This window comes from Cryptomeria japonica, chromosome 10 (assembly GCF_030272615.1).
Source record: "Cryptomeria japonica chromosome 10, Sugi_1.0, whole genome shotgun sequence".
NCBI lineage: Eukaryota > Viridiplantae > Streptophyta > Pinopsida > Cupressales > Cupressaceae > Cryptomeria > Cryptomeria japonica.
The window spans coordinates 373,233,414-373,305,502 of NC_081414.1; the positions used below are offsets into that span (position 1 = coordinate 373,233,414).

The 72,089-nt window shown below is 36.8% G+C and overlaps 2 protein-coding genes across 3 annotated transcripts; both read left to right on the plus strand.

Moving 5' to 3' along the window:
* The first annotated feature begins 10,423 nt into the window (after window positions 1-10,423).
* On the plus strand, window positions 10,424-14,561 carry LOC131077481 (heat stress transcription factor B-4). 2 transcript variants are annotated; one of them, XM_058014972.2, is made up of 3 exons: window positions 10,424-11,587; window positions 11,690-12,632; window positions 14,118-14,561. In XM_058014972.2, the coding sequence occupies exons 1-2, from the start codon at window positions 11,327-11,329 to the stop codon at window positions 12,602-12,604; spliced, it is 1,176 nt and encodes a 391-aa protein (XP_057870955.1). In that variant the 5' UTR covers window positions 10,424-11,326; the 3' UTR covers window positions 12,605-12,632; window positions 14,118-14,561. The 2 variants fall into 2 exon arrangements, with proteins under 2 accessions (XP_057870955.1, XP_057870954.1); XM_058014971.2 differs by lacking the exon at window positions 14,118-14,561 and having other exon boundaries at window positions 11,690-12,989.
* Window positions 14,562-48,930: 34,369 nt separating this feature from the next.
* LOC131077471 (anaphase-promoting complex subunit 4-like) lies at window positions 48,931-49,869 on the plus strand. The gene has a single exon (XM_058014959.2). It carries the CDS (start codon window positions 48,931-48,933, stop codon window positions 49,867-49,869), a length of 939 nt encoding a protein of 312 aa, XP_057870942.2.
* Window positions 49,870-72,089: the final 22,220 nt, after the last annotated feature.

Here is a 72,089-nt window from a genome sequence, read left to right on the forward strand (position 1 = left end):
TGGGTAGCTTATAGATGCTCAATAAATCATTTTTTGAGGTTTAGAGATTAACTAATTTGTTGATTAAGATTTTCTCTAGATTTTCTTATATTTTTTTGTAAGTTTTTGGCCATATAAATTATGTAATACGAATGTTGGTGGTTGATCATATATAAAATATATCAAAAAAATTTCGAGTAGGTAATTTTTCTTAATGAATATAATTTTAATATTTTAGCTCTTTCCCCTCCCAAATTATTAAAACTAATTTTCAAGGTTGGAGTATACATTAAAAAACTTCTTTTAACACACACAAAGTATAAAATAAACATATATGTTCCAAAGAAAATCTAATATATAATTAGTACAAAATTTTCTAGGTATGATTTACATAATTTTTTAAATGTAATTTTTGTGTAGATACTAAATTATTTATTGTTAATTTTTATGAATAGAAATACGTCTAAAAATACTTTATAAGAGACTTTATTTAATAGGGCATTGAATAATATGAAGTCCCAATTAATTGAATTAAGGTTAATAGTTACTAATCTAAAAATGAAAAAATAATATTTATTTTTAATTTTTAATTTATTTACAAGATCAAAGTTTATATCACATTTAACATAAATTAGAAAAACATAAAATAAAAAACCTTAATTTAGAAATATAAAAATAACAATAACTTAAGAAACTTTGACATTCTAATTTTGGATACCATTATTTTTAAAATTAGATATCAATCATAATCAATTATGTTATTAAGAATTTTAGAAATAATTTAACAAACACTATTGGATAATTAAAAATAATTTAACAAGCACTATTGGGTAATTAAAAATAATTCAAATTCTAAGATCTACATAAGGCCGCAATTAAAAACTTAGAAAACTTAATAATTATTGAAAGATGCCAAATAAGGTTGTCTTTTTTAAATAGTGTCAATAATAAGATAAAATGAATGGAACTTAAAATGTGCATTAAATAGATTCAACGTGATCTATATTTAAAACACACTTGGAACTAAGAATAACAATTTGACATGAGACAAGAAAAAAAATAATAATAAATTATTGAAAACACATGACTCCAAGATAGAAAATTGGTGTAGATGTGTCTGGCGCATTGGAAAATGCTTAGAAGATTATTCTTATATATTTTTATACCATTATAAGCTAAAATAAATTATCTAGTCTTACAAGATGATACCACCTTAAAAATATTTAAGGCTAAAATCAATATGTAGAGGCCTTCCAAAAGTGGGCACCTATCAAAGATAAAATAAAATGTGAAATTAATTGAAAACCTTCTATAAGAATGATAAAACTAACAATGTACAAAGAGAATAAGAAGGGGTTTGCCTTAATCAATTAGGGTAAACATGTTTAATATTATATATGAGATCTTTATATATTTGATAAAATGATATTAAAATGAGTAGAAAATCTTTTAAGAAAAAATAGAAGGAAAATATTTCAATTAATTTTTTTTGAGTGAATATGACGATTTGATATTGAGAAGATCTTTCTATAACAAATTAGATGTGAAAAAATGATGATTCAATCAAAAAGTGATATACTATTAATCATCTTGATCCTAGATGGGTGGCTTAGTTCACTTAAAAAAAATTTCCTAAAATTTTATAGAGAGGTACTTTAGGTGACTTTAAGACCACTTTCCTTTTAAATAGTTTTTGAATTCTATCTTTTTACTTTTGTTTTCACTTGTAAAAGATAGTAGTTGAAGGGGAAAATACCTTGGCTAGTCTCCTTGTAGAATTTTAACAAAAAAGTGCATCAACATATATGATAGATAACGAGACTTGGAAAAGAAACCACTACCTTGGCTAGTCTCCTTGTAGGATTTTAACAAAAATGTGCATCAACATATATGATGGATAATAAGACTTGGAAAAGATACCTATACTAGGAAATCACTTAAATTCAATGTGTTCATATGGGTATATGAGTATAAGAGGACAAAGAATAAGAGATAAGGAGAGAGATTGGGAAGACGTGATAGAAAAATGGGAAAAGAGTATTGATATGGATTTTAGAGTAAACTAAGGGAGAGAATACATAGGTTTAGGGGGGAGAAATGTGGGTTGACAAATACATTCTAAGAAGGAAACTAAAAAAGGTAGACTAGGATTTTAGAGCGACAAGGACTAGGTGAGAGTGGAAAAAGGAAAACAAGATAGAAAGATGAGAAAAGAAAAGATATGTGGGTATAAAAGAGACTATAATAAAGTGTAAAAATAAGAAAAATAGGTAGATATATGGTATATGGTGGAAAAATTATAGAATAATCATAAAATATATGAAAAACTCAATGAAAATAACAAAGAACAAGTTCAACCAATATTAAATCATAAAAATTAGCTATTGAATGATGAAGATATGTTTGCATAGATGTCTAAAAGCCTAATAAAAATTGTTACAAAACTTGGGTAGAAACCTAACACAACTATTAAATTTTTAAAGTAATGGAAAAACTTTTTTCTAAATGAAAAATAACTTAATTGTCACAAACATGTGAAATGTTTTTTCTTTTCGTGTGTTAAAATGACATGAAGATGGGTTTGTATTTTATGAAGGACTAGTCCACCCAACACTCACACATATCACAACAACAAATACTAACATTGAAAATGAATGAAGGATAAAAAACCAACTTTTGGTTTCTTAAATAGTATGGAATTACAAATTCTAAATTTACAATGCTACAATCACATGGCCTTAACATACTATCTATGAAAATGCTACAATTCAGAGCCACAATATGCACTAATGAAACTAACTTTTGTAACCTTCGTTCACCTCTTTATTTGGCACCAACAACCACCTTAGAATGTTCTAGAAAGTGAAACTCCCCTTTTTGGGTATCTAGAGGTCTAGCTATTCATTTTCCTATCCAACAAGATTTTTCATTTTTCATTTGAATTTTAGTAGTACAACTTCTAAGAACCACAACTTTTGACTTGAGCATCTCATTTACTATTATAATATATTTTCAGAAAGACCGTGAAGAGATATACAATGCCAAAATAATCTATAATATTATTTTGTCCATTTTTTAGATCTTTTATAAGCCTTCTAAGGGTTTGAAGTTTGTGTTTGAAACTTTATAGAAAAAAATTCCTAAGACAAAAACTACATTATCTCCCAAATGGCATAGGATATTGAGATGATTCTTTAACCATTTGCTTTATTTTTCAATTCCTCTTCTTAGGGTAAATTTTCATATCCATATGTGCCCATATAAGTTGACTTACTAAAATAAAAAGTGATGAATTTTAGCCTTTTTGGACTTTTGATTGTCCTACACCTTTAAAGTGTCGTCAAGGGCTCCAAAAAACTAAAGAAACCTACAAAAATAAAGGAAAATATAATTTTTTGGGGCGATGCAAGATTTCCCTTACACCACAGGATTCTCTTGCATTAGTTTTATAGATTTTTCAAAGAGATGTCAAAAAAAAATGTAACAGATTGGAACCAACTTTAATTAATAATTTTTTCATTTAATTTTTGTGGTAGGAGGATGAGAAGACCTAGCTACCATATTGAAGGTATTGAATGTTTTGAGGTCCCCAAGATCCTACGAGGCTCAATATTTTAGTATATATAAAGACCAAAATGGGTCAACTAGATTTTTCAATGTCTAGAGCATTTTAATACTTGAAATTCATGATCATCATTACAATTTTCTATATTCGATTCATACAACCTTTCAACAATTGGTAATAACATTAAGGAAAGGGTTTTAATATGTAATATGACAATAATCACAAATGTATTATGAACAATTTAATAATAATCACACTACAAGGGGACCAAATTAGTAATATCGCAAGCAAAGGGAACCTACATGTAAACTAGCAACAATAATAAGGTAAGGGAATAAAATTGGTTGTAATCACTACATATGTAAAGGAACCCACAAAGTTCACAAGGACCTCGATATCTTTTAACCCATGTGTAGCATCATAAATTGTAACCCTTTACAATTTTACATTACCTTTTGTGCCCTTGTCTTAGTGTGTTTTCTCATAGCTTTTATCCAAACCCATTTTTGGCCTTTATGCTACAAAACTAATGTCATATGTTTACATGATGGTCTGAACCTCTATCCTAAGACTGAGTGCACTTGATTCACACCTGATTCACCCTATTTTGGGTGGACAAGGGTGCTTAGGGTGTCCTTGTTCTGGATAGGGGCATTATGGGTGCTCTTGTCCCTCCAATGTAAGCCCAATTTTGAATATGTTAGTGCTCATTTCTTGATAGTTGGTTCCTAATCCTGATGTCTCAATAGGACCATGGGAGGTTAGCCTAATTTAAGAAATACCTTGATATAAGAGCATTCTTTCATTCATTTTCATCAATCCATTATCATCAAGCATTCCAAATCTCAAGCATAGTACAACATATCAAAGTGATATTTCATCCTAACATATCGATCAAGTATTCTTCAAATCTAAGCATTATGGAGCAACAAGTTGTAATAATCTTCATGCAAGAATGTTTGATCATGATTGATTCATTTATGTCTTGTCATGTCACATTATTTCATTAACACTTGTGAGTCACATTCAAAGAGCATTGCTTCATCAACCACCATCAACTTCAACAAGCTTGAGGTATAATACTCAACATTTTACTTCAGAGTTTTCCTTTCAATTTTAATTCAATCATAGGGTCAATTCCTAACTTGGGGTTTGACCTAGGCAAACCTTTATCAACAACACCATTTTCCTCCTTCCTATGTGTAGGTGACAAGATATAGAGGTAGATGATACAGATTTGAGAAGAGTAGATAGAGACACACGAAACTAGCTTTTGCATAGACAAAAAATGGAGAAAAAGGTCGCTCCAAGCACCATTGTTTGACACTTTTTCAATGAAACTTCATGGAAACATTCAAAACAATATCCTAATCCCCAAAAGACATTTGTTGTCTACATCTGACGCCCTTGGGACAAGGTCACCCCAAACACCATTGTCCGACATTTTTGAGTCCAAATTGCAAACACAGGTTCCTCTCTACTTCCTATTTCTATATTTGTACTTATGTCTACATATATGATTTGAGATTGCATGTGCATACTGATTCTTGTCAATTTCACATCTCTAGCCCTAGATCTTGCACCCAATTTATGCCTTTCCATAGTTCATTTTCGACTCAAACAAAGAAAGAATAGTCGCCAATCAACATTTATTCCTCTTTTTGAATAATTGAGATTGAATCTATTGATTTCATCCCTCTTTAATGTAGCTAGAGTTGAAAGTAGGTTAATTCCTTATTTAAATAACTAAACTAGTGAATACCTATTTCCAACCATTACACCATGTAAAATTCATAAGGAAATATAAATTAGGACTTACAAATGAAATGATACAATGAATCTCAAATTTTAAATTTCTATAATACAAAATAAAACATGCATTAATGTTGAATATTCTATATCTAATGCATTTTTATGTGATTGAAATTTTCATGGTAGAATATTATTTACAATATTTTATTTTGTGAGAATTTTAGGGAGCTTATTTATGTAGTATTGTCATAATATTATTTATTAAATATACATTACTTATAAAGATCCATTTAAGATATATTTAATATATTAAGTACAATTAGAATTATTCAATGTTTAATCCTTATAATTTTATAATTACATTGTAGTGTACCCAATCTCTTTATTTTTCAAATAATTATGACAATTTAAAATCTATAGTAAGATGGATATATGGAGAAAAATAAGTAAAATCATAATTATTGAATTTCTTACCAATAAAAACTAGCCATTAAACAACCATAAATTAAAAATTCAATAGATAAGATTGAAATGGTCAAATAATCCAATTTAATCTCTTAGAAATTTCTTTAAACATCCCTCTAATTAAATATTAAGAAAAATATTTTTTAGTAGATTCCTCAAACCTACTAACCAAGATAGGAATAATGCTCATATTCTTATCTAAATTTTACATAACAAACAATTCAAAATGATTTAAAACTTCTCTACATAATCCATTTGTTAAACTAAAAATATATTTTTGTGAGTTTATAATATATAAAATGATAATAACTAAGTTAGTAATAAAATATATTAGAAGAGTATATAATAATTATGATAATTGTTAACATTGGATATAGATTCAAATGAAATATTTCAACTAAACTTTTTAAATTCTAATCTTTATCAAATGAAACCTTAGTTAAAGGAAGAAATTAAAAAATGCAAATGAATAAATTAAAGCAATATTATCCATATTAAATTCTTATTTTGTCAAAAAGGAGGATTTAATCACAAATGGTAGAGATGTGGTTACCCACATCAAGATCACATTATGTGAACCTATGGGTATGGATTATAGATTTATATTATCTATGTGATTTACATTGGGTATTGAAAGCTCATGATTGTGGATTCCTATGGAGTTCGTTATGTTTTGGTAACTTGAAGCTCTTGTTTAACAATATGTGTGCATCCTCTTGTTTGGTGGTTTTGTTCTTTTACCTTGTGGTCATGTGTAGTGAGAAGGTTTTCAAATTGGATGGGTACTTTTGGCATTTGGGAACCTAGATGGAAAAACACTAGCTATACATTCTACAGAATGAAGTGCTTATGTTGGCTTCATGGTTTTAGCCCATGGTTAAATGAAAGCACTGGAAAATAAACCATTGACCTCTTTGTGAGTTGTGGAGTTGATATGATTCATATGCTATAAGCTCTTGGACAACTTAATTTTCTAGTTGGGTTGTAGTTTCCCTTTTGTTTTTCACTTATCTAGGTTTGTAGAGCTATGCGTATTCCATTGTTTATATGACATGTTTTATGTGATTGTCTAGATGTTTAAGTGGATTTCAAATTACATAGATAGTTTTGTAGTTTTTAAATGTTAACGAAAAATTTGTGGTATGTAGGTCTATGATAAGATTGTATTTAGTGTGTTTTGGATGAAAACATTTATAGGTTTGCATGATTGCTTGGAGGGTTCTTATTGATCTATAGTTACTCTTATGTGGGTTTGTTATTAGATCTAGCATTGATCTTGGTGATCAAGTCTTGGAAATCCACATGTTATGCTTGCTTATCTTTATACTACATAATACTAATGTGGGGTTAAATCTTTTCAATTATTTGAGATTGGAGTATTGACTATGTATTTCTCCTTTGAGATGTTGCATATGTGCAAATCTTGTAAAATTTTCTGATGTGGACTCTATTTGGTAGGCCTTATTTTTTGTAACCATTATTTCATAATTGGTATATTGATTACAATGAGAAAATGATTTTTTAGGAGTACTTAATATAGTTGTTCATTTAGATATTGGTATTATTTTATGGTGCATGCAAAGCTATGTTCACTTTTAGTGGAGTTTTGGTAATGATATTGGTTTTAAGATGCCATGTATAACTTGGTATCACATTTAATGGGATATTTATGTAGTTGCATAATATGTTTTGTATTCTTTGTTTCAAGATGCTGGTTCTAAGTTGTTGATGTACAATGTGTAGAGAGCCATAGGCAATCCTTGATTAGAAGACAGATGATCTTTGGCAATGGTTCTTGGTGTCATTTGGAGCACTTGGATTCTACCTTTTAGATTACAGTGAGAGTTTAACATCTTTGGTTCTATTGACAAGAGTGAACTCACAAGACCCGGGTTGATTTACATAATTCTATATGACATTTTAGGCTTTGGCACGTTCATTAGATTGAGAAAATTAAAGTTTTAACAATGAAAAATTGATTTTGAACATCTATGACAATTATTCATCATCAATCCTAAAGTTAAGTAAACAAATCCTCTTATTTAAGTTATTGTAATCTATTATGGATCCCAAATGTATTATATCTTTGGTTCTATTGACAAGAGTGAACTCACAAGACTTGGGTTGATTTACATAGTTTTCTATGGAAATTTACCCCTTGGCACATTCATTAGATTGAGAAATTTAAACTTTTTGATGATGGCAAATTGATTTTGAATAACATCAACAACAAATATTCATTATCGATCCTAAAGTTAAGTAAACATATTCTCTTATTTAATTTATTATAATCTATTATTGATCCCAATTGTATTATCTAAATCAATTTATCCTTTATTAGTTTATTTAATAATTTATGAATAGCATTTTTTTTCTTTATAATAGTTAACAAATATAAAAGAAAGTTTGGGCTTGGTCGATCACCTTGAGAGGTTATTGGGGGGGCTTGGCTTGCCAAAGAGAGAAGTTTCGAGTTGTTGGGCTAACCTGTAGGTTCCTCTCGGTTACCATTTTTTTTCTTTCTAAAACTAGCATAAAAATTGTTCTCATTATTTTATCCGATCCACAAGGTTAAATCACATCACACAAGATCAAACTAGTGCACAAGGGATTGATACATGAGAATGCAATATGTATGCAAGTTTGATCGACATGCTTGAGTTCTAACATGTGGATTTGAACCAATAGTCTTAATGTGACATTATATTTTATGTTTAGTCATTTTTATGCTTATTTTATCATTATATTAATCATAGATAATTTGTGTGTGCTTTCATATGTACATCATCATATCCACACCATTATTAGATCTCTCTTCAATTCTAAAGGGCATCACATAGACCGTCTACATGTCTACAAATGTTATCTTTTATTTTACCCATTTTGTTACTTTGGTCGACCAAGTGGTTTGATCCAAGAGAAATGTTTACCTATTGAGTCAACAAGCTCCCAACTCTATTATTTATATTAATTTATACCTAATAATTAATCTAAATAATTAATCTATAACATTTAATTTCCTTTTCAATAGTTTACGAATATAAAATAGAGTCTGGCCCAATCAATCACCTCGAGAGGTTATAAGAGAGGTTTGCTTCGTGAAAGAGAAATTGATACCTAAAACAAATATTAAAGAAATTGACCTTTCAAAGTTATAAGAGAGGCTCGCCTTATGAAAGAGAAATTAGTACCCAAAAGCAAATATCTTCTTCTTTACAATACTTAACAAATGTAAAAGAAAGTCCGACCTAAATGATCGCTATAAAAGAGATTGTAAGAGACGCTGGTCTAATGAAAGAGAAATCAGCACCCAAAAAAACAAATATTAATAGAACTGTTCCAATATTTTTAACAAATATCTTGGGAAAGAAGAAATGACGTTGTGAATCTTCTAGTGGAAAGCTTCGGATTTGAGCAGTAAAGAGAGAGGCCATGGGACCTGGGGTCTAGGTGGTGCATAGTGGGGTCTGTGTTTCTGTCAATCAGGGCAAGGAGAATAAAGTTTTCGGACCCACAGAAGTTAAGTCACATGTGGGGTCATTCATGGGACCCGAGTTGGCGAGAAATTTAGCAGGAATGGGGCTAAAAATGCCAAGGAAGTGAAAGTATGGCGAGTCGAAGAAAATTTGGACAAATTAGACAGTGAGTTGAGTTTGCGTTAATAGGGTACAACGAATATATGGTCGACAAGAATTGGCCATGAGACGGAAATGGCTGGAATCAGTCCAACACCTGGGAAGTGCAGACAAAAGACATACAATATGGTTGTCTCAATTTCATAGATAGTGAGAGAAAGATGAGGAAAAGACCACAAGTACGTGAGTATGTGCGTGTTTGTATGGTGAAAGCATGTGAGTGTACGTGCGCTTTGTGTAGAGAGTCAAGCAGAGCAGAAAGAGTACTATGAGTAGTATGTATGTGGAAGGATAAAAAAATATATGGAGTAGAAGTAGAAGAGGACCCTACACTTACAGTCACAGAGGGCTCAGAGCTACCACAGACCAGAGGCTACAGACCTCACGTTATAGAAGTAGAAGAAGTTGGAAGTAGAAGAATGTCAGACTCTTCTGATGTGGTGACAAGTGAGAGGTGATGAGTACCTATAACATTGTATTAGATGGGGCCTGGCCTGGCCATATCATTATATAAATAAATACCTAAAGCAATGGAATTGTATTGGTAGGTATTATAAAATTAGAATAGAATCTTCTTGGATGGAGTTTGAAAAGGTGGGAGGGAAAGAAGGAAGGAAAGGATGGATGGATGGGTGGGTGCACAGAATGAAAAGATAATTGGGGTGATGGACACCCTCGTGGGATTTTTGGGAGGGAGCGACCGGCAGAAAGAAACAAAAGGTCCAATCCATATAATACTCTACTGGGTGTACTAGTAAATAGAAGTCTCTCACGGGATGCATCATCTGTCTGTCTCTGAACTCTGCACCTGCACAGACCTATACCTTATATACACATATATATAACTATACTATTACTATCCTATCTATACCCATGTACAAGCAGACAATGTATTGCAGGGCTGCAGCAGTAGAGCTTATAGTGCTGTAGCTATTGCTATTGTTTGAAATATTTATATATGGGCAGGAGTTTTTTAATATTTAGTATAGCCTCTTAGGCTTCTCCTGTACTGGTAGCCTTAGTTTACTTGTTTGCTTTGTTGAAAAGTACCCACTTCACCAGCGGCACACTGCACCAAACTCCACCCAGGATGATGGAATTGCCCACTTTCAGAAATTGTAAGGACACTCAGAGGAGAAGACTCGATTCACGAGAGTTTAAAGAAGAGGAAAAGAGAAAAATATAAAAACCCATGTCAGACGTCATGTGTGTGCAGCCCACTGCCACCCTCACACTCTCTCTCTCAATCTCATTCACTCCATTCCTAGGTAATTATAGAGCCTGCCCATTTCCCCGCCTATTTTAGCGTTGTCCCTAGTTTAGAGGCCTCCCCAATCTCTCCTTCCTTCTAACGGAAGCCTGTCTTAAAGCGCTTCACGTTATTCGATGCAGTCTGAGAAGAGAAGCGGTCACAGAGAAGGTGTGGGGAGAATAAATAAATATACTTATTCCTCCTTCAATCGTCCCTATGTCTTAAGAGCCTAGGCTCCTCACGGGTTTGCCTTGAGATTTGTCTCTCTCTCTCTTTTCTCTTCATCTTTCCGCTCCCCCTTTTTATCTCTCTGTGCCTCTCGAAACCAACCCAGACAGACACATATTCCCGCAGACAGGACATCCATTCACCCACCCATCTTTTGCATTTCAAGGCATAAGTAGAGAACCCAACTGAACAAAATCGTATTTTTTTTTTCCTCCGCTCACTTCCATTGCTAATGACGGCTCTCATGTAGAGAACCCAACTGAACAAAATCGCATTTTTCACCCTCTGTTCACTTCCATTGCGCTAATGGCGGCTCTGTAGAGAACCCAACTGAACAAAACCGCATTTTTTACCCTCTGTTCAGTTCCATAATGGCGGCTCTATAGAGAACCCAACTGAGCAAAATCCCATTTTTTTAATTTCCCCCTGTTCAGTTGTTCCATTGCATTAATGGCGGCTCTGTTGCTGGATAATTGCGAAGTAGGAAATCAAATGATGCTGACTGTGGAATCCCACAAGTCTGTTCCGGCGCCGTTTCTCACAAAAACGTATCAACTCGTCGACGATCCCGCCACCGATCACATCGTCTCGTGGGGCGACGACGACACAACCTTCGTCGTCTGGCGGCCGCCGGAGTTTGCCAGAGATCTCCTCCCCAATTACTTCAAACACAACAACTTCTCCAGCTTCGTCCGCCAGCTCAACACTTATGTATGTACAGATACAGATCAATAATCAACTTCCTTTCGAGCCCAAATGGGCATTGCAAAATGGTCTTTTTTCACTCTAAAACTCTGGTTTTTTTTCTCGCAGGGATTCAGAAAAATCGTTCCAGACCGCTGGGAATTCGCCAACGAGTACTTCCGAAAGGGAGAAAAACACCTGCTGTGCGAGATACACAGGCGGAAGACTTCCCAGGCGGTGTCACCCTCTGGTCACATGATGCCACTCAGCCGCTCAATCTCTCCCTCCACTTCCGATGATCAAGACTGGTCGCCGCTCTCCACTCCGTTGTCGTCTCCCAGAGGAGTAGCGCCGCCAGGCGGAGGCGGCGCCGCCGGCGTGGGTGTCGGCGTTGGTGTGGGCGTTGGGATGGGTTTGGGCGTTGGCATTGGTATTGGCGGCGCATTCATGTGCGCCGCTCAGCCAATGAACAGCGCCGCCGCCGTCTCGGCTCTGTCCGACGACAATGAGAGACTGAGGAGAAACAATTCGATGCTGCTCTCTGAGCTTGCACATATGAGGAAGTTATACAACGACATTATTTACTTTGTGCAGCACCATGTCAGGCTTCCTCCGCCGTCACACCAGCAGAGGCACCAAATAAGCGCCGCCGCCGCCGCCGCTCCGCTTCTTCTAGAAGGCCACACGCCCACCACTCCCAGGATCCTTGACACCACTACCTCTACTCTTCCGCCGCCTCGCTCAGTTTCCTCTCTCTTGAGCTTTGTTAAAGACTCTTTTCATGCCAATTCACCCAATATTAAGCCCAATCCCTCCTCTCCATCGCTCCCCATTCCTCCCTCCGCCACCAAGAGTCCTCCTAAGCTCTTTGGTGTCCCTCTTCATGGCAAGAAGCGCCTCCATCCTGCATCTTGGGATGACCAATCTTCTTCTTCCTCATCTAAACTCCTAATGCAGCCCTCCTGCAAAGTGTTGAAGACGGAATTGTCACTGAATCTTATGCCTACCTCATCTGCCTCGGATGGAGCACCAGCAGATCACTGAGCTGCTGCTGGAACTTATTGATTGTAATGTATGTAATTGGTGATTGATTCTTCTTGTTTACTTATATGCCAAGCTCCATGCTTGATTACCCCGCATTGGTTGGTTGATTGCATTCAGATTTTGATCAGCTAAAATGAAATGCATGGCTTCTTTTTTCTCCCTTTACTTCTCTTCTAGAGTGAATCAAGGAATTTTAATGATGTGCCACGAGAGCAGCATCAGTCTAAGAGATCAAGAGAGTCTAACAATCGCAAGAGATTAAAAGTGTCATCTTTAACAATCTTCAACTTCTTTTGGATGTCAACTCTTCTATTAAGAATCTTCTTCTCGGCTCTTCTATTGTAAATCTTATCATGAAATTAACAATCTTTTAAGTTTTTCTCAATTCTTCCATTGTAAATCTTGATGATGAAACTGTGTGTTGTGAAATCTATGAAATTAATAATCTTCAAGTTTTCCTCAACTCTTCCATTGTGTAAATCTTGATGATGAAACTGTGTGTTGTGAAATCTTTGTTTGGCTAAGCGTCACTTCTTTCTTTCTAGCTTTGTGATTTTGACAAGGGTGGAAGGAATGAAGTTTGTGATCATCATTTGTTTAACTTTAAACAACACCCACCGTACCATGTGATCTGAGAGTTGCTTCGTCCTGGTTTTTGTGCACCTGGATATTTGTGTAGATAAGACTAAATCAGCATCACCTTCAATGTGGGGTTTGCCTGATTATTTCACCCTGCATTGCATTTCCCTCCCTCTCATGAATGATGTTGCTGGGCCTTCAAATTACCACACAAAATTGTTACACCTCACCCACTGTGATAACTTCAGGTTCTCTGCGTTGAATCAAAAAATGCTCATTAGAATTCAATTTTGATGGTGATAGTTTCACCCATGGTTGCAACCTGCAACTACCCCACATTTATTAGTAGCAGGCTACCATCTAATTATATTGAACTCTGTCATAGTCGTTTGAAATCGCCATCAGTTTTTGCACTTTAATCTCGCCCGCCACAAACACAATCAATGACACCATCTCTATCTCATTTCTTTCTTAAATTTCATGTCGTGCATAATAAATGCAAGTAGTTGATAACCATTTTCCCTTGGTCTCATTAACGTATAAAACAAGCAATATCATCTAAATGTGTTGGGAAATCTGATAGTCGATATAAAAATGAATGAACACTTTTCTTATTATTAAAGACAGGAAAAGTCCAAGATTTTTGGATTAGAGTGAGGTCTTTTTGGATGACATTGTGTGAATTTTTTTTCAATTTTTCTTAGATTAAATGATTAGATTCACATTTCATAATCTATTCTCAGAATGAACAAGTTAGGAAAGAAAACTATAATCTGAAATGTTGATGAAGAAGAATGTGAAATAATAGCAGCATTTGTATCTTTCTTGGGTTCTTGAAAACATGGTATCATGAAATAAATCTCCATTTTTTTCTTTGGAAACATTAAACAAGAAAAACCATTAACGTTTCTTGCTGAATGTTATTTGCACCCAGGGAAAAATGGAGCTCCTGCAAGAGAAATCGGATCAAAATGGTGGCTGTGATATCTCTGACGATCACAAATCTTGAGTGTGAAGAAACACACAAATGGAGCAGAATGGAAAAGACATGAGAGACAAAAGATGAAAGATGAAAGGGAGCATAAAATTCTGAGTGTGTTTTAGTGTTAAAGGCCATCCATTGATCGTCTAAAGTTTCAGTGTTACTGTTTTGGACCCTCCATCGTAAGGTAATGCCAAGAATATTCATTGAGTTGGGAGATCCAACGTATATATATTATCGATCGAATCCAGCAAGTAGTCATGTAAAGGTATGCACGTATTGGGAAATCTATATATAGAAAAAACTTTCTGTATCTGATCGCACACATTCCCACAAGCTTCGAGGAACTTAAATGTACTGTCATATATTTAATTAAACCATTTGTCTTGAAAGGAAGTTCATGAAATGAAATGTACTGTTATATGTTGCAAATGATACATATTTATTTCTGCTTCTGCTTTCTAATTATCGTGTCTTCTTCTTGTATATTGGAAATGCTTGTTTCATGTACAGATATTATTTTGTTTTTTTCTTCACATTTGCAGCTTCCACACCTCCAAAGTCTCCTTCACTGTCCTTGACTAAATGCATGCAATATTGACGTTTTATATCAAGGTTTGAATTTAGTTGAGCACTATATTCAGAAATAAAGAGGATTAAAACACTATATATGCGTTTGATTTTTATTAGTTGAGTTTGTTTATTGAAAAATAAAATTGTTAAGAGGTCTTATCTATATATAAATTTATTGATATATGTGAGTAGTCTGCTTTTTATATTCTAATTATTAATTTTTAATTAAGAATTTATAATCGAGAGTTAGTCATTTTGTTCGAGTTATCTACGGCATAATTTCAAAAATAAATAAATTTAGAGGTTTTATAATTATTTTTTCCATTTTTATAATTATTGATATTGGAAGTAGTCCATCTCCTTCAATTAATTATTTCCTCCTTTCAATGAAGATTTCTTAATTGAGAGGTAGTCATTTTGCTCATGTTATTAAAGCATGATTTCAAGTTCAAAAAATAAAATTGTTTAGAGGTTTTACAATAATTTTTTTTGTTTCTCTAATTTATTGGTACTGGGAGAGAGTAGATCTCCTTAAATAAATTATTTCTTCTTTCAATTAAGAATTCATGACCAAGAGATACTCATTTTGTTAAAGTTGTATGTGGCATGATACCAACCTCACTCAACTAAATTTCATATTTGATGTGTTCTAAATAATTGAACTCCACTGACATATCAAAGAAAATTTATTTTATAAATTTGTTTTTTATTTTGTTATAAATAGATTGTAAATTGGTGTTTAAAGAAGTAAGAATTTAATTTTTTTAGATGAAAAAAACCTATAAGTTTATGAGATAAAGGGTCAGATAAAGTTCATTGAATATAAGTCTTGCATTTTTATGTGATTTTCAAAGATTAAAATTTTTAGAATTGATGAATACATCTAGATGTAATTGTTTCAACATTTTTTTTTGCTTCTAACACTTGATATAATATATCCTATGCTCCATTATTAAGATGAGGAATAAAAAAATGATTGAATCACAGGCTTGATTGTGAAACAGAAGGGAGAAATGTAGGAGGAACAAATAGTGAAGGATCACAAATAATTTATTAAATTTAGGGAAATAATATAATGAAAAATATTTTGTTCGTGTTTTGTTCTTCTAATATTTCTCCTCTAAGTGTTTGCAATCTATCAATTTTTGTTCCTTTTTACATTGATGATGATTTATACAATATGATTTGATGTAAAAAAAATTTATACAATAATATTTTAATAATTTCATACTATATTTAAAAATGTTCATAACTCAATAACATAAACTATAAAAAATTATACCTACAAAATTAGTTATTTGTAAAATTTGAAACATATAGAATATAATATATTAAAAAATAAAAAATCTTCTACATAATAATAATGGTAAATTACAATTAAAATAATTTGATTAAAAATGTATAAATACTATTTTTTTAGGGGATAATTGCTAAAATTCAAACTATAAAATTGTTGTTTTTTATTTTTATTTTTATTTTTGATTGATTAAAAGCAGCTAAGGGGTTGCCCACAATTATATTAAAATATCAAAATATTACATTGTTGGGTAAGTACTGTTGGCATTATTGTCATTGATGTCAGGGGATGTCAAGAGGTTGTAGAGAAGCAGGTAGTAGTCATGCATAACACGAAGACATGAGAAGACATGTGAAGCACATAACATGCAGGTTATGTTGTCATGCATGCAATTGCGCATAACACGTCGTGTTATGCCGCAGGCGCCTCGACTAGACTCATTGTCTCCATGTGTCGGCAACAGTTTTGAGCTACGTGTTGGTGAGATGTACATGTACGGCCTTTTTGGTGCGTTGATTGTCACACTCGACACCATGGGGGCTTCACTTAGTGAAGCTGGATTATATCACGCACGTTCATGACATACTAAAGAATCCCCCTATTTTCAAAAAATATTGCCCTAAACTCCTTTTTTGTCACTCCCTACCAATACACAACCCAAATTAAACCCCCCTATTTTTACCAAATATTATATTTTTTCATAGCACGAATTAAACCCCCCCCAATTTTCACCAAATAGGCAGTATATTGTTTTTGATTATGAGGATATTAAACCCCCTAATATGAATGCACGTGATATAATATTGCCTAGCTAGTGAAGCCTCTGTGCTTGACACTCGACAGGGAAGTCTTCAGTATTTGACTGAGTTCCAAGTTGGGGGTTGTGAGTCGTGATTTCCACGTGGCAGCAGTTGTTTGGTTCACGTGTGTCGATAGGTATTGCGGTGTATTCAAATGAAGGAAGAGACTGTGTGGGATATCATTTGAGCAAAGAGAAGGCCATCCACAACTACCTCGCAACGTTGAAAAGTAAGATGCACTAGTTGTGCGGGATAAGAGTTTCATTAAGGTCGAAGACCCCCTCGCTATCTCGTGACATGATGAACAAGAGTTTGGTGACCGTGCGAGACAAGAAAAAGACAAGGGAAATGTATCCCCTGCCATCTCGCACTACTGATGACCAAAGAAAGTTGGTCTTGCAGGATGAGAAAGTAATGGAAGGATAGAGGCTTCCCGCTATCTCGCATACTAAGAAAGGATGAGATGATGGTCGTGCGGGTCATCATGAAGATAGCGGTAAATGGTTCCCGCTATCCCGCACCATTCAAGATGGGCGTGTGATGGTCGTGCAAAATAAGTTAGTGAAGCGAGAGAAGGTTCTCACTATCCCGCAACATGTAGAGGGATGAAAAGAGGACCCTGCGGAGTAAATGAGAACAAAGAGGACAATGAAGTCTCTTATCTTGCATGAGTTAAGAGGTCATGTCGAATGTCGTGTTGGCTAGCAAATGGAGAAGCGAGACATGTCCACCGCTATCTCGCAATGTCAAATACCATAAGTTGGAACTCTTGCGGGGCAAGATAAATTGAATAATTGTGCATCCCGACAACCCGCATGGGTAAAGAGGGCTTGTAAATGATGATGCGAGATAATGAAAAGAAATAATGAGGTAGCTCGATTGGATCGATAGTCCATGTGGCGGTTGACCAGGTGACTTGGACGTCAATAAAGAAGACTTTTGACGACATCTGTGCATGCCGATAGGCACAAGAGTTTTACGTAGAAGCTGACCGACCTTGACCGAGTAATCTGGTGAAGGAAATGGAGACATGTGGCTCCCTGGCTTGTCGATGAGAATATCTGATATGCAGAAGTTGGTGACGATGTATTCAAGTGTGGTAGTTGTTGATATTTTTAGGGTAGGTTGACAGAGGATGGAAAATGCATTAATGGCGACCGAATTGCAAGCTGGTTGTATGGCTCGAGGAAGAATTCCTAATCTCTTCGGGCAAAGAAAAGTAATCTAAGTATAAAGAATAATCCGAAGAAAGATAGGGTGAATTTACTACAGGCGGAAAATCTAAGATCATGAAGGACAGAGAATAAAATCTCTAGAGGTGTAGATCTCTAAGACAAACACTTGAATAAAATATTCAAGTTTGCAGTAGAGGTAAAATCTGTTGTGTACATAGTAGAATGAATAAAGCAGTAGATGTAAATGTGATTCGATATTGGTAGGTGTGGTAGTTGAGATAGAGATAGAGGTTGAAATAGAAATATCTCAACAAGTCGACTGTGCAGAGTGTGTGCTTGAATAGAGTATGGTGTTGCTGCCAAGAGAAAACAAAGAAATTTACAAAAGTGGAGAAAGTAAGAACAAAGTATTTTGGAAAGTGAAGCTGTAGCAGAGAGAAGAAGACAACCAGATAGAGGAAGAAGAAGAAATAGAGGAAGAACCTCAGTAGGAAGAGATATTCATTCTCAAGATATGAGAAATTTGTAAGTGTTACAAAACTCATTTGTAACAAGGTTTCATTATTGCATTGTAAATTTTGATAATCATTGTAAATCTCTGAGTGGGTGCTTAGAGAAGGGGTAGGTGCTCCTTTGAGTAGGTGCTCATAAAATCAAGGGTTGGTGCTTCTTGGCTTGGTGCCCTAAACTTTGTAATTTGTTATTCATTGTGAGGCTGGATTGGAGTAGTAGACTCCAACAACTATTCTCACCGAGGTTTTTCCCACATTGGGTTTTCCTCGTCATTTTTAATATTTGCACACATAGTTAAAATTTTAAAATACACTGATTCACCCCCCCTCTCAGTGTCCATTTGTGTTCTTCAAGTACACCAAGATGGTGAACAAAAACTAGCCACCATCTAAGAAAAACAAAAAATGAACATAACTCAATCGGGTTATGGTTCAGATTCCCGTCAGAAAAATTTGAACTATAACCCGATCGAGTTATTTGTTTTTATTAAAATTTGATTAGGTTATTTATTTTTAAAAAAACCTAATCGAGTTATTAATATTATTAGTAACCTGATCACATTTTTCTGATTATATATTTAAAAAAAAGCTACTAGGACCATTCTACCCACAACCTCCACCAAAAATGACAAACAACCAAGTTGCAGCGTGTGAAACCCAATTGTGATTTCAACCCTATAAGCCAAATCAAAATGCCACGCCATCAGAGAGGTGAGTTTACAGTTAATTTATGTATTTTTTTTGTTTTCTATTTCGAATTTCGCTATAGTTATTTAGTTTTTGATTAATTTTATTTTATTTTGTAAATTTGATATTAGATGTTCAACAAAACAATCCCCCTTAGAAAAATATGCTCCGTAATCTTCCTAATCCTTCGATAAACCCTTCTCAAACCACATAGTTGGATTTACTAGGTTTACTGGCACAAAATAGATTAACCATTTGCAACCTAGTGTCTAGACTGAAAGCATCAAAACACCAACACCATGCAAACCTTGTCCAAGCCTTAGAAACATTGGTGGGTAGCATTGACAAAGTTTCAAAACAAGTCACTAAATGGGATACATATAGAAACTCATGTCGCAACTATTATGTGCAAGGTCTCTCATATGATGCAATAAAAAATCAAGAAATAAGAAAAACACAAATATGTGCTCTTTTCACTGATACCCGGACTCAAGAGACCCCACCTCTTAATTCAAAGAGTTTTCCTATACATAGATGCAATCACATGGCCATGAAAACACAATTTTGGGATAGGTGGTGGATAGTATTTGACCAACCTCCTTGCAATAATCTTGAGGTGCCTTTCTATTTTTTGAGAAAACTATACAATGAGTTCATCCTGAATTAGATCCTAATTATTTTGATATGAGGGAGTTTCGGGGTAGAGGTAGAGGCTTTGTACAAGATAGACCAGGGGCTTGATGGGTACAAAACACCCAGAATCAGGTTCCACTAGCTATGAAACCCTTTGTGCACGTGATGGTCCTTGTAGCCCTGAAGGAGTTTATAGAGATGGGGACTCTTCAGGCAACTGCCACATTTACTGACACCATCATCCAATATGGGACACAACTATCACATTCTCTTGGACTGCAGGAGTACACAATGGTGCAACATCAGACAATGGTGTAGGAGCACACGTGTTAGACACAATGTGCCACTGAGAGGGGAGTGAATAAGTGGTTTACAAATTTTTCCTTTATCTATCCTATGTGTGTATACTGGTTATCAGATCTAACACAAAGAAGACTTACTGATTATATGGGAGACTATCACAAAAGAAATCACACATGAAAGGGAAATCACATAACACCAACATATACGAGGAAAACCCAAGATGGGAAAAACATTGGTGAGAAATGCTGATGGAGTCTATTGCTCCAATCCAGCCTCACAATGAATCTCTGATTACAATGTTTAGGGCACCAACCCAAGGAGCACCAACCTCTGATTTAGGGCATCAACCCAAGGAGCACCAACCCCTGATTTAGGGCACCAAACCAAGGAGCACCAACCCAAGGAGCATCAACCCCTACACCAAGCTCCAACTCAGTGATCTTCATTAATCATAATCTATTACAAAAGTAGTAGCCTTGTTATAAATGAACTTTGTAACTCTTCTGCAAATCTCTTTACCGGATCCTCTATCCAATTCACTGCCAGTTCTTTGCTCACTCTCCCTCACTGCTGCAACCTTATCTCCTGCTGCAACCTTACCAATTCAACCTATTCTTCTTCCTTGCGGGTTTTTCTCTCTATCAGTTCTCTCTTCTACACTGCTGCTCTCCACTGGTAGTACACTCAGCCGGTTCTTTTCTTGTCTTCTTTGCGGTCTTTTGCAATTTTTCTTTGTTGGTTTGGTCACTACTGGTATACTCCTCTGTCAGACTCAATGGATGACTGCTGATTGAACACTTCAACCCTATTCTTCCTCACACTCAGTTTCTTCTTCTCATTCTTGATGAGTGCTTGACTGATTTCCCTTCTTCAGTAGCAACACCCTCTCATTCAATAGCACCTTCATCGATTTTGGATTGCATATTTATAAACTGGTTTTCCTGCCAAAAGCCAATTCAAATTTCGGGTGGTTAGGGTTTCTTCTTCGACCTTGAGCTGAGCTAAATCCAATTAGATCTCTCGAAATCTGATCTCCTTGATTGATGAACTGCAACTCATCAATCAATCTCGCCATTGTCGTGCCTTCTAGAACACGCCTTCCTCATTTAGCAACCTGCATTTAACCTATCGGCGGATCTCTTGGTCGATCACCAAGAATGGTTTCGCAGCTTCCTTTACCTACCTCAATCTGGTCAAACAGTCTGACCAGGATCTCCATTGTCTGTCTGACCTCAAGCCGCAAACCTCTGCTACACGTCCTGTGAATCACGCAGTCCACATAAATGTCAACCTGTCACCATTTACCTCACTGCCTGATACTTCACCGACTCAACATGCCTACCCGTGCATGCATGCCGCTTCACCTCCACATGGCCCTTTTGTCGACATTCATCTTTGCTAGATCATCTGTATCGGTCTGAATAGGATCACCAACAAACTCCATTACCGGGTTCATCTACCGACTCACTAACCCTACCAATTATACCCTTACTGGTCTGTAATCAACCTTGCACTCTGCTTCTCTTCCGGTGGAACACTCAATTGGTCAGCACACTTGCTAGCCTACCTTATGCACATCTTCATGAGATGGGAGTCTTCTACATCTGCACTTTGTCAGCATTACTAATATACACCTTGATGACACCATATCATCAACCTTCAACGGATTCCATCCGAGGCATCTGTGTATCGATTGCACTCTCTATCTACAATTAATGTAATGCCTTTCTCCATCATAAGTCTGGACATCATCTTAGCCGGTTCATCAAGGTGACAAACTCATCACTTCTTTACTCTTCCTTCTCTGTCTCGGTAGCACATGATGTCTTCACATGCTGATCCAGTGCGCATTCCTGATCTCATGCACTTAAGGCAACTTAGGGTTTCACCTATTCATCCGGTGTGAGCCTTCAATCACCTACCTTTTACTCTTCTCTCTTATCTCGGTGGACTAAGATGCATTTCATGCATAATAGGAGATAAGCTCCACTTACCGGTGGGAATAGATCCTTGTCATCTACATCCTGCCATGCATCAATGTGGCTTCCTTGTTTGAGCAACATATCTTCAAATGGGCACATGTGATCCGGTGGGGCATATTCACTGTCAGTCATCTCTTCAAATGGTGACTGCATCTTTATTCGGTGCGACTCCTGCTGTTTAACATCCACATAGCATAGCAATGGTCTGCACACACTTTCTCTTTCGATGTTGATGTGATTTAGATAACATTCCCCCTCTTCATCACAATCAACTGACCAACATCTTGCTCTCTTGCAGATGTCATCATTTGCCGGTTGATATATCATACTGGTCTCCTATCCATATCTTCAACACAAGTCAAACACTAACTTGTGTATTGGTGACTCCAAAGGCCATTGTGCTGAATGACATTCTCTTCCTTGCCGGTGACCTGCCAAGCTAGGTGACATCAAAGATATCACATTCCATATGCATCAATGACTATTGCACATACATCTCTTATACCGGTAGCCATCCTATACCAATTGGTATCAATGACAACACAATGCCAACAATCTCCCCCTTTGGCATTGATGTCAACACATGTAGTATCTGACATACTAGATATTCTATTTCCCCCTTTGTGTGATCCAAGGATTCTCACACATGTAGTATGTACTATACTACAAAATCTCTCTCCCCATTTGACAACAATGGCAAATGGCATTGTCAGGGTTTCTTTCCTCCTTGTGTCTACCGGGTACTGACATAGATTTTTCTCCCCTTTTGCTCTACCAGATGTATCTTCTCATTTAACCTTCATACTTTGCATCCTCTCAAATCACAACATTTGAGATGGAGGGCTCAACCATCAACTCACACCGATTTTTCAGCAGCCAAGTGTATATGCACACCGGAATCTTAATGCACATGCAAGATTGAAACTGATTTAAGGCCCATGTGTTAGATAATACAACATACTTTCCAGTCATACTGCATCATCACCCTTCTGATACCAATTGATCTTAAGAATTAAATGTGATTGTACTATGAGTGCTACCAATTGGGAAAGTATATACCCTTAATCTTGAACTTCTCTTGGGTATTCCTACAATAACTTCTATCATCTGCAATTGATGCAGCGAGTACCCCCATAAGTTCAAGCATGCCGGTTTAGCATCACGAGAACTTGAACTCCCCCTGGGTCATACATCTCAGGTCTTCATTGCCTGTTAGGTACAAAACTGGAGCTTCAATCTGCCCTTTATACTGGTTGAGTTGTGCATATGTGATCACTCTAATGATCTTTTAGTTCCATAATTTTCACCACATCCTATGACATTATCCTGGATGTACGCAATGCCATACAATATCATCATCATACCATAAATCAAACCGGTTAGCCCAAAACATGCAAGCCTACATGATCAACAACTAGGCCAACATACGTCATTCAGGTCTTCATCAGCACCACCCGAGACATAAACTCCTCATTTCATGCTACTGGGGCTAATGCAATGATCTCGAACTTCATTGTCTTACATAGCATGCAAGTACTTGTTAGCATTCTTACTGGTAACATCCTGCACATACCGATTTCTTGTACCGGTCCATCATCACTACCGGAGCACCTTCCTGTAACTCCTGACTTCCTGTGTCAATTTGCATATGATTCCAATTGCAAATTTTCCATCCATTGACACATGCAGTAATGATCCATCTTTCATATGTAGGTGTGTAGCCAAGGCAACCACTACACACACTTATCTTCTCATTTTCTTCTTTCTTACCGGAAACAACTTGTTCTTCCATGTGTCCTCTTTCACTGAGGGGGTGAATGATAAGGTCAGTATACTACTCCCCCTAAGGTCCTACATCTCCTTTAAGCCTTAGGAGATATTAACTGTGCATTGAATGCACAGTGCCAGTCCATGGTTGCATCTTCTTGCTTCTTCCTCCATACCTGCATGGTCTCATTCTTCTTCACAATTTCAGTGTTGGGAGCAGGTGTTGCCTTCTTTTGCTGATGGGTCCTTCCATTCCCGGATTCTGCCACATAACCAGATGCAGTACTATAGTAGCACACAACATCTATGCCAATCTCATGATTGGGGAACCTTCTAACATATCGGTTTTCTCTTCCTTTCTTGATCATGCCACTGTAGTTAGCTGTCGGTCTCCATGGATTCCTTGCATGCGCAGGTACACTTCTCATCTTGTTCCATGCAGGTCTTTGACTTCCATATGCTCTATATCCATTTCTATGTTGAGCATAGCTGCTATATCAGCTTCCATAAGACTACAAGTCCTTCTTCTTGCATTCAAACTCTCCATGGCCAAATCCATTGCAGTTAAAACAAACCCTATTTGCATAACCAGGAGAGGAATTATGCATGTTTCTACTCCTTGATGCATTTTTCTCATATGCATGATTTCTATGAGATCCTAGATAGTTCCTTCTAGATCCCTTTCTACACTCTTCTGCCCTATGGCCATAACCATTACATTCAAAGAAATAATCGGAGAAGGAAGGTTTATAACTTACAAACTTATTCTGCCATGCATGGGGAGATCTTACCGGTTTGGCATCTCCATTTCTGCTTCTCTGGGAATGGATCCTAGGTTGTCCATCCTTTGCATTTCTTCCATCTAATCTCTTATTTTCCCACACCTACTTTATCTTGTGGGCAGTAGCATTTCCTTGTCCTCTATCGGTAAGAGTCTTCTTTGCTGTCTTCTCATGTTCTTGCTTTCAGTGAAGCAATCTTCTCCCATCTTCCCTTTTCCTTTGGGATCTGCATTGTTTCTCCTTCTTGCAACACCGGTCTTCATCCTTGTTTGCATGTCTTCATTGGTTGTGGTTAGATCCACCTTCTTTCGGGGAGTATTTCGGACAGTGAAGGTTTGTCCCTTGTTATCTCCATTAGAGGAGAAATAGAATATCATTGTGGGGGAAATTCTTGCTGGTGGAGCATTCACCGACACCACTTCCTAATCCTATAGTGTCCTTCACATGCTTTTTCTTTTTCAACATTTTGTCCAAGACATCATTGCTACCATCAAACCGGATTCTCACCTTGAGCTCATCCTAATATTTCTCAAGGTTATTTCGAAGAATCTCCATTTTTCCAACCAACTGCTGATATTCTTTATCTTTTGCCTCTAGCTCAGATGCTAGATCTTTACACCGACACTCCTTGGTGTCTTCTTGTTGAGTTTTCAACTCTAAGATGCATTTCTCAGATTCTTCAAGGCATTTGATCAATCGGTTCTGCTCCACTATTGCAGCATTCTTGAATAACTTGTATTCATTTCTTACTCTATTGAGTTCTTCAAGTACACTTACAAGTTCTCTTTCAAGATCAACTTATGATTTTTCTTCTTCTTTACCTTCACTATCACTGCAAAACACATCTTTCTGGTAGGAGTAATCTACTTGATCATTCTTAGATGTGTGCCTCTCATCTTCTGATTCTTGAGCCATGAAGAGATGGGTTCCTTCTTCATCATTGATGCAGCTACTAACAAATCTACCTTCATCATCTACAGATACATGAGATGCATTTATTATTCTTTCTTCACAAGCCGATTTTGTAGTAGTAGGCTCATTTCCATATAGCTTCTTCAATCTATCCCATAAGATTTTTGGCGCTTTGCATTTGTCCACTTGTGAGGAGACATCATCTGATAACCCACAGAGTATAGCCTTCATTGCTGCTTCATTGCACCTATATCTTCTTTCTACTTCAAGATCGGTGGGAGGACTCACTTTACTAGGACAGCCATTTACAACCGACATCCACACATCAAACCCTAAGGAGGATAGGTAGAATAGCATTCTACAACTTCAAATGGAATAGTTTGAACCATCAAATACCGGAACAGGGATTGACACTAAACAAACCATTATGTCCTTAAGCCAAAATCTACCCAAGCTAGAGAAAGCTTATCTAACTGGGAACCTAGGATTTGATACCAATTGTTAGACACAATGTACCATTGAGAGGGGGGGTGAATAAGTGGTTTACAAACTTTTTCCTTTATCTATCCTATGTATGTATACCGGTTATCAGATCTAACACAAAGCAGACTTACCGGTTAGATGAGAGACTATCACAAATGCAATCACACATGAAAGGGACATCACATAACACCAACATATACGAGGATAACCCAAGATGAGAAAAACATCTGAGAAATGTTGTTGGAGTCTACTACTCCAATCCAGCCTCACAATGAATCTCTGATTACAATGTTTATTTTGGAATCCAAGAACACTAAGAGGGGGGGCGAATCAGTGTTTTACCAGTATGCTAACTCATCACAAAATATCATTGGTTGCATAGCACAAGCTAGATTGCCAAACCGGAAACCTTAGAGTTGAGACTACCAAGCGGTAGTCACACTTAGTGGAACCCTGACATCGGTTCACTACATCTCTTCATACCGGTTCACCAACTTCTTCCAATCTTCATACCGGTTCACTTGCACTTATTGACATCAACGACAACATACAATATCATCATATCATCAATTGGTTCATCAAATGCCAACAATTTGCATCATATCATATCCACACTATACATCAAAATGATCTAATCGAACTGACCTATATACCCTATACAATTTATCATGCCTTATGTCGGCTTACAAAGATGATTACAATATCAATATACATGTCGACTAGATAATATAAATACATGAATATAAAAAACAATCGCCGATGTCGGATCCAAGAGATGTCGGCCTCCAATACCGATAACCTGATTCTAAACCATGTCGGTCTGCATTGTCGATAACCAAAGAAATCCTTTCATCCTGTTGGTGCCGGTGCCGATGTAGTGTTTGTGAAGTGCCTACCAGTACACAACTGAACCAAAACATGAAGTCAGAACAAGATACCATGTTTCCATCAATGACAACATAGTGAAACCAACCAATTGAATGTCAATTGCCAACAATGTCCCCCTTTGGCATTGATGGAAACACTCATGTGAAAAATGATCATGGTTTCATTTGCCAGTGTCATCCTGAACCTGCTCCCCCTGAGCTGAATATCCATCAATGATCATAATAAAAAATACTCAATATCTCCATATCTCCCCCTAATGTACACAACTCCCTTTTTTATTTTTCACATCTATATCACTCCCCCTTTGACATCAATGCCATCAAAATTTCCAAAAAGAATACCAAAAATCGAAAACTGTACAATGAATATCCCCAAAATACCTTACCAGAGCTTAACATATTTGAATTTTTTTGGATATGCCTTCTCCAATAGCTCAAGATAAGTATCCCAACAAGATTTGAAAGTGTCAGAAATAGATACAAGTCCATTTAGTATATGAGAAAATGACTCTTTCTCACTTAACTCTGCCAGTGTGGGCTTACCAACCATATCTATACACTCCTTCTTATGTACACTAGGTGAATCCAACCAAGGACTCACCAAACCTCTAAGAATTCTGGCTCTTCTTATGATTTTATCTTTTTCTTTCTCAAGAATAGAAATTTGGGCTTCCAAAACCAAAATCTGACCATCAATGGATGTAGTCAATCCATCAAAAGAATTGGCTATACTAGCAATTTTCTCCTGAAATTCCTTAATCTTCTTATCCAAATTAATTGTAAGTACATCTATGTTACAACATACTCTGTAAATATTTATACACTTCTTTAGGGAATTGTCTATCAATTTAAACCTTTCATTAATCTTTTTCCTCTCAGACTCAATTACTTGATCAAATGTAGCTCTCTTTGCCTATGTGAACCACTCTAAAGCTTTCCGGTTTGAAATCTATTGCAAGGATTGAAAATCATTTGAAATGTGCTCAGTAATTGTCTTAAGCTTGCCGGATGGGATCGCTTCTTTGTCAAACTTGCACTCTAGGACTAGTCTATCCAAAATAGTGATAGACTGATCAATAATCCCTTTATCCATAGATCCCTCCTTCATCAATTTCTATGCAACCATCATCATGAGTTCAGTAGAGCTCATCTCAATTATGTTTTTCTTTTCAACCTACGAGGAGTCAATTGACAACAATGATGGACCTACTACTGGTTCCCTGTCGGATTTCCCTTTCTTCTCCTCTGATGATTTATCCTTTATAGTTTTCTCAGTTGAACCAGTGGCTTGGCCACTTGGTGCAGTCTTAGTAACTGTTGGTTCCTCCCTAGGAACTATAACCTCGTGTTGTACATCTGTATCCGGAGGACTGTTGTCCTCAACATTAGTATCTTGTACATTATCAATCTTTTCACTCTCTTTATTTGCCGGTATCTCAATATTTTTATCTATCGGGGGCTTAATTTCCACTATCTTAATGTTTTTCAAAATTGAGTGTGAAGTACCCATAATACCCTTTCCTTTTCCTTCAACCGGGATGTCTGCAGTATTTTTCTTAGATTTCGGTGAAGTATAAAATCCATAGTTCTCTTCAAAGAACTTAACCCATGCCTTGTGGTTCTTCTTGATTGTCTCATTTACCCTTCCTAATAAGACTGGTTATTCTATGTTTGTTGTTAAATATTTTTCTATCTGCAACCTCAAGTGTCCTATCCATTTCTTATGGAGCAATAGAAACACAAACAGATAACAACTCTTGTATCTTAATCTGCTTGTCCTCTTGCATTGTTGATAGTCTCCTAGCATCTAACATATCATACAATTCTGTCGGTATTTGGTCTTCAATTTCTATCAAGGCTTTCTTATAAATATCCAAATATAACAATACCGCTTCCTCTATTTCTCTTTGTTCATCATCCTCTAAATTTTCATAATAAAACTGTACATTCTTTAACATACCATCCTTAGTAATCTTATTAACTAACTCTGCACAAGTTTTTGGTGGAATGATAGTTACATTACCAGATTCAATTTCCAGATCAATGTCTCCCTTCTTCTTCCTTCTACGAGTACCGGATGGGGCTGAAGGTGTTACTTTTGGTGCTTGTTTTTGTGCTGGTAACTTGAATGTAACTTTCCTAACCAGTTGCTTTTTAGCCTCTACCTTGGTTTCTTCTATTTTCTTCCTTATAACCCTTTTGAAAGCTAGGGGTGTGTCATCCTCATATGTAGACTCTGCTGCAATAGACTCAATGTGTACTTCTGGTTCTTTTCTCTTTCTGCCTTTCTCTGGGACAACATTAATTAATGCTTTGATGTCCTGTGAAACCTTTTCAACAAATTTACTTGCCTTACCCTCCCGCTTCTCTCTCTTCTTCTGGTTGAACTCAGTTTCAATGTCTTGTGTCTTCTGTTTAGTAGTACCACAAGGCTTCTCAGCTTCATCAATAGGTGCATCAATGAAATCACTCAAGAAGATATCTGATCGCACTGAATTGCCCTTAATCGCACTGAATCACCCTTAATAACTCTGAATCACTCTTAATCACTTTGAATGCAAGGTGATAAAAAATGAAGTAGATTCAACCTTTTATCCTCCAAGAAAAACCCTAATCTTTCATTGACATCAATGACTTCTGATGAAAGATACCAGATCACGAACAAAACATATCCATGCTGGATAAACATCTCCAATATTTGGAACATCTTCCAAAACCTCTTCCCGGGGCATATGCAACATATTTATGAATTTTTCCTACCCCTAAAGCATCTTCCTTAGTTATTGGATGAGCTACCTTCTGGTGCAGAAGCAACCTCCTTTGTCGAAGAAGTAACCGGTGCATTCCAATTTGCTGATTGTTCTTCAGTCTTACTGACCCACCTCTGGGTATGATCTTGCTGGATTTCATTAACCTTTTCTTTCCCTTTCTCATTTGATCCTCCATTACCAACCTGTTGATTTCTACTTCTACAGAATTTAGCAATATGTCCAACCTCATTACATGCATAACATGTAACATTGTTCTTTTGAATTGCTTTGCTAAAACCGGTATAATTGCTTGACCTGCACTGATTAGCCATATGTCCAAATTTTCCACATGCATAACATTTTACATTCATTCTGCAATCTTCTATTTTTATGACCATACTTATTACATTTAGAACATTGACCGATAGCAGAATATGGGTTCTGATTTGCTCTATTTCTATATTGCCTAGCCATGTGACCAAATTTATTACAAACAAAACATCCACCATTAAATTTATAAGCATTGAACTGCCTTACTGGTGCCTTATGGTTTTGAACTTCATTAGCAATACCGAAACTCTGTCCTTTCTCAAATCCAAGTCCACTGGAATCTCCATTTTGTCTTTGTCTCTTCAATAACTCATCTAGCTGTGCTGAACTAATCTTGAATTTTTCTTTATACTCACTTGCAATAGTTATATAATCTCTCAGAATTATCATTTTTCTCTCAAGCTCTTGTTCATTACTTTGGGATTGTACTAAATCACTTCTCAACATATCATTCTCATGAACCAACCTACCACATTCTTCAAATTTGTTCTTCAGAGATACAACAATATTTTCTTCCTTTTTCTTTTGGTCTTCAATCTCTTTAGACATTCTCATAGTTATAGCTTGCATTTCATTTTTCATAACCAATGTTCTCCTGACTCATCTTCTGGCATTGTTCGTTAAGTGCATATTTCTCTTCATCATCCTGATTTTGCAAAAGTTCCTTCCTCCTAGCTTGAAAAAATGACAGCCTCTCCTGTAGGACAAGAATGAATTCCTGAGCAGAATTCAGTTCATTTTATAGCTTTAAGTTCTTCATCCTTTCATCATCATAATCTTCAAGTGCCATCTCAAGTTGCTTTTCCAAACCCATATCCATGGATTCCGGATTCAGGATATCCCTCAAGCTGTTAAACTTCCTCCCAGGTACAAAGCTCTGATACAAATTGGTGGAATCCAAGAACACTGAGAGGGGGGGGGGGTGAATCAGTGTTCTACCAATATGATCAATTTTAACTTTATTAAAACATGCATACACCAACCGGTATACTGATACATATAGAATTGAAAGAATTAAAGCAACCAATAAGCCAAGCACATAAATGAATACCATAACACATAAAATTATATGTGGAAAACTTCAAAGAGGAAAAACCACAGTGGGATTTGTGACCCACAATATCAATCCACTGGCCATATGAAGAGATATTACAAAATAGAGGGGCTTGCACTTGCAGGAAGGCTTACAACCTAGAGCAGTACACTGCTCAATCACAAAAGGAGCCTCATTGACTACATATAAATCCAGACTACAATCCAGAGAAATGAGTGAACTGCTAAGATAACATCTTCTATGCCAGAATACAGTTTCAGTTAAGCTTTGTTTGTTTTGGTCTGAAACCCTAAACCCTTTACCGGAATACCCCTTTACAAAAATATCCTCACATACATAATTTCTCTCAAATATTTTGCATCTCCTTCATTATTTCCTTCCCAATTACATATTCGCATTATATCATATCCACACCATACATCAAAATGATCTAATCCAACTGACCTATGTACCCTATACAATTTATCATGCCTTATGTCGGCTTACAAAGCTAATTACAATATCAATATACATGTCGAATATATAACATAAATACGTGAATATAAAAAACAATCGTTGATGCCAGATCCAAGAGATGTCGGCCTCCAATATCGATAACCTGATTCTAAACCATGTTGGCATGCATTGCTGGTAGCCAAAGAAATCCTTTCATCCTGCCGGTACTGGTGTAGTGTCTGTGAAGTTCCTATCGGTACACAACTAAACCAAAACATGAAGCCAAAAAAAGATACCATGTTGCCATCAATGACAACATAGTGAAACGAACCAATTTTAGTGTCAATTGCCAATAGTTTAGGGCACCAACCCAAGGAGCACCATGTAATGCCCGCTAAAATACCCTAAAGAAACTAACCAATAATATACAAAGGCAGATAATTTTTTTCTTAATTAACATCTAATAACAACTAATGCAACATATAACATCTCTATCTATTTACATTCATTAACCAATTAACCAATATGAACATACATCATTGCTCATTTCATCAAATAATGCAAGCGGAAATAACACAACATCAATAATCTTTCTCTAGGGTACTTTAACATCATTACTTAATTCATTTTCACAATAACATACTACACACATGATAGGTATATTTCAACTTCATTAATGGATCATATTCTAATTCTTTAACCATGAGATATGTAACCTACAACATTACTTATTCCTCATGATATGCATAACTTCCTTTCTACCAATGCATCTATGTGAATCATTCCTATTTACTAGATCCAATTAACATCTTCTAACATATTCACTTTTTAATCTACGAATATTCCTCTTTCAAGATTATTTAACATTCTAACTAGCCTCTAAACAATCCATGAAATAATAAAACTAATCCATAATGAAATTCCATTCTATTCCAACTATAATCCACTTATTTCCATGATTCATAAGATCACATCTCTACAATAGTACAAATACAATATGCCTAAATTCCAATTTCCAACTACAATTCATCTTACAAATACGAGTACACTAAATACATCATGAGCATAGCTCTTTCTACTAAAAGAATCCATCTACTATATACAAGAATGTTACATTACATGCATTCTATCTTATCCATTACATAAATATGCTACAAGGTACATCCATAGTACATCATGAAGAAGAATCCACATCCACGCAAGAAGAATCCAAGAGAACATCCCAATGGCTAAAAAGCACCAACCTCCCGACCATATGGAACCAATGGAACCACTCTCCGTGCTATGAGATGACACAAGGTCCCAACACATACTCTAAACCTAAGTTGGCACCTATAACCAAGGATACTAACCACACAAGGACTCTCAAGCAAGAACTCACACATACAACAAGAATGAACTCCCAGAAGCGTAAAAATCATCAAGACATAAATGCATCCAATAAGCATAATCATAAATCATAAAGGGGAAACACATGTAGGAGTGGAGTGTCATCACATGCCATCCTCAAAACATAATAACATAATAATATAAGGCACTAGCCTGATGGACATGTGGAGCCATCTCAACCTATGAGAGACTAAGGGAGATTAGCTATCGTCTTCACGACCTTCTCATGCTTGTCCTAAAACATCCTCCCTAGGACTAGGTCATGAGGCACAAATCAATTTATCATCTTATTAATTAATCTAACTACACAACCCATGAATTATAAGGTTATCACTTACTTACAAATCATGGAAAACTCCAACGTGCCCTGGTGGTCTAGACTTCATGCATCCTTACAAGGAACCTCATGAAAGCCTATCTCTCGTGACCCTGGTCATCACAAGGAAGCCCACTACTTCTAACATGGCCCAACAATAAATCACAAGAGGCTCTACCAACATAATTACATGAAAATAGTACTCAATGTAGCCAACAACTTCCACACATACTCTTACAACACAATCAAGGCTAGAACAACATCAATATAGCAAAATCAGCCTCTTGGCTAGCAATAAACAAGGGCATATCGAGCCATCAAATGCTGCAATCAAATAAAAGATAAAATCACAGCAAGGCCTACTCACTTGTTGGTATAAAACAACATAGTAATCATCTCAATCATCCATGGCCTATCCACATGGAAGAGAGTAAAATATTCACAATGCATAGAGAAGCAAATATACTCAAAACCATCAAAATGCATCAAAACTGGTCAAACCCAAAACTGGGAAATATTAACAGACCTCAGAAAAAGCCTCTGGTACAAAATCAATTTGGGAAAATACCTCAGAAATGACCAAAATTGGAAAGACACAAAACAAAGACAGGTTAGCACTTTTGACCCATAGGACAACGCTTTTGCCAAAAAGGACAATGCTTCTGTCAAGAAGAACAACGCTTATGTTTCCAGAATCGCACATATGTATCCAGAGACAACGCTTATGCTACACAGAGTAGTGCAAATACAATATAGAACAACACTTTTGCACATTAAGACAATGCTTTTGCAGAAACAATGCTTTTGCACAGGACTTACGAAAAACATAGAAAACTTTCGGGTAAAAAATAAAATCCACTTTACAAAAGGGCTCAAAAAACATATGAAAAGAGATGCCCAAAAACAAGGAGTACATAGGTATAAACGCACCAAAATATCTCAGACTATAAAACAAGATTTAATTAAATATCTTCATGGCATAAAACAAATAGAACCACTGCAAAAATCACAGAGAACCCAATGAAGACAATCCCAAACAATCACAACTGAAAGACTCACAGAGAGAAAACCAGTCTACTCTCATCCAAACAAGGATTAATCAACCAAAGATCTTCACGACAATTTTCATAGAGCCGTGAAATACCATACACAAGAAAAACCCATATATATATATATATATATATATATATATATATATATATATATATATATATATATATATATATATATATATATATATATATATATATATATATATATATATATATATATATATATATATATATATCTCCCAACAACTATATAAAAACTCTCATAACATAAAGTTTCCCTCCCAACTATTAACCTTCAACAATAACAAAACTATAGAGTAAAGTAATATTTCTACTCAGACCCAAAACAATGCAGACACAGTGCATACACACAGAAGCCATTGAAAGCTAAAATGCAAAGTGAAGAACTCCAACCTGCAACTTGAAGTAATGGATTGAAGTTGAAGAAGAGTTCTCACAAGCCAAACCAAATCCAATCCAAAACCAAGAAGAAAATTTGCTGGAGAAATTTCCAAAGAAGATCCAACCAAACTGAAAACCTCACGGGAATGAAAATAAAAAGCAACAATAATCCAAAACCCTAGCCTCAATCTCAGCCAATCAAAATATTCCATTTTGGAGTATATTTTACTAACCCACCATATAATATAATTTATTCACCCATTTTGAATTTAACCAATGAGAGTGAAGGGTAGGTAAAGTAAATATAAAATATACTTTTCCAGCTAAGTGGAAATGTTTCATTTTTATTTAATTTAATGTGTTAATACAACCCACTTAGGAATAAAAGTCAAACTATTAAATAAACATAAGCTATAAATACATAATCCAAATGGGGATCAAAATCAAATAAACCAAAAGCTAATAAAATAAATTAAAGAACCAAATAAATGTAAGATATCAAATAAATATCAAACCATAGAAGGTCAAATAAATAATTAAATAATCAAATACCATTAAAGATTAAATCACAAATATTAAATAAATATTAAACAACAATAAGGCTTATCAAATATTAAATAATCATAAAATCAATAAACGTTAATTATCAAATAAATATAAAGACCAAATAATTAAATATTTAAAACATATAAATTAAATGCTTTAAAATAAACATTACCAAATATAAAACTACACATAAACAGCCACATACACATCAAGAGCCACATAAACAAGTCAATCAATTGACATAAACCAAATTCACAATACCAAGGGACCAAGCTTACTAACTGACATGATGAATTATGCAAAGATGCTGACTACTCATGGTGAACAACTTAGACCTAGAGTATGTGAGGGGAACTCATACCAATTACAAACTACATAAGCCATTGGAACTAAAGACATGCTTAGACCTATAAAGCTAGGTGGAGTTGATGTCTGGTACCTGCAAAATCCTACAACCACAAAATGACAATACCACATATACATATACACATATAGATTAATAAAGTGATAGAGAATCACAACGACACATGTTGCTCGCAATGAGTGATGTGGAATCATCTCTATCACGAAGATAGTTAAACAATAGTCAAACACATCTAATAAACATCTCATCATATGTAATCATGAAGTAGGGTTAGCATAATCATAATCATCATCAAAACCATGATAAATCTAATCTATCAATAATCCATCGCATAGTGAGCATATAAAATCCATTGAGTACATATATCATCAAATCACATGATCAATCATGATAGTACCAACATCCATATAGATAATCAAAATAACATAAGTCCGATAGTGTCTGACATCAATCATAAGTCACTGAAGCACATGAGTAATCATCATCCAAATCATCAAAATATAGTCTAGATAAGTCTATCAAGCATAATATAAAAGTCAAATCTAGTCAAAATAAGTCAAATCAAGGGTGGACACTACATCCTCCCCCACTTTGCCTAGGCTTACTCCTGGGAGCCTGAGAAAAAATAGGGACATATATCTCTCATCCGCACTGCATCCTCCCATATAGCTAAAGAATCATCAATTGGATCCCACTGGACCCTTACCCGCTCTACGCTTTGACCTCTGAGGGACATCTCTTTGTGCTTAAGAATGTGCACGGGCTCCATAGAAAGTTGCCCATCCTCGACCTGTAAAGCATTCCAATCCAACACATGCAAAATTTTAGGATGGTATAAACTCAAAAATGAAACATGAAAGACATCATGGATGCAGGACAAGCTAGGCGGAAAGGCAAGGCGATAAGCCACAGGACCAATCCGCTCCAAAATCTTGAAAGGTCCAACAAATCGAGACGCCAACTTAGAGCCTTTTTTGTAATGGATTAGACTCTTTCGTGTTCGAAATCTCATAAATACCCTCTCACCAATAGAAAATTGCCTGTCCACTCGATGAGAATCTGCATATTTCTTTTGTCTATCCTGAGTGGCCAACAAATGCTCTCTAATGCAAGCCACCTGCTCCTCCATATCCCGCAACATCTCTGATCCAATACACACTCTATCCTTTAAACGGTCCCAACTCAAGGGCATGCGACATGGTCTACCATATAACGCCTGATAAGGAGACATACCAATAGAGATATGGTAACCATTATTATATGTAAACTCAACCAAATAGAGATAATCCTCCCAACAAGATTGTTGATCTATCACGTACATCCTCAACATATCCTCCAAAACCTGATTCACCCTCTCTGTCTATCCATCTGTGTCGAGGTGATAAGATGAACTAAAGTTAAACTGCGTACCCAAATCATGTTGAAGAGCTGTCCAAAATGCTGATGTGAACACTAGATCATGATCTGATATGATCCATCGAGGAAAACCATGCAACCTCACAACTCCTTCCAAGAAAACCTAGGCTACTATCGCTGCTGTATATGAAGACCTGATCAGAGAAAAGTGCACTACTTTGGTCAATCTGTTTACAGTGACCATAATAGTGTCATGAAGATGTGAATACATGGGCAATCCAACTATAAAATCCATAGATATAATATCCCATTTCCATCCTGGAACCAAATGTGACTATAATAATCTTGCGGGATGTTGATGCTCTGTCTTTACTCATTGACACTCTAGGCAACATGCCACACAATCTGTAATATCTCTCCTCATACTAGACCAATGATATATCTGTCTCAAATCCGTGTGCATCTTCTTGACACCTAGATGTGCCGAGTAAGGTGCACGATGTGCCTCCGACATGATCAAATCTCGAAGACCGTCTGATGGTGGAACATAAATACATCCCAAATGCCTAAGAAGTCCATCTGATTCCATTGAGTAACCTGCATATCTTCCCTCAAGAGCTCTACCTGCAACAACCTCTGCAATAATCTCCTGATACCAAACATCTGAAGGAAGGGCACTAAGAATACAACTCCTCAAATCCACACTAAGAGACATTGCTGAAATCTCATGCCCCCTGCAACTCAATGCATCTGCTACCACATTATCCTTACCCTGAATATATCTCACCTCAAAGTTGTACTCACATAGTAAGTCCATCCAACGCCTCTACCTAGTATTCAAATTTGGTTGCGTGAAGATATACTGCAAACTGCGATGATCAATGTGCAACTTGAATCTATGTCCAAGAAGGAAGTGCCTCCATCTAACCAAAGCATGAATCATTGCCGCTAACTCAAGATCATGGGTGGGATAATTTTGCTCATGATTCTTAAGTTTACGTAGCTCATATGCAATCACATGACCATCTTGCATCAACACTGCTCCTAGACCCTCCAAAGAAGCATTTGCACACACCACAAAATTCCCCAAAGGATCTGGCACTGCTAAAACATGTGCATTGGTCAAACACTCCTTAAGGATCTGAAATGCTATCTCACACTGCTCTGTCCAAACAAACTTCTTTCCTTTCCTCTGAAGAGAAGTAATAGGATGAGCTATCCCAGAGAAATCTTGAACATATCTACAATAATATCCTGCTAAACCCATGAAACTACGCACCTCTCTCACATTAGTGGGTGCTGGCCAATCGACAATCGCCTGAATCTTCAAGGGATCAACTGTGGTACCCTCTTCAGAAATCACATGACCAAGATACCTCACCTCTGTCTGGAAGATCTCACACTTCGCCAAATTGGCGTATAGTTGATTCTCCCTAAGACACTGCAAAACCTGTCTCACATGATCCTCATGCTCCTCAACCGATCTCGAATAAATCAAAATATCATCTAGAAATACTAATACAAATCTATCCAAATACAACCTGAATACACCATTCATCAAGCTCATGAAAAATGAAGATGCATTCGTGAGACGAAAAGGTACCACTATGAACTCATAATGACCATATCTAGTGTGAAAAGCTGTGTGATGAATGTCCACCTTTTGAATCCTCAACTGGTGATACTTGGACTTAAAGTCAATCCTTAATCTGGTCAAATAAATCATCTATCTGAGGCAAGGGATATTGGTTCTTCACTGTCACCTTATTAAGCTGTCTGTAATCAATGCATAATCGAAGAGATCTATCCTTGTTCTTTACAAATAACACAAGTGCACCCCAAGGGGACACACTAGGATGAATAAACCCCTTCGCCAACAACTCCTCCAACTGAACCCTCAACTCATTCAACTCCTGTGTGGTCATTTGATAGGGAGCCCTAGAAATAGGCTCAACTTCTGACACCAAATCAATCCTGAAATCTATATCTCACCGAGGGGGCATACCTGGAATCTCACTAGGAAAAACATCTGCAAACTCCCAAAGCATGGGATGCTGCTGTGATAAATCCTCTGAGCTAACTCCCTCATCGACATCCTTCACTCTAACAACAAATAACTGGAAACCCTTATGTGCACACCTCTTCATCTGCATAGCATAAATCATGCAAAGAGAGATAGGTCTCTAAATACCTACAATCTCCACACTCTTCCCACTATCATCCATCCACTGCACTCTCTTACCTCCACAATCTATCTGCGCTTGGTGAGATCCAAGCCAATCCATACCAAGAACCAAATCATAAGATCCCAAAGACATAACACGAAGATCCACAGAAGTATGGAAATCTCCTAAAACTAAAGGACAATTGAGCACAAGGGAATCCACTACTACTTTGGACCCCGCAGCTAACTCCACCTACCAACTATCATCTTTCTTTGCCATAGAAAGCCCACATCACTCTACTAGAAAAGGAGAAATTAAAGAGTCTGACGCTCCAGAATCAAATAACACTAAACAAGAGATACCACCTATCACACCCGATGTCTCTACAACGGTGGCCTGATGCTCAGTCGGACGGTTATCAACCGCCGCAAAAACATGATGAGACCTGCCTGCATCTCCAACTGTAGGCTCAGAAGTAGTTGGCTTCTGCTACCATGACATCTGAGAAGTACACCAAGGATAATGAACGACAATGTGACCTGGCTATCCACATGTGAAGTAATCCCTCCTGACAAACACTCTGCTACCTGGTGCTGTACTCGACTGCGGAACACTGCCTCTACTCGAAGATGGTTGCGAACTCTATGCTGGCTGAGAAGGAGTGGGTCTCTTGTCATGATGACGATTGTGACTCCTATCAACCTAAAATCTGGCACCTCGAGCAAAGCTCTGCCCCTGAGAAAACCTCTTCTTAAACCACTAACCACTATGGAAAGAAGAAGGATGGCTCCTAGCATATCCTGAAGACTACTACTGTGGTCCTCTCACCATAGATCGTGTAATAGGTTTACTAATTGTCTATCCTCCAGTCGCTCCTCCTGATGCTAATGAAAGATTCTCGTCTGCTAATCTTGCCTTCTCCACAGTTGCCTCTAAGGTCTTAGGTCAATGCATCCAAACCTCTCCACCAATACGATCATTAAGACCTCTCACAAAGTGCTGAATCAACATCGACTCATCATCTGCATATCCAACATATTGTCTAAGCTTTGAGAATCTGCGCTCATACTGCTCCATAATCATCCTCTGTTGTCTCAAATCTTGGAACTCATCGGCCTTCCTCTGCCTCCAATGATCTGAAATAAATCTAGCATGAAACCGCTCCAAGAATAATTCCCAAGATATTGTGATATGTCCAAATGCAACTTTTTTTCCTCCATGTGCCACCATGTCATCACAAAATCATGAAGATGCAAAATCGCACATCTTTCCTTAGTGTTACTGCTACACTGATGCATAGAAAAACACCTACCTAAGTCCAATAACCATGTCTCTACCTCCATGCCACTGCCTAAGCCATCAGAGGTAGGAGGATGAGTCCTATTTAGATCTCTGATGTGACTAGCTGCAAGTGCCTCTTGATCGACCTCAATTCTCCTCCTAGGAGAATGCGAACGCTCTTTCTCCCGATGCTCCAAATGACGAGATCCCTCCTGCTGGTTCTCCTCCTATCTCGGTCCTAGGCAACCAAGAAGCTCCTGAAGCACATTCACCAACTGTGGAATCAGATCATCTCTAGGCTGCTCCTACTCCTGTTCCTCATGGTGTGACTCCTCAAAAATCTCGGGGTGAGGGTTCCTATGAGTACCCATGCGACCAACATGATGACGATCTCTACCCCTAATAGGAATCTTACCTAAGAAAATGCAAAGGAAACTATAAGATAAACATCTAAAAGAACAATAAAAAGGAAAAATAAATAGTAGGGATAAAACAGATGGGCTACCCCATGCCAAATGCTAAAATGCATAATGGGCTCAATTGAAACCAGAGTACCCAGTGTTGAACATGGGCTCTGATACGAAGTTGTAATGCCCACAAAAATACCCTAAAGAAACTAACCAATATTATACAAAGGGAGATAATTTTTTTCTTAATTAACATCTAATAACAACTAATGCAACATATAACATCTCCATCTATTTACATTCATTAACCAATTAACCAATATGAGCATACATCATTGCTCATTTCATCAAATAATGCAAGCAGAAATAACACAACATCAATAATCTTTCTCTAGGGTACTTTAACATCATTACTTAATTCATTTTCACAATAACATACTGCACACACGATAGGTATATTTCACCTTCATTAATGTATTATATTTTAATTCTTTAACCATGAGATATGCAACCTACAACATTACTTATTCCTCATGATATGCATAATTTCCTGTCTACCAATGCATCTATGTGAATCATTCCTATTTACTAGATCCAATTAACATCTTTTAACATATTCACTTATTAATCTACAAATATTACTCTTTAAAGATTATTTAACATTCTAACTAGCCTCAAAACATTCCATGAAATAATAAAACTAATCCATAATGAAATTCCATTCTATTCCAATTATAATCCACTTATTTTCATGATTCATAAGATCACTTCTCTACAATAGTACAAATACAATATGCCTAAATTCCAATTTCCAACTACAATTCATCTTACAAATACGAGTACACTAAATACATCATGAGCATAGCTCTTTCTACTACAAGAATCCATCTACTATATACAAGAATGTTACATTACATGAATTCTATCTCATCCATTACATAAATCTGTTAAAAGGTACATCCATAGTACATCATGAAGAAGAATCCACATCCATGCGAGAAGAATCCAAGAGAACATCCCAATCGGTAAAAAGCACCAACCTCTCGACCATGTGGAACCAATGGAACCACCCCTCGTGCTAGGAGATGACACAAGGTCCCAACACATACTCTAAACCTAAGCTGGCACCTATAACCAAGGAGACTAACCACACAAGGACTCTCAAGCAAGAACTCACACATACAACAAGAATGAACTCCCAGAGGCGTAAAACTCATCAAGACATAAATGCATCCAATAAGCATAATCATAAATCATAAAGGGGAAACACATGTAGGAGTGGAGTGTCATCACATGCCATCCTCAAAACATAATAATATAATAATATAAGGCACTAGCTCGATGGACATGTGGAGCCATCTCAACCTATGAGAGACTAAGGGAGATAAGCTTACCGTCTTCACGGCCTTCTCATGCTTGTCCTAAAACATCCTCCCTAGGACTAAGTCATGAGGCACAAATCAATTTATCATCTTATTAATTAATCTAACTTCCCAACCCAACAATTATTAGGTTATCACTTATTTACAAATCACAGAAAACTCCAATATGCCTTGGTGGTCTAGACTTCATGCATCCTTACAAGGAACCTCATGAAAGCCTATCTCTCATGACCCCAGTCATCACAAGGAAGCCCACTCCTCCTAACATGGCTCAACTATAAATCACAAGAGGCTCTACCAACATAATTACATGAAAATAATACTCAACGTAGCCAACAACTTCCACACATACTCTTACAACATAAGCATGGCTACAACAACATCAATATAGCAAAATGACCCTCTTGGCTAGCAATAAACAAAGGGTATATCAAGCCATCAAATTCTGCCATCAAATAAAATAAAAAATCATAGCATGGCCTACTCACTTGCTGGTCCAAAACAACATAGTAATCATCTCAATCATCCTTGACCTATCCACATGGAAGAGAGTCTAAAATATTCACAATGCATAGAGAAACAAATATACTCAAAACCATCAAAATGCATCAAAATTGGTCAAACCCAAAACTAGGAAATATTAACAGACCTCATATAAAGCCTCTGGTACAAAATCAATTTGGGAAAATAGCTCAAAAATGACCAAAACTGGAAAGACATAAAACACAGACAGGTTAGCGCTTTTGCTTCGTAGGACAACACTTCTGCCAAAAAGGACAGCGCTTCTGTCAAGAAGAACAACGCTTATGTTTCCAAAATCACGCATATGTATCCTGAGATAGCGCTTATGTTGCACTGAGCAACACAAATGCAATACAGAACAACATTTTTGTACATTAAGACATCACTTTTGTAGAAACAATGCTTTTGCATAAGACTTACGCAAAAATTAGAAAACTTTTGGGTAAAATAATAAAATCTAGACTTTACAAAAGGGCTCAAAAAACATATGAAAAGAGACCCCTAAAAGTAAGGAATACATAGGTATAAACACACCAAAATATCATAGACTATAAAATAAGATTTAATCAAATATCTTCATGGCATAAAACAAACAGAACCACTGCAAAAATCATAGAGAATCCAATGAAGACAATCCCAAACAATCACAACTGAAGGACTCACAGAGGGAAAACCAGTCTACTCTCATCCAAACAAGGATTAATCAACCAAAGATCTTCACAACAATTTTCACAGAGCCGTGAAATACCATACATAGAAAAAACCCAAATATATATATATATATATCTCCCAACAACTATATAAAAACTCTCATAACATAAAGTTTCCCTCCCAGCTATTAACCTTCAACAATAACAAAACTATAGAGTAAAGTAATATTTCTACGCAGACCCAAAACAATGCAGACATAGTGCATACAGAGAGAAGCCATTGAAAGCCAAAATGCAAAGTGAAGAACTCCAACCTGCAACTTGAAGTAATGGATTGAAGTTGAAGAAGAGCTCCCACAAGCCAAACCAAATCCAATCCAAAACCAAGAAGAAAACTTGCTGGAGAAATTTTAAGAGAAGATCCAACCAAACTGAAAACCTCACGGGAATGAAAATAAAAAGCAACAATAATCCAAAACCCTAGCCTCAATCTCGGCCAATCAAAATATTCCATTTTGGAGTATATTTTACCAACCCACCATATAATATAATTTATTCACCCATTTTGAATTTAACCAATGAGAGTGAAGGGTAGGTAAAGTAAATATAAAATATACTTATCCAACTAAGTGGGAATGTTTTATTTTTATTTAATTTAAAGTGTTCATACAACCCACTTAGGAATAAAAGTCAAACTATTAAATAAACATAAGCTATAAATAAATAATCCAAATGGGGATCAAAATCAAATAAACCAAAAGCTAATAAAAAATATTAAAGAACCAAATAAATGTAAGATATCAAATAAATATCAAACCATAGAAGGTCAAATAAATAATTAAATAATCAAATACCATTAAAGATTAAATCACAAATATTAAACAACAATAAGGCTTATCAAATATTGTATAATCATTAAATCAATAAACGTTAATTATCAAATAAATATAAATACCAAATAATTAAATATTCAAAACTTATAAATTAAATGCTTTAAAATAAAAATTAGCAAATATAAAACTACACATCGAGAGCCATACACATCAAGAGCCACATAAACAAATCAATCAACCGACATAAACCGAACTCACAATACCAAGGGACCAAGCTTACTAACTGACATGGCGAATTATGCCAAGACGCTGACTACTCATGGTGAACAACTTAGACCTAGAGTATGTGAGGGGAACTCATGCCATCTCCGAATCACATAAGCCATTGGAATTAAAGACATGCTCAGACCTGTGAAACCAGGTGGGGACAATGTCTGGTACCTGCAAAATCCTACAACCACAAAACGACAATACGACACATACACATACACATATAGAACAAGCAAGTGATAGAGAATCATAACGATACATCCCACTCACAATGAGTGATGTGGAATTGTCTCTATCATGAAGACAATCAAACAATAGTCAAACACATCTCATAAACATCTCATCATATGTAATCATGATGTAGGGTTAGCATAATCATAATCATCATCAAAACGATGATAAATCTAATCTATCAATAATCTATTGCATAGTGAGCATATAAAATCCATTAAGTACATATATCATCAAATCACATGATCAATCATGATAGTACCAACATCCATATAGATAATCCAAATAGCATAAGTTCAATAGTTTCTAACATCAATCATAAGTCACTGAAGCACATGAGTAATCATCATCCAAATCATCAAAATATAGTCTAGATAAGTCTATCAATCATAATATAAAAGTCAAATCTAGTCAAAATAAGTCAAATCAAGGGTGGACACTACACACCAACCCTTGATTTAGGGCACCAATCCAAGGAGCACCAACCCCTGATTTAGGGAACCAACCCATGGAGCACCAACCCCTAATTTAGGGTACCAACCCAAGGAGCATCAACCCCTGCATTAAGCTCCGACTCAGTGATCTTCAATAATCATTATCTATTACAAAAGTAGTACCCTTGTAACAAATGGACTCTGTAACTCTTTTGTAAATCTCTCTACCAGATCCTCTATCAAATTTAGTGCCGGTTCTCTGCTCACTCTCCCTTACTACTGCAACCTTATCTCTTGCTGCAACCTTACCGCTTCAGCCTCTTCTTCTTCCTTGCAGGTTCTTCTCTCTATTGGTTCTCTCTTCTACACTACTTCTCTCCACCGGTACTACACTCAGTCGGTTCTTTGCTTGCATCCTCTATGATCTTTTGCAATTCTTCTCTACTGGTTTGGTCAATACCAGTATACTCCTCTATCAAACTCAATGGCTGACTGTCAGTTGCCTCTCTGTTGTCGGTTGAACACTTCAACCCTGTTCTTCCTCACACTCAGTCTCTTCTTCTCCTTCTTGATGAGAACTTGACTGATTTCCCTTCTTCAACAACAACACCCTCTCATTTAGTAGCACCTTCATTGATTTTGGCTTGCATATTTATAAACTGGTTTTCCTGCCAAAAGCCAATTCAAATTTTGGGTGGTTAGGATTTCTTCTTCAACCTCAAACTGAGATAAATCCAATTAGATCTCTCAAGATCTGATCTCCTTGATTGATGAAATATAACTCATCTATCAATCCCGCCATTGTAGTGTCTTCCAGAACATGCCTTCCTCATTTAGCAACCTGCATTTAACCTATCGGTGGATCTCTTGGTTGATCACCAAGAATGGTTTTGCAGTTTCCTTTACCTGCCTCAATCTGGTCAAATTGTCTAACTAGGATCTCTATTGTCTGTCTGATCTCGATCTGCAAACCTCTATTGCACGTCTTGTGAATCATGCAATCTACATAAATGTTGACCTGTCATCATCTACCTTGCTGCTCGATACTTCACCGACTCAACATGCCTACCTGTGCATGCATGGAACTTCACCTCCACGTGACCCCTTTATTGGCATTCATCTTTGCTAGGTTATTTATGTTGGTCTGATTAGGATCACCGACCAAATCCATTACCAGGTTCATCTACGGGCTCACTAATCCTGTCGGTTATACCCTAACCCATCTGCAATCAACCTTGTACTCTGCTTCTCTTCCAGTGGAACAATCAACCAGTCAGCACACTTGCTAACATACCTTATGCACATATTCATCAGATGGGAGTCTTCTACATCTTCACTTTGTCAGCATTACCGGTAGACATACTTATCGATAAACACCTTGATGACACCATGTCATCAACCTTCAACTGTTTCCATCTGAGGCATCTGCATACTAGTTGCACTCTCTATCTGCAGCTATTGTAATGCCTTTCTCCATCATCAGTCCAATCATCATCTTAGCTGGTTCACCAAGGTGACAAACTGGTCACTTCTTTACTCTTCCTTCTCTATTGTGGTAGCACATCATGTCTTCACATGCTGATCCGGTGCACATCCCTGATCTCATGCACTTAAGACAACCTAGTGTTTCACTTGTTCATCCTGTGTGAGCCTTCAATCACCTGCTTTCTACTCTTCTCTCTTATCTTGGTGGACTAAGATGCATTTCATGCATAATAGGAGATAAGCTCCACTTACCCCTGGGAGTGGATCCTTGTCATCTGCATCCTGCCATGTATCAATGTGGCTTCCTTGTTTGAGCAACATATCTTCAAATAGGAACATGTGATCTGGTTGGGGCACATTCACTGTCAGTCATCTGTTCAAATGGTGACTGCATCTTTATCTGGTGGGACTCTTGTTGTTTTACATCTGCACAACATACCGATGGTCTACACACACCTTCTCTTCTAGTGTTGATGTGATTTAGATAACATTCCCCCTCTTCATCACAATCAGCCGATCAACATCTTGCTCTCTTGTAGATGTCATCATTTACCAATTGATATATCATACCGGTCTCCTGTCCATATCTTCAACACAAGTCAAACACTAACTTGTGTATGGGTGACTCCAAAGGCAATTGTGCTAAATGGCATTCTCTTCCCTGCCAGTGACCTGCCAAGTGAGGTGACATCAAAGATATCACATCCGGTATGCATCGATGACTGTTGCACATTCATCTCTTATACTGACAACCATCCTATACCAGTTGACATCAATTACAACACAATACCAACAACATGATGGTTCTGTAAGTAGACCACCTACTTATTGCGTATATAGTAGTCACTAGTGCATCACCCGCTATGATGTATGATATGGGGTAGATACCATTGCACACATAGATAGTTAGAGCTATCATGAGTGCATACATTGTGGGGCTAGGTGTGAGGTTGGTTGACTAGATAATGTGGCCCTCACAGATGACCTTGTGGGACTCATTAAATTTGAGTCAATTTTAGAGGCCCATTTCAAAATTTTGCTTTGCATTTCCAAATGATCATAAAATGAGTCAGTTTGAATGGCCTAGTTAGAGAGAGGGTAAAATGGAGCCAAATGATTTTCAAATGGTAAGGCTTGGGAAATGTGTCCTACACCTTTCATTTGGACTATGCAGTGATGTGCAACTTTTAGAATTCAGTTTGGATTAGTTTATCAGGTACCCATTTCAAGGGGTGAGCTGAAAGTGCATTTTAGGTGCAAATGCAGTTTTTATTGAGTAGCCTACTTTGAGTGTTTATATCTTTTGCCCTATTGATCCTCATGAAGGATTTCGAAATGGATTCAATTTTATGCATAAATGTGAGTTAGCTTGCAAAATTTCAAGTCCTTATGAATCTATTTGCTCAGTTTTCAAAGCTCAATCCGTTTGTAGTTGGTGTTGTTTGACAAGTCCCTGTTTCGACAGCTAGTCGGAGTCCGGTTTTGCATAAGTGTAAAAGTTGCCTCAATGAAGTCATGTCAGAATGTATTTTTCAAGATATTACTAGTATAAATGACAAGCTGTGTTTCAAATTTCAAGCTCCTACCAATTCGTTTGGTCGGTTTTCAAGAGGGTTCCTCGAGCCATCTGTTTTAGTGATCCGCACTTTCATTGCTATATCAGTAGATTGTGGCTATTTTCATGAGCGCATCATCTCCACCTAGTCAGTCTTTCGATCAAATTGAGTGTTCTAATATTTGATATATACTTCAAGGTAGCTATGCCTCAGATTTGAGGGTCTACGGAGGTTGTTTGATATTTTTAAGAAAGACATCATGAGTTGCTTGAGCATTGATTTCATCAGGTCTGCAGTGTCGACAAAGCCAGTTGGTCATTTTTAACAATTAATATCTCTTCGATCGGCATTTGTCTTAAAAAACCATTTTGTAGAGTTCATTTTTGTATATCAGAGTACACGCTTGTCAGATGGCAAGGTCCAGAAAGGTGTTTTGATTGGTTTGAAAATTACGTCTTCGCGATTAAATGTGAAAATGTGGCGCAAGTGCCTGAAAGTTACAAAACTCAGTTTGATGATCCGAAAATGGTGTTGATCGATTCCAGAGGTATGCTGATGATCCGAAAATGGTGCCGATCGATTCTAGAGGTATGTTTAGAGTTCCTTTAGCATTTTGAAGGTCATTTGCATGAAAATGATTTTTTTTTGGGCCCAGCCTGGCTCGTGCTCGTGCATTGTTTTTGTTGGCGTCATGATGGTAAAGTCCTAGTTATTGGACATAATGATGGAACCGTTTCATTACATAATGCTGAAAATGGAAAGATGTTGAGGAGCAATAGGCCACACAATGTAGCTATTGTATCTCTTAGTTGGGCCGAGGAGGGTCAGATATTCTCGGTTGAACCCTATGATATGTTCTCATATAAAGACTTGACTCTAGGTTTTTTGCCTACACCCCCAAAGGCTCCATACATTCCCGAATTATCTTCTAGAGTTTTTGAATCTATAGAGGAGCAAGATGGTACAGATCAAGAATTGGTAAACTCTTCCAGGGAACGATTCAACATTCTCTGCAGTGGAGATATGGAGGGTATCATTTGCTTTAACATCTTTGGAGTTTTTTCAATTGGAAAGATTAATATTGGGGACCTATCAATTCATCATTTGAAAGGGCCCGAGACTTCATATAGACTCAAGGATGCGTCATTATTCAAGGTGGCACTTTCAAAAGATCTTCAACAATTAATTGTTCTCTGTTATGGAATGCGGGTTGAGGGGACATCAGATATGAAACTGGGATTGCACAGTCTTCTTATCAACACATCTCTATTCCAGAAAAGGAACAAGGAACTTTTTCAGGTTGCATTGCAAGCGTCAAATTTTGAGAAACTTCAAGATGTTGTACTCGTGTCTTTACAAGCAATGCATAAACAATGGTCAGATGCCATGCACTTGTTTAAGGACAAGTTCTGTCATCTTTCATCTTTGCTTGCAGTTCATGGATTGGATTCAAACCAACAGGATGAACTGGTGAATTTTTTGTGTGGATTTACTGCAAGTGATGCACTGCGCCTGTTTCTAGAAAATTATTTAAGTGAAGGGGGAGTAAAACTATTAGCCAAAAGAATTGATTCTGCTGGCAAGGAGATGCGCACTATTATAGATGATTCTTTGAAGCCAACATCTAATGAAATTGCATTTAGAATTGAGGAGCTGAAAGGATTTTCTGAATGGGGTGCATGCTTTCAAAGTATTGGATAGGAGGAAAATATGGTTCATCAAGCAATGGAAGACTCTAGGATGTTAGTGGTGCAAATTGAACGGCTGCTCAGAGTTCTATTTGAAACTGTGAAACTATTTGAGATTTTTTTTGCTTGGGTGACTAAGTCACTTAAACATCTGAGTGGTGAACCTCTTTCGCAAAGTGATCAGTTGCCTGTCATTAACAGTCAGCTTGTGATGTTTTTCTTGACGACTATTTTCATGGAAGACCCAATTATGCCTCACTTGGATGCTCTTCAAAAGGATGTGGAGATACAAATTCATCCAGAAACAAAGTATTTTGGAAGAGCTGGTAATACTTGGAGGGTTCAAAGATACAAGGTGTTTGTAGAGGACACTTTTCGAGTAGTTTAGTCATTTGCAAACAAGCTGCAAGGAGGCTTTCCATACGCCCTTTAAGGTTGTTTCTCAAAAATTGTATTGTGAAGGCATAATGTTGCTTTCTTATGTTTCAACTCTGCCTTCGACAATGAAATTCAAAGAACCTATATCAATCACATATTATGAGATCTTTCTTCTGGAGGGATTTGTGTTGAGAGAAGCATGCACATGAGTTTATAGCAGTTTGGGGTGCCAAAGAAGAGAGTAAATCCTCCCTACATGTGAAAATTTCAAGCAAAATGTATTTCCAGGCATGAGGCTTTATCCTACATTTGCTGGGTGATAGTAAACTTTTGTATTTAAAAGTAAAGCCCCACACTACCATAGTGTCAAAGCCTTCAAGGCTTTTGATGGATGGTGCTGGTTGGGCACCCAAGTGGACCCCACGCGTGTGGGCATGGATCCCAAGGTGATCAAGGAGGTCGACAAGTGGCAACCAGGTGGACCCACGCATGCATGGATCCCGAGGAGAGTTTTGCAGAGAATAGATGGGTTAAATATCAAGCAAGTTCAGGAGATCCAATGGCTGGCACGACTTCGTGAAGGAAAGATGATTGCTAGTTAAGCTTTGCAAAATGGCAAAAAGCTCAGGCGGATCGCAAAGAGTTAAAGAGCATGCAGGTTGCAGAGGATCTAACGGCTTGTGTGACTTCATGACCTGAAGATGCAAGATCGTTAGCCATCACGAAATGGTGAAAGACAGGTGGTAGGTCTAGGTGGAAGTCCAAATCACGGGTCTTGTCCAGTGGTAATGACGTGGTGATGAGGTGGTGTACGTGTGGCAGTCCAGTGGCGCATAGGTGGCAATGATGAGGTAGTCTAGGTGGCTAATCAGTGAGGTGTCATCCCAGTGGATCCCATCAGCCAATCAGAGACCACCACGTGGCAGGGCATCAGGCCAAAAAAGAGGGAAAAATCAAAGTTAAATTGTATAGTGCAGACTATATAGAAAATTAAAAAATTTAAATGATGTGCACATATGAAGGATTTAATTCGCCCAGAGGTCCATTTTTGCCCAGAATACCAAGTATTATATATCGCCGGAAAGCTCTTGGGATAAGGAATTCAATCAAGTAGTTGATTTTAACAAATTTTGGATATTTTGATAGAATTTTCCACGGGAAAGAGAGAAGAATTGAAATTCAGTTGGAAAAAGAGACACTTGGCTTGTTCTGATGAGACCTAATGTTTTTCTCTCTCCTTCTTATTCCAATTTTCTTCTCATTATAAGGGTTCCAGAATTCTGTGAGAAAAACTCCAGATTTCTTGGTTTCCAATTCTGGGGTTTATTTTCAAGGTTGCAGAGTAATGTCTTATTTTAAGTAATGGAGTCTTATTTTCTTGCTATAGGTGTTATTTGTTGCAGGTTCTTGTGTATGTAAGGCATGCACAAATTCGCACAAAATTTGTCTCTGAAATGCACTTTCATTTTATTCAAATTTGATTCTTAAGGTGGATCATGTTTGTCATGAGCAGTTGTGTCTGTGAGTGTAAATGCTTGTTTGTAGGTAATCTTCAAGGATGATTTTAAACTCTGTGAGCAAACATTAATGAAATGGGGTTCATGTTTTTGGATCTGATATTTTCTGTGGATAAGCTTAGTAATGCATTTATGCAAGGCATTAATGTAGGAATATTTCATGATGAAGATGGATTTGCAATGAGTGTTTTCATTTGTAGTCTGATGTATGACTCTGTTGCCCTTGGATAAGGCATTGGTCTTGCACATTTTGGGGTTTTCTCAGAGATTTAAAATCAAATAAGAATTTAATGTATTTTCTTTCTGTTTTGTGGTAATGACCCACCTATCTCAAGCTCCAATGTAGTTGAGAGTCAATGTAAATGTAGCTAGTTTGGAGTACTTTCCTTATTGTTGAGCCGTGTTTGAGATTTCTACTTTAATGGTGATGATGTGTGTGAGTTTAGACTTTATTTGAAGTGCATCATAGGTAAACCCTCCTAGGCCTTGCAAAGCCTGAAGAGAAGAAGGATTAAATATCCTTGTTAAGTTGGTCTAGTTAGTCCTTTGAAATCATAGTTGAGGTTGGCTACCTTTCAAAATTTGGTTGTAGATTATACTAGTTGTTGATTTTGTTGTTCAACATAAAAAAGTGCCAATAGACCTAATGCATCATGTATTTCCTAGTCATGGGTAAGTGCACCAAGATGATGTGCAAAAAGTGGGTAAAGTGGACACTTTTTTTCTTATCTGAAATTAGGTAAACCTTAATTTGGAGGAGAAAGTTGAGAGCCATCCACTCAAGATATGAAGATACTCAAAGAACAAAGATTGTAGTACTCTAAATCTCGTTTCCAAACTACTAATTTTTTTAAAAATTGGATAAGATTAAGGGGTTAAAATCCTTTACGCACGAAAAACAAACCCTGATTTAAAAAAAAAAAATAACATAGTGTCTGACGTGCACATAAAAAAATTCATAGTTAGATTTAGTATTTTGACAATTCCTTTCGTAGAAAGATAGGTAAGAGTGAGCACTAAAAGGTATGCATTTTTTTGTAATTTTTTGTTGAGTATTTTGTTTTATGATTTTTCCAATTGAGCACATCCTGAAAACCAGGTACCTGTTCATGCGCGAAGCATAACTTGCACCAAAACAATCGAAAATACATTTTTTTTTTTAAATTGTAAAGAATAAAATACACTAAAATAATATATAAAGTTTTTTAAATTTGGATAAGTAGATCAAAAGTTATTAAAAAATTGGTACACGTATGTCTCTGAGAACTATGGAGACACTGGTAAAAGAAATTCAATAATAATATGTTATTATTGTTCAAATATTAAAAAAATTATATGGTTAGAAAGCCCAGAATATAGGTGAAAATATGGTGGCAATTTTAGAAATACCCACTTGATGAAGTGTAAACCCGATGATGACAAAATTGAGAAACCAATTTGATAAAACAAAACATGTCAAAAAGGAGGGAAATGGAGGGAAATCAAACTTCCAACCCACAACTTTGTCATCTAGACCTATTCACAAGCCTAAACAATAAAAAGCGTGTATGGGCTCCCTGTACTATAAACAACGTGTACGAGGTATTTTTAAAACAAAACTGTGTACGAGGTGTGTTTATAATAAGCAAAGCGTACGCAGTGTTAAAGCTAAAACAATGTGTACGCGCTTCTGCCTGTGTTTAAAATGTGGGTGTGTGCACACATATATGTATATGTATAATATGTAAAATATGATATTTCATGTATATATGTATATATAATGTGTATATATATAATATATATATCATATAGATGTATATAATATATAATATGTATTTATATGTATATAATATATTATATATTATATAATAATATATAATATATTATATAATAATATATAATATATTATATAATAATATATAATATATTATATAATAATATATAATATATTATATAATAATATATAATATATTATATAATAATATATAATATATTATATAATAATATATAATATATTATATAATAATATATAATATATTATGTATATATACACACACATATGTGTGTATGTATGTGTTTTGCCTTTTGATATTTTATGTGTATTATATGTATGTGTATGTACGTATATTGATATATTGTCTCTTGATATCTTATTGTACTGTATTTTATTCCTCTGTCTCTCTCTCTCTCTCTCTCAGGACCCCACATAACACCTAATGACCTCTTCGGACCATGTATGCTATCGCAAGGGGTCAAATGGTGTCTTCAGGGGTTATATGGTGTTGTAATACATGTGTGGTTCAATTAGGACCCCACGTGACCCCTAATGACATCATGTGACATGTCTTCCTCTCCCTCCATCTCCCTCCCTCCCTTTTCTCTCTCTCTCTCTCTCTCTCTCTCTCTCTCTCTCTCTCTCTCTCTCTCTCTCTCTCTCCCTTCAGACCCCACATAATACAACATGATCCTTTAGGAGCATATGATGTGCTAAGGGGTCATACGGTGTCCCGAGGTGGCAAGATGAACCATTATTACAATATAAAAAGTAGTGCCAATACTGCTTACAAAATTCAACACCTAAAGGGTTAGATGGTGTCTTAAAGGGTGGTAGGACACAATAAGACCCCTAAGAACACATTACACAACCCATAACGACACCTAAGGGGTCATATGGTGTCCTAAGGGATCATATGACACTGTATGACCCCACATAACACATGACCCTTTAGGAGCATATGATGTCCTAAGGGGTTATATGGTATCCTAAGGTGGCAAGATGAACCATTATTACAATATAAAAAGTAGTACCAATACTGCTTAAAAGACTAACAAACTAGCATGCTCCCCCTCTCTCCCTTCCTCCATACCCAACCCTTTAGGAGCATATGACGTCCTAAGGGGTCATATGGTATCCTAAGGTGGAAAGATGAACCATTATTACAATATAAAAAGTAGTATCAATACTGCTTAAAAGACTAACAAACCAACATGCTCCCCCTCTCTCCCTTCCTCCATACCCCATCCCTCTCTCTCTTCTTCTCTTCCTCCCCAATCTTTCTCTCTCCCTACCCCCTTTATCTCCCTTAATTTATATTGTTGTATTGCAATTAGGTCTTCCATGTAGTGGTCACCATTTGGATGAACAATAGACCTAATAATCCCAAGGTCCATAGTTTGAGCAGCAAAGGCTATGCTTTCCTTGATATTCTTAGCATTTGAATCAATCTACAAAACCCATTGTGCATCATCCCTCAACCACATTCCTGTTGTTGGACTTTGGGAAATATTTGGTAATGCACATTTTTTCTTTCCAATTTGTTCCCCTGCAATTCTCAAAATTCTAAGAGCCACATGATGTAGTTGTTTCCAAGCTGACGGTCTAGCTAACAGTCTCAAATAAGTATTTTTATATTTTTGTAGTCATGTCAAATAAATATTCTCACATTTTTCAGCCATGTCAAATAAATAAGAGTTATTTAAAATATGTGTATAGATATTTTATTAATGATAATTAAACTTTAACCTCTCTCTCTCTCTCTCTCTCTCTCTCTCTCTCTCTCTCCCTCTCTCCCCCATTTTCCATCCGCTCTCTCTCTCCCTCTCTCCCTTTTCCATCCTCTCTCTCCCTCTCTTCATCTCTCTCTCTCTCTCTCTCTATATATATATATATATATATATATATATCTCTCTCTCCCTTTTCCATCCTCTCTCCCTCTCCCTCTCTTTCTCTCCCTGCTTTTCCCTCCCCCTCCCCCTCTCCCTCTCTCCCTCTCTCCCCCTCTCCCTCCCTCCCTTTTCCACCCTCTCTCTCTCTCCCTTTTACATTCTCTTTCCCTCCCTCTTCCTCTCCCTCTCTCCCTCCCTCTCTCCCCCTCACCCTCCCTCTCACCCTCCCTTTAGGCTAGTGGTAAGGGATTTATGATGCTCAAGCTCAGATGTTTCCAATTTATTAATTAGTCTATTTATTTTAGTTGTGTTTTTCCCTAACTGGTTAAGCAATTTCTCTTGTGTATTAGGTGTACGGTCAAAAGGAATAGATGGAGGTGTATTTTGTGGGTTTTGTTCAAGGTTTTGAGGAGGTGCATCTTGTTGTTGTTGTTGTTGTGGATTTTTCAGAATATGGTTTTTGTAACAAAAAATAAAAAAACCTAATCAAAATAAATGAATTTAAATTCAAAATGTATAAAAAATTGAACAAATGCAAAAGAAAAAGAAAAATCAAGGAAAAAAAAACCTTGATCCTTGACGTTTGGGTGAGAAAAGAGGGAGCCCATGTGTATTTTACTGAAAAAAAACCCAAATTCTCAACTCACGGTCGCATGAAAAATAAGACACAATCGGCCAATTTTTTTAATTTTATTGATAGGTACTGCGTACGCGGTGCTTTAGGACTTAAAACTGCGTACGGGGTTCTAAGTCCTAAAGAACCGTGTGCATGGTCATTTTTCTAAAGGAACCCCACAAGCGCTTTTGTCCCTTTAGGCTCGGGAGCAATAAACCTTAGCGCATATGGGTTGATATGAATTTTAACTACCGCGAACGCAGTGCCTATTTTTTCAAGTTTTTTTAGGTGTGTGTTCACTTTTCTACACACCATCTTTGTGCACTTACCCTCATGTATGTTGATTTGAATTCATAATGTTTTATTTATTAAATACTTTAAATTCCAAATGTAAATATATTTTTAATTATAGTTCAAATTAAACTAATGCAACATTATGCATTTCAGGATGTAGCAAATTTTGGTACGTCATCCACCACACCTACCACAACTCTTGCACCTGTATCTTCTTCAAAGGTGAAAGTTTTACAATTCATGTCAAAATAGAATAAGACCTTGAACTCAAATTAATGTTCTACAATGCATATTAACTTTCTAATGTATCTTTGTGTGGATTTTTATAGGTGTTGACTGTGGACCAACTTTCACAGGTTCATGATGCTACCATTATGACCATTTCATTTGGCCTAGAAAGCTATACAATATTCTTCCTTGTACACATCTTGTTTATAGTTTGTATTGAATATGCATCTCATTTGAATTGTGATTAATTAACTTTATGCTAGCATTATATGGTTGTGTATATTAATTATGTTACTGTTTTAGGATATGTCACATGTGGTTAAGATTTATCCTTTGCAAACATCATTCTCGAGGATGCCTATTTGGAAAAAGATAATTGAGCACAATTTTAATCAAGATATAATAGTTTTAAGAGCTTACACAAGTTCTTGTAGCATGATTTAGATTTTTTTTTTTTGAATTATTAATATGATTATACATGTTCATCTAGATTGATTGAGTCTAACATCTTTTGTCTTGTACATTTACAGTGATAGCTAGGATCGTTTACAACAATGATGAATGCACCTGATGATGCACTAGAAGAAGAGATGCAAGAGGTATATATATATATATATATATATATATATATATATATATATATATATATATATATCCATCCCAATTTCATGATTATATGTACATGTATATTAATTGTATTACAGTCTTATCATTTTACATACAGATAACAATCGATATCCATTTCATCAATGTGGTCAATCCCTCCTACGATAATGAGAGAATCATTGGAGTCTCTGGTACACATTTATAATATATAATAAATATTCGTTAATATAGAAGTAGATATAGTTATAGTTTATATTTCTTTGTCAACTATATATATATACTTCTATCTAATTGAATATTTATAATATAGAATAAATGTGTGCCAATATATATATATATATATATCTGTTGACTTGTATCAATTGTATTTAACTAGTGTAGCCCCCTTCCTGATATGAGTATAGCACGGATCCTCTACCTCATCGATTTGGTAGGACTCTTGATCGTCAAATGGGACCATCATTTTCAGAATGAATCTTAGCAAAATAATCACAACATGAGGTAATAAAAAAATCAATTTTAGAGAAATAATAGTAGAATATAGTTATTTTGATGTTAATTTGGCAACTATAAATTATAATAGGCATAAGTAATCTAACTTGTTGTTTGAATTGTTGTTTTGCAGGCATCTATAGAGCCATGCAATACTTTAAATAGGCTCAATTTTGATGATCCACCAGAACTATAGGATTTGTTAGAGTTATATACTATTAGTTGTCGCCATTGTATATTGATCTTGAGATGACATATGCCATAGTTTTGTAAAAATTGTATTGATTTGGAACATATATCATTTTTGTACATTTTAATGAGTTGGCACATATGCCATTTTTGTACATTTTGTTGAGTTGGCAAATATGCCACATCTTTGTAAAACTTTTATTCTACATCTGGATATATATAAAAGATGATATTAGATCTAATTTGTTCATTGTGTGCATATCTTCATACTTTGAACAATTTATGAACATTTTAAGAATTATTAAGTTATGAATAAATTATATTCATTTGAATAAGAATGGTTATGTTTTAAACAACTTATGAACAATGTATATTAAATTATGAATGGTTGAGTTATGAACTATTTATCATGTTATGGATTAATGATATTGAAATTCATTGAAACTTATTAATAATAGTTGGTATTATCTAAATTCCAAGTGTTGAATTTGGTTTCTTTGTGCAACTTCACCAAATTTTATGATCATTGAGATCAAAATTTGTCAATAGCTGTCAATAGTTGTTAATAGTTGTCAAAAGTTGTCAATAGTTGTCAAAAGTTGTCAATAGTTCTCAAAATTTGTCAATAACAGTCAAAAGAAGTCAATAGTTGCATTGAAAAGTTGCAAGATAAGGTAAATATCCTTCCATTTGTCGTATCTAAGAACTATTAGTGCGATTATGTTTGGGTGGGTATTTTTATGCTAGGCTTGGTCTTGGTTGGGTCCCTAGGTTGCTTGAATGTTCAACACCCTACCATCGTGATCCCATCTCTTATGTGCCCTAAGTTCACAATATTGTCAAAATTTGACAAGCTATTTCTTGGAATATGGGGCACATACGAATGATCCGTTCAATCCCATAGGGTCACGTGAGGCCCCTTTGCAATAGCCTATCTCAAATTTTTAAGAAACAAAGCCATATTCTTAGCACAACAATTTTTTTGTTGATGCAAATATCGTCAGTTGAGCACAATGCAAAGTTGCAAGATAGGGTAAACCTCGTTTTATTTGTTGTATCCACAAATAAAACACATGAACACGAGCATGTACGGGAGGGCATTTTTATTGTAGGGATGGTTCTAATTGGGTCCTCAAGTTTCCTGAATGTTCAACACCCTATCGTCGCACACCATCTTTTGAGTGCCCTAAGTTCAAAACATTGTCGAACTTTGATGGGCCGTTTCTCAGAATTAGGGGCACATACGAATGATTTGTTTGATCCCACAGGGTCACGCAAGGCATATTTTGGAATCAAGGATCACTAAGAAGGGGGGGGGGGTGATTAGTTATCTACCGACAAACAAATTTTTTGACTTAATCTCAAACCACTAGAAGCATATGCAAGAAAGTAAAATGCAGAAACACAAGATAATCAACCAAAAAATCATAACACCAGGATTCTTACATGGAAATCCAAATGGGAAAAACCACGGTGGGATTTGAACCAACAATATTATTCTACTATGACCAGTAGAAAAACAATATTACAAAAGGGGAATGCACTAGCATTTAGGCACACTGCCTAGAGCTTACAACTCAAGATAGAATAATCCAGAAGGCTCACTACCTTATAAATAATCTACAATGATGAATTACAATTATTGAGCTCCAAAATAGCATCAAAAAATGCTTGGATGAGTTCTGGTTAAGTGCATAAAGTTTGACTATACCACCTCTGCTACTCTACTCTATTTTCTATCTCAGTCAACTATCGGATCAAGAATGCACATGTGAAACTACACCAAAAGGATTTCTCGATCACAACTCGCTCATATCACTTCATACCACACACCAAAAATATCTTCTACACTGGTATTATATATCCACAATCACAAAATAAATAATTATCAAGTCGACTTGTAGTGTAACGTGTAATCATGAGTCGTCTTGAACCAGATCATCAAGCCATATGCAGATCCATCAAATGATGTCAAAATGACTTCCACAAGTCAACCCTATCACCCCATACACGAGTCTCACCATCGCAATCACCGGAAATTTTCCAGACCAAAACTGCACTACTTATCCTGAAATACCTGAGCCAGATTACCAGTTACTGGACCACAATAACTTCCGGATATCAAAATCTATGATTATCGGATAGAATTTACAAGGAGAGTTGCCATCAATGAAAAACCTAAAGCATTTATCAAGCATCGATATCCACTAGATGAGTGTCAATTTCCAACAATCTCCCCCTTTGGGATTGATGGCAACACTTGTGAAAAATGACTAAGTGTTGAAACCTATACATCGGATCAAAATTTCTAAGGCTCTCCCTTAGATAAAAAACTCAAAAACCTGTAGCAACCTATCAACCCAAAAAATTGTACTCTCCTATACATTTTTGACTCTACTCTCCCCCTTTGATAGTAATGACAAAGTAGGGGTGTTGTCCAAAACTTATATACAGGGATATCCGGGCACTTTATACATACTTGAAGATGTCAGCAAAAATGGTCTTCAAAAATCCTAGGCTGAGTATCCCACCCATTCTTCAAGTTGTCCAAAAATGTGATGAATGCACTGAAAACATAGGTGTGAATCTCCACATCCTTTAATTCAGTCAGAATAGGTTGTGCCATAGCCTTCATACAATCTACTTTATTACTCGACATGGTTTCCATCTAGGGGGAAATCAAGTTCCGGAGTTCACCAACTCTCCTCAAAATTCTGTCTTTATCTACATAAAGGCTCAAGTTTTGATCATTTAGAGCCATTACTTTCCCTTCTATGCTACTGGTTAGGGCTACATTTGAGTCAAATGACTGTGAAATTCTAGCTAGCTTACCCTGACAAATACCAATATGCTTGCCTATATCAATCATGAATTTGGACAAAATAAGACAAGACTTATATATCTTACCACCTTTAGTTAGTGCCTCTGAGATTTTTTGCAGACCCTTGTTTAATCTCACTCTGTCATCCTCTATCATCTTCCAGAATGTCTGCATACGAACCTCCTTAAATCTATCTAATACTCGCTTGGTGGTAGACTTCTCCAGTGATTCAAAATTGGTATTGATGTTGTGGATCAACTATGAAATCTTATCAAAGGGGTTGGAGTTTGGATCTAGTTGTACTTTCAGAACCACCTTCTGCAGAATACCTACATATATCTCAATTAACTTCTTGTTCTTATTCTCTGAATTTACTAAGTCTTGACTAGGTTGAACCTAGATTGTTGCAGCTACCATTAGCCTTTCCATTGGGGACATCTGTCCAATATCAATAGGTTTATCAAAATTAATAGAGATCTACAGGAGAATTATTTTCCCTTTGTTCTTAGGAGTGTCAATTATCGTGACTACTGGGACATTGATGGTTATCTACTCTACCTTCTCCTTTGCCTTATCCTCTTCTTTTCCTGCAACTAGTTGTTGCTCAATAAGAACTTCTTTTATATCCTTTACTTGTGCACTGATGTTGCCACTTGGTGCAGTAACATCCTTAGGGGTCTCTTGAGCCTCTTCACCTTTCATCTCTACTATGTCCAGAGGATTTTCACTATTTGTAGCATCAGGGGTTAAATGGGTGTAGTCTGCTTGATGAGAGGTGTCATCCTTCTGAGATTCATCTTCATTGATTGGCACCCGATTGTTCTTTAGAAATTTTCTCCATATCTCTTGTTTCTTTTCTCACTGCTTTGACCCTACCAACCATAAGCTTGTTCACTCTGTTTTTGCTTCAAAATTCCTTCTGGTTGGCTAGCTCCCTAAGTCTATCAACCTCTTCTTGAGATATGCAAGCACTTATGTTTACCAATTCTCTCTCTTTCATTTCTTTGTCTAATCTGCTTGTTGTTGGCCTCCTAGCATCAATAATATTATACAAAGATTCGGGAATACTGCGTTCTAGCTCAATTAATGACTTGTTGAAGTTATGCAGATGCAACACAACAACTTCCTCAACTTCCCTTTTCTCATTTTCATCAAAATCGTCATAGCATAAACCGATATTCTTAAGATTACCATCCTTAACAATTTTATCAGTGGGTTTTATTAGAGTTAACGGAGGAGTAAAGGTATATTTATCCTCTACCTTGCCAGATTCAAGGTCCTTATCAAACTTTGTTCTTAGCCTTCTTCCTCTTTTAGGCCTGCCGATTAGAGAGGGTTTTGATTTTGACTTCTTGCTTTTCTCACCATTGGACTAAGTTTTCCTGATTACTTTGACAAATTCATCTTTCTTCTTTGCTTTCTCTACTTCCTCATCTGATTCGGTCTTAGAGGCAACCAGAGATACAACAACATATGTCCTTTTTGGTTTCTCTTTCTGCTTCAAAACTCCTTTCTGGGATGAGATTTGTGTTGTAGAAGGCTTTATTGGAGTAGGGGTAGACTTGGTCTCCTTAGGCTTTGCCTTGGAAGGGACCGGTTCAACCTTAGGCTTCCTTGATTCTTCCATTTGTGTCACATTTTCCCTCACTTGCTTGACTGACTCTCTAGTGAATCCCATCTGCACAACCACTTCTTCAGCCATTTTGGATACTTTTCTTTTTCTTTCCGATTGGGTGAACTTCTTATGAAGCTCCATATCTTTCTCCTTAATGTTGCCAAATCTTGGTTCATTTGGATCCACTGGTTTGGTCAAAAGATGTTGAGCATAGACCTCAAGTGTTTGTACATCAACCTCATATCCCATTGGAAAAATCCATATAGACCTGGGCTCTACTGCCTCCATATGATATTGGTCCTTGTCGACCATGAAACAGATAGAGTTTTTATTGGAGTTGAGGAAAAATCAAATCTACAGCTCCCAAAGATCACCTACATGCAAACCTGTTACAGAACGAGAGAAGCAAAAAAGATATGGAGGCCAGAATTCAAAGATCGAGAAAAGAGAAGTCATATTGATTATGTAACAATAATGCAATTCAATAATTATAGTTGCTATGAAAATACAAAGAGTGAATCCTTATAAAAGGATACTCGAAACCTTAAAGGAGAAAACCCTAAAGAATTATAAGATTCATAAGTTTAGCTTAAGCGTAGAGTATAATAGACTAATAATTAAATAAATAATTATTAGCTAATAAAAGATAACTCTAACACCCCCCCTTAAGATGAACTTAGGGAGTAGCTAAAAAATAACTAAGGACTAAAAAAGCATGTAAAAATGCGTGAAAGCAACAATGGGTCTTGACAACTAGGCCTGATGAGGTACCCAAGTACAATAAAACTCTGTAAAGTGGAGAAAAAAGGAGAAAACCCTGTGGGAACAAAAATCCCTTCCAAGAAGAGATGAAAGCTCAAGTGAAGGACTAAAAAGCCTCCAAACAAGAGTGTTCCAAAAGATAGGAGAAAAAAAAGAGCAAGAAGAACACCACTGAAGCATGAAATAGCTGCAAACACTGTCGAAGAATAACTGCTGATTTGAAAAATCTCCACTAAAATAGAACATGACCAGGTAGAGAAGACTATAATCTGCATGAGTGCCCTCAAATGACACTAGAATCAGATGGAAAACAAAGGCAAACAATTGAACTCGAAGATACAGATGACATGAAACACCAAAGCCTGAACAATTGATCAATCAAACCAAGGAAGCATTAGAACAACAGGACAAACCTCCCCATAATCATGAAAAGGGAGAGGGACAAGTACACTGAAAAGAATGAGCAACAAGAACTGTATGACGAAGAACCAGGAACATCAAAGGTACAGAGAAAGTACATAGTGTCATGGAAGGAACGATCACTTGACACACATCATGAGGCTAATGTCATAGAAGGAACATTCACGTGACAAAGGTAGATGGCAAACAAAGGAAAACATCAACCCCCCCATGGCACTTTATAAGTAGTGCATGTACAATAAGGCACAAGATGTGCAAGATCCCAAGTATACAATGCATGGTGGCACTTTATCTCAATGTGTTTGTATAAATAAAATTCTACAATAATCATAAGAGACAGAAGGCTAGAAATATAGAAAGAACAATCAAAGACGAGACATCCTACTCAAAGAAAGAGATCCTAGGACCTGAAACATCCAAGATATTCACCAGAGTGCTGAAAATAAAAAACTAAATAAAATGTACCTGGCACATAATCTAGAAAGAAAACTCATATGATTGGAAAGTGCACAAAACAAGCTTTCCAAGGATATATATTTTTTGAAAAACGGAGTTCGGATGCTCAATTTATGTCTCCCGGAGTGCAAAAATGAACCTCTAGCTTTGACAACAAAAAGAACCATCAAAAACGAAAACTAAAAAATGCAAATCTCCAGATCTGGATAGAGCCCAGAAAGAGTTTTTTGACAATATAATTTTTTTTCAAAAAATGCCTTCAAATGCCCAAGATATGGCCAAAAAACTGAAGGTTCTCCGAATGGGCCCAGAAGAGGCTTGAAGGCTGCCTACACAGTGTTGATGTCATTTGTTTGCGAGCATAAACTTGATGGCCATATGGCCCTCACCACCAAAAAACCAATGCACCCTTGAAAAACTCGCTAGAAAAAAAAATCTGGTGCCCAAAAAAAATCCCAATCACCAGAAAAACAAGGGAGGGGCCGAAAACAGGCCGACGACTCCTAGGCGACACATGAGTGGTGCAGGGGTGGTGGTTGGGTGGAGTAGGCAATGAGCGGTGACTGACAAGAGCTGAGCGGATGGCGGGGCAGACAGGTAGTGGGGAGGGCCTTGCGGGCGGCGGGGTATTGGCGACGTCGAGGCCTTGGGGGCCAGCGGGAGGGGGCGACCGACGAGGGGCCTGGCGGCGTTAAGGTCTTCATAGCCGACAAGCGGGGGCGGGCTCCAACAACGGGCTCCATGACCTGCTGCAGGGCGTACAGACCTGCACAAGTCACGACCCCCCCAAAAAAACTTTTTTTGTTTATTTATATATAAAAAAAAAACTAACCTTTTGTGTAAAGGTTTTGCAAAAAAATATTTTTTTTGGATATCCGGCTTTGGTAAGCCATTAAATTGCCCAATTTTTTTCTCGATCTGTGTGCCTGAGGTCGTACGACCTAGGGCCTAAATTTTTTTTGCCTCCCGAACACCTGACACCAAAAAATATTGAATTTTATATCAAAATTCATGGAATCGGCCTCATAAATCGAAGCGTGAGGTCCTTTTGGCACCAAAATGTACCAAAAATCAGCTACCCTCAGAAATAGAAAAAAGCAATTGTATAGACCCCTGAATACACAGATCTGAAGAACAAGGCCCAAAATATCTCATGAAGAGAATAGGGGCATGCAGATCTGGAGCTCTGATACCATATTGAAGTTGAGGAAAAATCAACTCTATAGCTCCCAAAGATCACCTGCATGCAAACCTTTCACAGAAGGAGAGAAGCAAAATAATTATGAAGGCCAGACTTCAGAGATCCAAAAAAGAGGAGTCATATTGATTGTGTAACAAGAATGCAATTTAATAATTATATTTGTTATGAAAATACAAAGAGAGAATCCTTATAAAATGATACTCAAAACCCTAAAGGAGAAAACCCTAAAGAATTATAAGATTCCTAAGTTTAGCTTAAGCATAGAGTATAATAGATTAATAATTAAATAAATAATTATTAGCTAATAAAAGATAACTCTAACAATTTGCATACTTCGCCACAACTTAGGAATCCTTTCCCTATCCTTCATTTTGTCTTGGAAGATTTTGAAAAAGCTCCATAGGGTAGGAGTCTGATTCTCCCAATTTCCCAATCTCTGCATGCCTTGCTTGATTTGGGTGGCTATCGGTAAGTCAAAAGCCCATTGGACTCTCCCTTTAATGGGAATCTCATTCATGTAATACAGTGCAAGACATATGATTAGAGAACCAAATTTTAAAACATTCTTCTTATATGATTTAATCTTCTTTAAAATGTTGAGAAGCTCTTCAAGAAGGACTGGACATAGATCATATTGCACATCTTCCTTCACCATCTGATACGCTACATAAACTGTTGTACCAGAGACAAAATTCAGTGTGGTAGACTGGAAAACTTTATATCCGATGATCATGGATGCAAATCTCACATTATGCTCTAGGATATCATCAATGGTCATAGATCTATTGTCAAATTGCGCATTGGTTAGCCTAGTGATAGTAGGGTTCATTACCTTTCTTAAATTAGGTTGGTCACCGGTTTGATTCAAGCAAGTGATTGCATAGATGGCCTATTTGGTCTTCTTGTAAGGTCTATCTAGCCAAATAAATTCATCATGCACATGGCTTAGAATGTATCTCACCCACTCATCTTCATCGAAAAATGAGAAGTGAACAATTTGCGTGAAACCCTTCCTCTGCAACCAATCATATTCCGGTTTGAGATTTCCATCTTTGTCCTGGAGGTGTCTGTTATAAAGTGCTAGGATTGCCTCATTTCTGGTCTCCTCAATGTTGCAGTGAATATAAGCTCTCACATCATCAACACGCATAACTCCATATGGTACAGATGAGAAAGCACCATTGGGATCATCCTCAATTGACTTAAATGGATGTTTCTTGAATTGTGGCCTTGCTCTTTCGTAAACCTCAACTACCAAAAGTGTATTGACAAAAGAAGATGCCATTTCAAGAAATTTAGGGTTCAAAGTATGCTTCTGTAAATACCTCTTGTTCCTGACAGATGCACAATAGTCTTTGTCAGATCACCTCAAATCTTTTGATTTCCTTAGAAATTGGTTCACCTTGCTCTGCTACTTTAACTCTTCGCTCTCAATGTGAGAAATGATTCACATTATCCCTTTTTAACCTTGAAAACCCTAATTTTAAGTTGACATAAATGCACTGATAAGGTTCAATCGGATGCCCTGTTCAATATAAACTCTTCAACCGGATTCCAAGATTGATATGAAGAATTTTGGATAATCATCTACAATCAACCATGATCGATCACATATCTCTCCAGGGGGTTCTGCAAGATTGTGCATCAAGATGCTACCCCCTAAGGCGAAATGCCTTAGTGACCGGATGAATATCTTGCACTAGATTTAGGTGCAGATCCACTATCTGCCTTGGATTCATCTTTTCTAACCCACATCTTCATATTCTTGTCTCTGATCTCTTCTACTTTCGTTTTTCCTTTCGCATTTGATTCCTTTGTTTACCAGATCATTATTCTTGCTTCTGCAATGCTTTGCAATGTGACTGGTTTTGTTGCATGCACGAAAAACAACATTTCACTGCATAGGTCTGAAATTCATTTGATTTGGTCTCATTCTGCATTGGTTAGAGATATGTCCAAATATCCCACAAGTATAACATCTCTTATTCTGAAAGTTATTCATTACTGCCTTGTACATGTTTGACTTGTGACCAAAATTATTGCATATGAAACACTGACCGGTAAAGGTAGGACCATTGTTCATATTATTCATTCCATTATTCATCCTACTTTTGCATTGATTTTCCATACAACCAAATTTATTGCAATTAAAACATCTACCATTGAATTTATGAGCATTAGGTTGTCTTACCGGAGGATTCTTGGTCTTCTTATGATTAGGTTTGCATCGCCTTGTCCAGATCCCGAGGATTCACCTTTCTCAAATCCAAGTCCTCACATGTCCTTTCCATGTTTCTAACTTTCCAGCATCTCATCAAACCTTGCTGAGCTAGCATTGAATTTGTCTTTGTATTCATTTGCAGTAGCAAGTTCATTTGTTAGGGAAATAATCTGCCTCTCAAGTTCTTGACCATTATTCCTTGATTGTGTCAACTCAAGCTTCAACTGATCATTCTCATAGGTAAGCCTGAAGCATTCATCTGCTCTGTCCTTCAATGATTGAGTCAAAATTTCTTCATTCTTCTTCTGGTCTTCAATGTCCTGAGTCAACTTCATCACAATGGATTGCATGTCATTCTTCAATACAACATTCTCTCTAGCAAGCTTGTCACATTTATCGACTTTGTCTCAATTTTCCATGATTTGATATTCTTTCTCCTTCAGATTGTCCATCATCTCTTTTCTCTTGTCTCTTGAAGTGTTGACTTGATCAATCAAATCATTAATGAAGTCTTCAGATGCATTTAGGTTTCTCCTTAAGGAGCTTATCTCATTTCTTGTTGCATCAAGATCATCAAGTGCCACACAAAGCTATCTCTGAAAACAAAAATCCATTGATTTAATGTCCCAAACCTTCCTCAAGCGGTTAGGCTTCCTTGGAGGAACTAGGCTCCGATACCAATTGTTGGAATCAAGGATCACTGAGAGGAGGGGGGGTGAACCAATGATCTACTGACAAACAAATTTTTTGACTTAATCTCAAACCACTAGAAGCATATGCAAGAAAGTAAAATACAGAAACACAAGATAATCAACCAAAAAATCATAACACTAGGATTTTTACGTGGAAACCCAAATGGAAAAAACCATGGTGGGATTTGAACCCACAATATTGTTCGACTATGGCCAATAGCAAAAGAATGTTACAAAAGGGGAATGCACTAGTATTTAAGCATACTGCCTAGATCTTACAACTCAAGGTACAATAATCTAGAAGGTGTTTAACACAAGATGCCACTGAGAGGGGGGGTGAATTAGTGGTTTCCAAACTTTTTCCTTTTCTATCCTATGTGTGTATACCGGTTAATAGATCTAACATCGAGAAAATATATCGGTTTGATGGGAGGATGCCACAAATGCAACCACACACAAAAGGGGCATTACATAACACCAGATGTACGAGGAAAACCCAAGATGGTAAAAACCTTGGTGAGAAATGCCATTGGAGTCTACTACTCCAATCTAACCTCACAATGAAACTCTCGGTTACAACCTTTAGGGCACTAACCCAAGGAGCACCAACCCCTGCACTAAGATTCAACTCAATGATAACAATAACATATTTCAAATACAAAATTAATCTTCTTGTTACAAATGAACTTTGTAACTCTCATGCTTGTCTCTCCACCGGTTCACCTCTATACAGATCTTTTCCATTTCTCTGGTCACCTTCACTCTACTTCAAACTTACCGGTTCAACCTTCCTCTCTTCTCTTCTCTACCTCTTGTCTGCTTTGCCTCTTCTTTGTTGGAACTCTATTCTGTCATATGCACTATTTCTTCCCACCACCAGTACTCATCACTCTGATCTCTGTCAGTTAAGCCACTACTAAACCCTCTCACTGATTGTACCTTCAATCTCTGTACCGGCCACTCATCATGTCTTCCCTTGTAGATCCAGTGTACATCTATGATTTTATGCACCTAAGGCAACTTAGTGTTTCACCAGTTCATCTGTTGTGGGCCTTCAATCTCTTACCTTTAACTCTTGGCAACCTATCTCAAAGATATGTAATGCATTCCAAGCATGCTAGGGGATAAGCTCCACTTACCAGTGAGAGTGGATCCTTGTCATCTCTTACAGCTTCTGGCATTACACCAATATGGCTTCCTTGTTTGAGTAGGCATATCTTCAAACAGACACATATGATCATGTTGGGCACACTCTCTATGAGTCTTCTCATCATCTGGTGACTACATCTTTATCTGGTGGGATTCCTACTATTTCACATCCAAACATCCAACAACATACTAGTTGGCACTTTTGCATAAGCTCACCCTACTTTCTCACTTGCCGGTTGGCAACAATGCACCACCAACATATCACTTACTGGTCTCTTGTCCATGTCTTCAACACACGTCAACACTAACTTGTGTACCGATGACCCCAATGGCCATTGTTTTGGATGACACTCTTTTCCTTACTAGTGACCTGCCATGCTAGTTGACATCAATGACAACACAATGCCAACAATCTGCCCCTTTGGCATTGATGTCAACACATGTAGTATCTGGCATACTATAGATCCTCTCTCTCCCCCTTTGCGCGTTCTATGGATTCTTACACATGTAGTGATCGACATACTACATAATCTCTCTCCCCCTTTGACAACAATGGCAAAGGGCACTGTCAGGGTTTCTCTCCCCCTTTTTCTCCACCAGATGCTTCTCCTCCTTTGACCTTCATAATTTGCATCCTTTTAATTCCCAACACTTGAGATGGAGAGCTCAACCAGCAACTGACACAAATTGCTCAACAACCAAGTGTATATACAAACTGGATGCACATGCATATACAAGTCTGAAACCAATTGAAGGAACTTGTGTCAGTGAATACACCTTACCTGTTGGCCAGACTGCATCATCTCCCTTTTGATATGCAGAAGTTATTTTGACCGCCAATTTGTTGATACCAAGTGTTGAAGCTGACACTGATACCAATTTTTATCTTCTCCAATATCAAGTACATGTTCTCCTATGCAAGTAATTTTCCCTCTTTGCAGACAACTCTCCTTGTGGTCCAGTTGTGATTTCAATTAAGTACAAATTAAATAGACATTGAAATACCTCACAGCCTAGGACCGATGATCTCATCCCAAAGTATCAATCATATCGGTATGACCATAGACAATTGCACTCCCCCTGTGTCCAACATGTCTGATAACAATCAAAAGATATGATTGTCAACTCCCCCTGAGTCATAGATCTTAGGTTCTCATTGCCTATCAGGTTCTAAACTGGAGCTTAGCAGCCCCTTATATCAGTTGAGATGTGCAAATGTGATCAACTGATGATCTTTCAGCTCCATTATATTCACCACAACTTATGACATGATCTTAGATGTACAGAATTCCATACAATATCACCATCATGCCACATATCAAACTAGCTAGCCCACAAAAGATTCATGCATACATGATCAACTACTAGGCCAACATATGTCATTTAGGTCTTTTCCAATATCACCTGAGACATAATTACTTCTTCACACCACACCACCAGAGTTATTGCAATGATCTCGAACCTCATTGACTTACACAACCTACAATACCAGTTAGTATACATATTGGTAACCTACTACAGAAACCAATTTCCTATACCGGTCCATCATTACTACCAGAGCATCTTTCTCTATCTCATGTCTTCTTATGCCAATTGCTTCTAATCCCAATTGCAAATTAGCTATCCATTGACACATGCAGTATTGACCCATCTCTCATCTATAGGTGTGTAGCCAGGGCTGCAACTACACATGCTGTCATCTCATCTTTTCCCTTATACTGACATCAACTTGTTCTTTCATTTGTCCACTTCCATTGAGGGGGTGAATGATATGGTCAATGTGTTACTCCCCCTAAGGTCTTGCATCTCCTTTAAACCTTAGGAGATATCACCTGTGCATTGAATGCACAATGTCGGTCCATGGTTCTACTCTCTTATTTCTTCCTCCATACCCTCTTGATCTCCATTTTCTTCTCATTTGCATTCTTGGGAGTAGGTCTTTCCTTCTTCTATCGATTAGTCCTTTCTCTATCGGATTTAGCCTCATGACCAGAAGCATTGTTGTAGAAGTAAACTGTGTTCATTCCATACACATGATTGGGGGACCTTCTATCATACTGGTTTGACCATCTTCTTCTGGTCATGCCATTGTGACTGGCTACTGGAACTAGTGGACCTCTTGATCTTGTAGGGATATTTCTCCTTTGGTTCCATGTAGGTCTTTGACCTCTCTATGCTCTATATCCATTTCCATGTTGAGCAAAGATGCTATATCGGCTGTCATGTGATTGAACTTTCATGTTCCTGCATTCATGACTTCTATGCCCAAATCTATTGTAGTTATAACATACATGATAGATATTTATTGAGGAAGCAAATGGGTTCTTACTATTATGCATAGGAGTAGATGTATGCATGTTTCTACATCTTGACATATTATGGCCATATGCATTAATTCTAGGCTTTTTTATGCATGCATCTACCGTATCACCATAATCTTTGCAAGAGAAGCAGTAACCGGTAAAGGATGGAAAATGACTTACAAATTTATTCTTCCATGCCATAAGAGATCTTACTAGTTTAGTATCTCCATATTTGCTTCTCTGAGGATGGATCCTAGGTTGTGTTGTAGTTCTTCCATCTGATCCCTTCTTTTCCCACACTTTCTTTGTCTTATGGGCGGTAGCATTTCCTGGTCTTCTACCGGTAGGAGTTCTTCTATGTTGTCTTCTTCTATTCTTTCTTCTGATGAAGCTGCCTTCTCCCATCTTTCTTTTTCCTTTGGGATCTTCATTGTTGCTCCTTCTTGCAGCACCGGTCTTCATCCTTAGCTTCATGTCTTCACCGGTTGTAGTCAGGTCAACCTTCTTCCTTGTTGCATTTCTAACTGTAAAGGTCTGACCCTTGCCATTTCCATTTGAGGGGACAAATTGAATATCTTTGTGGGAGGTCTCCTTGCTTGTAGAGCATTCACCGATACCACATCCTAAT

Bases quoted from the DNA above. Each gene is read 5' to 3' on its own strand.
- LOC131077471 (XM_058014959.2), top strand. From the start codon at position 48,931: ATGTTGAGGAGCAATAGGCCACACAATGTAGCTATTGTATCTCTTAGT.
- LOC131077481 (XM_058014972.2), top strand. From the start codon at position 11,327: ATGGCGGCTCTGTTGCTGGATAATTGCGAAGTAGGAAATCAAATGATG. The intron at 11,588-11,689 runs GTATGTACAGAT...TTTTTCTCGCAG, and splicing joins TCCGCCAGCTCAACACTTAT to GGATTCAGAAAAATCGTTCC.